Below are 72,089 nucleotides of genomic sequence, written 5' to 3'. Positions count from 1 at the left end.
TACCTTCCGGAGCACCGAAAAGAACTGCTTCCTGCCGCTTAGCCCGTTGCGAAGGAGGGGTCAGCGTAGATACCGGAGAAGCAAAGCCGGTAAAGTAGCTAACAAAGTATTTCGTCAAGAGTGCTCCTGTGCACCAGAAATCTGAGGGAAAACAGGAACAGACGAAAGCTGACCCAGGATGCAAGTGAGAAAATTAATTTATTTTCGTTTTACAGCAATGCCTGCATGACGCGTTTCAGCCTATGAAAGGCCTTGATCACATAACGCCGAGGCTGAGCAGGAGCAATTTAAAGTGCAAGTGCAAAGTGTGTAACGTACATGATTGGCTAACGCATAAATGGCGTGATAGACATGGAAGAAATATATTGGAAAGAATATATATAAATATTCGTAGTTCACTTTTAGTAAAATACATAAAAGTAACGAACATTGATAGACAGTTGGTAAAACAATCCTTAAAAACAACGAAAGCACAAATATAAGGTGCGATCTAAATTTAAGGTAAAACCAACGGGCAGTGGCAGTTTAAAACAAACTTTAAAGGTTTTATATATAAAAAAACTGAACACCTACATATGCAACAACGAAATAAGCTGTGCAAAATACGCAATATGTGCAAATGAGACCCATGTTTTAATTAGTATGTAGCTTATTGTAGTGTTTGATTGTATACATTTATCAATTATTTTATTTGTGTTTCCAGTAAGATCATTTATTAGTTATGAAATTGTTAAAATGTGTATTTTTAGTTGTATTGGTATTTATAAATAATGGTTTTATATTTAGTTTTAGTAGCTGGATAGTGGGTTTTTAGAGATTAAGGGTGGGGAGATTTTTAAAACGTGCATACTTCAAAGTAAAATTCATGTTAATTATTTTAATGATATTCAAATAATATTCTATCATTTGTAAATTTATTTTGTAAGATCAATAGCTTAATTTTTTTAAATAATTAAATGAAACATATAATGATTTTATTACATTAAAAAATTTAAATATGAACAAAGATACTAAAATATTATAAAAAAATATAAAATGAAACATTTATAACAATATATTTAAAATAAAGTAACATAAATAGACTTTTTTATTTAAAAGTTATATATTTTTTATATTGTTGGGAAAAAATACATTAAAATAATACAAATATTTTTTAGTTATAATTTTATATTAAAAAATGTGTTTATTTTTAATTTTTTTTTTAGGGTTGCTAATTTTTTAATATTACTATTTTTATTATGGTTTACATTTAATATATTAATTATTGATAGTAATAAAACTATTATTATGTTTGAATGTTTAAATATGAACACATAGGTTTGCAGTTTTTGTTAGTTTCTTTTTAGATTAAATATTAGTTTATTTTATAGTAATGCATTTCTTTGTGAGTATGTAATATATATTGTGTATATAAAATGTTTAATTTGTATTAACTTGTCTAAAATGTTTTTGATTGCATTGGAAAAAGTAACTTTCACTTCTTTAGCCTCCAACAACTCCTTCAAATAGGCCTTCGTTGGAGGGGGAAAAGTTAATGCCTCCCCTTTAGTGTCCAAGAACTTCCCCCCGTATGGCTAGATTGGAGTGGGAGAAGTTAAAGCAACTCCTTTAGCATCCAACACCTTCTCCAAATCAGTATAGATTAGAGTGGGAATAGTAAATGTTACCCTTTTAATGTCCAACACCTTCACCATAGTGGGATTAGTACAAGTCACCCATTTAGTAACCAACACTTTCGCCATATTGATTTAGATTGGAGTGGGACTAGCAAATGTCACTCCTGTAGTGTACAACACTCTCCCCAAATTGCTTTATATTGGAGTGGAAATAGTAAATGTCACCTCTTTAGTGTCCAACACCTATTTCAAATTGAAATAGGTTGGAGTGGGAGTAGTAAATGACACCATTTAGAGTCCAACACTGTGCAAATTTTCACCCCTTGAGTGTCCACTAGCTTTCTCAAATTGGTTTAGATCAGAGTGGGAATAATAAATATCACTCCGTTAATGTCCAATATTGTTCTAAAATTGGCTTAGATTGGAGTGGGAATACAAAATACCACCCCTTTAGTGTCCAACACTTTCTTAAAAATGGTTTATGTTGGAGTGTGATAATTAAATTATATATTTTTACCCTGAAATCCTTTGTTTTAATTTTATTTGTATTTAGTAGAAATAGTTTGTGGTATTTAATTTGTATTGTTGGTGTGTAGAAATATAATAAAAACTTAGGGGCGGATTACGATGTCTAGAGCATTTTTCAAACTTACAGGAGCAGGTACCCAAATGTAAAAAGATGGCTTTGACAAGCAATACCATACCATAAACAGTGCTCGGCTACCACCAACGGCTGTGTCCCGGCACTAAAAGTAGCAGCGTAGTCAGATAGGGGAAAGGGAACTAGCTAGGGCAAATCAAACAGCCATGTTTTCAATGCCTTCCTGAAAGTGAATTCCGATTCTGCTTTACATAGGTGATTAGGCATAGAATTCCAAAGAGCGGCTGTTCTTACTGCAAACGCTTGCCCACCAATCCTGGCTTTGGCAAAGCGAGGTGTGTGGAGAAGCATCTTAGAGTTGGATCGCAAGGTCCTGGTCTGGTGATATTTCTGAAGTCTCCGTTTCAAGTATCCTGGACCTCTATCTCTTGAGGCTCCATAGGCAAGAGACAATGCCTTAAATTCAATTCTCCTTTTCACTGGGAGCCAGTGAAGGCTGCACAAATGAGGAGAAATGTGATTTTGGAGGGGCACATTTCTGATGAACCTCGCTGTAGCATTCTGGACTGTCTGCAATCTCTGGGTAAGATAGGCAGGAAGAACCAGGTGCAAGCTGTTAGCATAGTCCAGCTGAGATGTAATAAGGGCATAGAGTGTTGTAGCCCAACAGTCCATCGGCAGCAGGTGGAGGAATCTTTGCAAGGTATTAAGTTTCCAAAAGCAAGCTTTGGAAACTTGACCAATCTGGGCCTTGTCCGACAGTTTAGAATCGAATGTAAAGCCTACATTTCTGACTGAGGTGTCGGCCACCAGCGATCTGCCCGTGGGGGTGAAGGTTTATTAAAGAACATCACCTCCGTTTTGTCAGCATTTAATTTCAGGCAATTGTCCATCATCCAGGAGGCAATCTAGGTTAGGCAAAGCCTGAAGCTGTCAAACGTAGCCTTTGCAGTATCGTTGAATGAGAACACAAGCTGCGTGTCATCAGCGTATGATATCATTCTCACTTCACAGTGTTCCATTGCAGATGCCAGAGGAGTAAGATAAACATTAAACAGGGTGGGGCTTAATGCCGAGCCCTGAGGTACTCCACATACCATGGAGCAGGAAGAGGAGACATGAGGGCGCAGAAAGACCTGCTAAGACCGCGCATCCAGAATTGAATGGAACCAGTTCAAGATGGTCCCCGAGATACCCAGCTGTGCCAGTCAGTCTAAAAGGATCGAATGAGAGACCGAGTCAAAGGCTGCGGACAAGTCCAACAGCACAAGCATGGCACAGCTACCATGGTCAAGGGATTCTCGGATGGTTTCCGCCACTTCCAGCAGAGCAGTCTCAGTACTTTAGCTGGTCCTAAAACCCGACTGGGAGTCATGAAGAAGGTTATTGGACTCCAGGAAGTCAGAAACCTGTCTCTGAACTTCGTTCTCCAGAATGTTTGCAGGAGCGGGCAGGAGCGAGATGGGCCTGAAGTTCTTAAGTATGCCAAGGACAGGCAAAACAAATGCTTTTTTCCATACAGAGGGACAGCTACCTGATGTCAGAGATGCATTCCAGATAACATTTAAGTGGAGATTGAAAAAAGGAGCCAGCAGATTGAAAAATCTAGCTGGACAAGGATCAAGAGGCGAACCTGATTTAGTTCTCACTAGGTCTGAAAGAGACAATTTCGGACAGAAAGGCCGAAGTTCAGACCAGGAGCAGGAATAATCAGGAACCAAAGACGCGGTGTTATGAGCCTCTAACACAGAGAAGGAAGAGTATATAGATTGAACCTTCTCCTGAAAAAAAATTCGACAGAACTTTACATAGATCAGCAGATGGAGCAATAGTGCTCCTTGTAGCTTGAGGTTTCATAAAATCTTGCCCAATCTTAAAGACTTCCTTGGATGAGTTGTCAGACTATTTAATTTGGTTGGCTAAGTAATTCCTGATAGCCAGACGTTTGTGGGCATGACATTTTTTTAGTGCTCTTTTATAAACACTCTTCGCATCCAGGTTATAAGTTTTTCACCAGATGCGCTCCAACATTTTACAAGCGCTTTTCTCTAAGCGAAGTTCTGAAGAGAACCAGGGAGCGGAAGGCTTTTTCCTAGCAAGTTTTACCGTTTTATTAGGAGCAATGATATCAAGGGCGGTGGTAACCCACTCATTAAAGGTGGTTGCATCCACGCTGGGATCACCTGTCAGCAGAGGTGGGGTATTCTGAAAGGAGGAACCTAAGGACTCGGGGGAAACCCTCTTCCAGTTTCTCTTCTTCACAAACTCTGGCCTAGAACTATATTTCACACCACTTCGCGACAGGCTGAATGGAACATTTAAAAATGGCCATCCATTGGGAGGAATGCTGATTTGGATCAGTATTGCGCTTAATTGTAGAACTCAAGAGTTACCCACTAACAGCCCTGACATTTCAGCAGTCCGATTGAAGGGCAATACAGGCCCTACTATAGACATTTACAATCTTTGTACCAGAGGTACTAGAGGGGAAGGGAAATCGGCCACCTTAAATATCTTTGATGAACTCCTTGACCAGAGGCGGCCCTCACATCCTTCGATTGTAGGGAGTGACTTCAATGTGACTTTCGAGCCCTTATACTAGGATGGAATCCACAATATTGAAGAGGAGGATAAACTGTGGTTGGCTCCATCTCTTGACCTACCCCCAATAAAAAAATGTTCACAACCAGCCATACAATTAAATGCATTGGCCCTAGAATACAGGCTGAGAGCTACTAACTGGAGAACAAACTCAGAAAGAGGAGGAGAGATGACCTTTAGTGGCTCAGCTGGAATGAGTTGCATTCACTATATTTTAGTATATCTTATACTGTGGTCATCTTAAATTGATATGACTGTAGTTAAAAGTAGTGATAGTGACCACAATCCACTAAGTTTGGATTTAGCATCCCCATCGGGCAAACCATAAAGTGCTCTTAAGAATAAAATTATCTCTAAGGAGCTACTTCCAACCAATGACAAACGTTTTAATTAATGGCCTATGGTCCTGGGCGATGACACCAAACTCAACAACATAAAGCAGAATCTTGTATCCAATTTGACTGAGATTCAAACTTACCCATATAGTACGAGAGGTAGGAAGGGACCCAGCGAGCTTCATACCATGTATTTTCAACAGCTAGCTTTGTATTTTGTTGACCAATCTCACTGATCAAAATTCAGACAGGGGAAAGTAAAACATAATTCCTGGTACACACGTGAGTGTAGATCACTAAGAAGCCAACTTGTCAAGGCAATTAAAACAAAGAATATGGCCAATGTGCGAGAGTTAAGAAGGTCCTACAAACTGGGGATCTCTATGACAAAAAGGAACTGGGATGAGGATAAATGGAGGTAAATTGGGGAGGCATGCTCCCATAAAGTTCTCAGAAAATGTTGGTCCCTTTTTGGGAGGGGGAATTCAGAAAATCAGCCACCGCTAACCAATAACATCACAACTAGCGCTTGGCAAGAGCACTTTGTTGCCCTATATACCAGTCCCAACTGATCTACAATGCGGACTCCTACTTTTGATTCTTTACTAACTTCAACCAAGGTTCTCTTCATCAAGAGTGAAATTGTGACCTCAATTGAGACCATTGTCCCAGCAAAAGCCCCTAGACCTAACGGAATTAGTAAGTAATAAGTAACAAGTAATAAGGTAGTTCGTAATGCAGGAATAATACCAGGCCAATCGTCGCGATTAGCGCAGGCACCACTAGACCCCAACCACAGACAACAGTCCTGAACTTCCGAGGGCAGCCCCGGTCCTGCCGTGCAGGTCCGGGCTGCTCGAGGACCCAGCATGTCTAAAACGATGCAGCGGGAGAGAGACGAGAGCACTCCGGTACTCCTCCTGCACGCCTCCCCAGGCCACACATCTTTGCGGCTCCCGACCGGTGTCCAAGCCTTACCTGGGGATGCGCTGCCTCACTCTCTCTCTCTCCCTGCTCATCAGACGTCCTGCTGGGCGCTCCCGATGACGACGCAGCTCCGATGCAGGTTACGGCACTGCCTTCGCCGTTGCTAACGATCTTGGGCAGATTTCTCTTGCGAACAACGATCACGATTACCTCACAACTTCCCTAGCTTTACGAAATCCTTCAGCACGTAGCGGCTCGGGCCGGCAGCTGCGATCTTGATCCGCAGCCTCAGTTACGATGACGGCTCAGGCCACGAACAGCTACATAACAGCGTGGACGATAATTCACGCTGCGGGTGAACTGCAGTCATGGGGCACTTTCCAACCAGCACCACGGACCCCACGGCAGTCTCAGGCTGCACACGCACAAAGAGTCGCTGAGACTCGGTTCGGTTTCGGACCACACAGTCCCGGGGCAATGCTTACGAAGGTCTCAGGCTGCAAAAAGCAAATGCACACAGCACCGCTGAGACACACTTGGAAAGTTTGATGTTCCTGAGTTTCCACAACAGGGAGCCAACTCTCCTGGCCCTTGGAGACAAGTTACTTCGGGACACAGCACACAGGAAAGTCCTTTCAAGCAGGGGGACACAGCACAGAGCAAAGTCCCTGAGCCTCTACTTAATTAAATCAGCAAACTGCAGGCCAGCCCCAAAACACACAGCAAGATTCAGTCCTTCTCTTCAGTCTCTTCAGCTGTTCTTCCTTGGCAGAGGTTCCTCTTGACCACGAAGTAGTTTCAATCCTTTTCAGTCTTGATCAGTCCTTCATTCAGGGGCTTCAGCTCGCATAGTTATACCCCTAAATGTCTTTGAAGTCTTTGTGTTCCCCTGTCCAAACCAGTTCTGGGTGTCTCCCTGCCAGCGACACCTTCTTCCTTTGATAGTGGGGGTCTGGGTCCTCAATCACTCAACAGGAGGTGGAGCCATTCTTTTATAGCAGCAGCCCAGGCCTCTTCACATCCAGGGGGTTACTCCTCCCCCCTACACTTGTGGAAATATGGATTTTTCTGATCAGTTATGTCCCCTATCTTGGACCCCAACGGTTTCATGTATGAATCACAAGTACATGTATGTTCCCTCCAGTTCCAGTTATGAAGACGCAAACACATGTGCGTCCACCGTCAACATGTCCTCTTTCAGATCCGCCATGAATAGGCCGGATATTCCATTCCTAAGTACGAAAGGCCACCGGCTTTATATGGTTCACTTATGCCATTTTTACAGTCCAGGCAAGTAGGCCCTGATTCTGTCATCAAGCTCTTCTTGCCTTCTGCCTCTGAAAGCTCCAGTCTGAGCCTGCATCTGTGACCATGAACTTTGTCTCATTCCCTGCGCGGCTCACGAAGCCTGACGTCAGCCTGTTGCCTGCCAAAAACTGTATTTCACCTTCAAAATTATCTGCTCCGCTCCCTGCCCAATGCATTCCTGTCTAGTAGTTTAAGTAAACATTCTTCCAGCTACCGAGCAAAGGGCCCGGCTTCTCTGTCTTTATGCAAGTAATTCATAGCCCTATTATTATGGAAGATTTCTACCCTCGCATTTAGTGTAGACACTTAGACGCTTGTACACGCACTAACAGTCAGTATAGTCAGTATAGAATAAGATTCTACTCTAAGAAGACCTCTCTTTTGGATAACATAGTTCTTTAAACATAGGATGTTAGATATGATTTGGGATTAGGTTGACTTGACCCTCCAGACTTCTGTCGCCACATGTAGAGCTAAATGTCAAGTCCCCTTCACCCCCTAGTTACACGTCAATCACACGTCATGCGGCTGCGCGCGCATTTCTGCCAAGTATTTCTGCTGACATTGCGAAATTCTTTCATGGAACCACCCTATTATGACATCACACCTGATGATGTTCTTTAGTCACACCCAGTTACGCCTACTTTTGCTACGTATGTACATTTTATCCACACTATCAATTGTTACGCCTCTTGCATTTGCTTCACTGTAATGCCTATTGTATAAAAGTGATTAATTATCAATAAAGTATGTACTTCACTTCCTGAACCTTCGTGGTGATGGAACTTGGAGCAACCGATTCGAATCGTCCATTGGAATAAAGCCCATTCCGAACCTCTAATACCACGGATTCTGCCTCTTATTTACTGAGCTATTTTATTATGTTTCTGTATCAAATTAAGACCCGGTAATTAAATTATTTACCACATGAATGGCGCCCGAACAGGGACACTTTCTCATCTCACGCGCCGGCGGTGCGTTGCAGGCCCGGTCTCCTGCCACAGCTGGACGGACAACAACGCGTACCAGCAGGATTTCCTGTATCTCCCTCCGGTCAAGCGGGGGCGACTGAGGCTGCGATCAACACCCAGACGAGGCGGTGAGAAGTGCGAAGTATCCCGACCAGAGCCTAGCTGAGAGAGCAAGATCCGAGGTATACAGAGGCCCACCAAGTTTCCGAAGTGCCGAAGTGTCCGAAGTTTTCGAGTCGAGTCCAGTCCGGTCCAGTTCAGTTCCGTTCCGAGGCCTTCCGTTCCGAGCTACCCGGTGAGTACCATTACTGGGGAGGCGTTCTGACGTGCACATAGGTTGTGCCGGTCAAGACGGGTTTGGGTACACAAATCTGGTCTGCACTGTTTTAGCAGTGTATCTGTACTGTTTAGCAGTATATCTAGTATATCAAGTATATAAATTCAGAATAATTCAGTTACTGTCGAGTATTATGTTTAATGATTAAGTTTTCCTTAGATCGTCATCATCATCGTTGTTCAGTTAAATGTTAAATGTTAAATGTTTTAAATACGTTCTGCATATTGTGGTATGAATGACTGTTCATTATTGTGTTTATTGTATTAAGTTTGTTCAAAATCAAGTATCAGATCAGTTCTCAATATGCCGCTCTTTTCGAAATTAAGACAGATCACAACTAGAAAAGGGGTACTCGAAGAAGCCGTTCCTATTCCTCCTAGGGACACTCCAGGGTACTTCATGTATCATAAACACGGCTTAGACGCTATATTATTTCTTGATTTATGGGTAGACTACACCAAGGAATTACCAGAAAGTCAGAGGTGGCCCGCAGCTGGGACCTGGGATGCAGAGTGCATCATGAAAGTAGAGGAAGAGTTATGGAAAAGGAAAGTCAGACAGTCACAGAAAGACGCCGTTGAGTTATGGCGTAAAGAATCTCATAGATGTACAGAAAAAGCACTCCGACAGGAGGAGAAAAATAAGGAGAGTTCAAATAAAGTCCGAGAAAATCTATTAATTGAAGAAGGTACACGAGTAAAATCAGAACAAATAGACAGACAAAGAAATTCCCTTATGAATGGTATGTATCCCCTCCTGGCCGAGGGATTGCCTAAGGCTACTCCGGAGATACCAAAAGACTTGCCAACCCCATTATTCCCAATAAAAATCCACCCTAAGGGGCATCCTAGAACAGCAGAAGATGTTTTTCTTTCCTCATACTTAGATGACGCAGCTCCCGAGTATGCTAACCCCGCCCCACATGGACCGTCTGCCGGGGTGGTTCAACGCCAAGATCCTGTATCTGTATCTCTACAGCAACAAATCCTGACACAAGTTCCGGCAAGCACATCTGTTTCCACATCTGTTCCTACGGCTACTTCTATAGCTGTGTCCACACCTATAGTTGCTGTATCGCGTTCAACGAATCCTTTCACGCCCGATACCCCAGACGGGGCTACCGGAGGTGCTACCAACATTTTTTCTACGCCACCCAGAGTAAATAAACTTACCTTTCAAGAATCAGCACATTCACGTACCCCCAAACTCATAAATGCCCGCACGCTTAAGGAACTTCTTATAGATTGTAGATATGACCCTGTGCCCGGCAAAGAGGACGAAATGATCATGGCATCATTACGTATCAGACGAGCCGCGGTGTATCTAGGGAAGATACCAGGAATGACTGTGCATCTAGATAATATATACCATTTTGTCCAAACAGGGCGAGATTCTGAATGTATTAACAGAGCTATGGAATACCAGAAAGTGGAGATACAGGGGGAACTGTTACGTTTCCTCGTAAATTGTGTGATCAGAAATCAAGACCGACCGGGGGTAGACCCGGAAGCAATGCAAACTCTTACCAGATGGAGCCAGAATATATCAGAAGGGAGACATGATAAGCAAAATTGTATAATAGCCATGTGCCGAAAGATCCGTAAAGAAATAGAACGCCTACACGAAGAGAGATTAGCAGTAGACCAGTTCGAACAAAGCGAGGAGGAAGGATCAGGACTGCCCACAGGACAGTCAGACACCATAGCCTATGTAGGTAGAGGAAGATCTTGTAATAGTACTAGATGTTTTATTGACCCGATACGTCCGATATGTTCAGATAATAACAGGAATTTCCAAACACCTATAATAAATATAAGGTCCCCCGAGCATTCGTTCCAAGCTGCTGACAAATTACTCCGAGAACGAAGGGGTTATCATTTTCTCGATTCTATGGATGAACAAGAATTAGCCAGGTCAGCCGTTCATTGGGTTGACAGTCCCGGAAAGTATGGTGATGATACAGTAGCACACACGTTTTTGAATCTCACCCCAGAGGAACAGCGTTTAGCTGGGATTTATATGATTCAACAACTCCTTATACTATATAAGAGTCAACATTCAGATCCTGGTCCCTTACCTGATATATTGACTGAATTACTCACGAATAGATGGAGAGGTTCAGGTTAGGGGTGGGCGGAATTTGCGTAATCGCGTTACGCAAATCTCCGCGAAACGGTAAAAAATCTCCGCGAACACGCAGAAATTCCGCGAACACACGGAATTGCTTGTTCGCGATACTTTTTTCCTGTTCGCGATCGCTGTTTGCGTGCTCGGGGTGAAATATCTCGAGAACACGCATATTGAGAACGCGAACAAGCAAAAAATTTCGCGAAGTCGCGGAACGCAGTTTTTGGGCAATTTCGCGTTCTCCGCGGAACGCGAAATTACCCAAATTCCGCAAATTCCGCGAACGGAACGGAATTTACCGCCCAGGCCTAGTTCAGGTACTAAGTTAATTAGAGAAATACTAGAATCAAGAAAGCAGGACATTCTTTTTGTATGCCCAGAACATGTCTCATTGCCCATCAAGGAAAGAACTACGTATTATATGGACAGACAGAATCCTTTACGAGAGGTACACCCAATAAAAGGCGAGGATAATGAGTTTAAACGTGTATTTGTATATACGCCCATATCGAAAATAGAATTGTTACAAATGAAGAAAGTGGTACCCAGTCATGACAAAGACCCAGCGGGTTTCCACCGAGAAATTAAAGACATGTTACTCATGGGAGAGTATACCTATCCCGACATTATGACAATATTAAAGGTATTAATGCCTGCTGGCATTTATGAAAAACTCAAGGAAAAAGAGTGGGAGGTGGGAGACCAAAAGATAGAATGGTCAGCCTTAGAAGCAGAAGAAAAGGCCCGAACTGCAGGAGCAGGGCTTGGGGATAAAACTAAAGCACTACCAGGTTTACTAGTACAGGTACTGCCACGTTTATTAACTACGAAAAAGGAAGACTGGGGTACAATTTCAGCCTGTAAACAAAAGCAAGATGAAGACACTAGTGATTTCTATGCCCGATTTGAAAAATGTTTTGGTATAAATAGTGGCATAAAAGCAAGTAGCGAATCATACCCACATCTGTTTGTGACAAAATTAGTTGAAAACTCCTTACCCCAAGTGAAGAATAGAGTATTAAAATTCGAGAGTACCTGGCAAGGTAACACCCCATCACAAATGTTACAAATGTTACAGTATCATCACAATAGAATTAGAGAGGAACAAGAACATGAACAAAGACGCATGAAAGACACGAAAATGAAAATGCTAGTCTCCCAGACAGTTCCAGCTGAAGGACATAAAAAGGGTACGACACATTCCGGTGATTCAGCAGGACCTGTAAAAGGGACATGCAACTATTGTAAACAGCCAGGACATTACATACACGATTGCCCGGTCCTGAAGCGTAATATCGCCACAGGTATTACAAAAGAAAGACCACGGCCACCTAGACAGGATCAGAATGAACAAGGAGCCCCGCAGCATGCACAGTCCATGCCAGCTCCACCACAGTCTATACAGTTTGTGCCAGCTGCACCAGCGCTGCCTGTTGCTGCCACACAAACCACGGCACGACAGCTGTACCAGACCGCACAGTATGACTATCCTGATTATCAACGATACGCATGAACCAGCCTAGAGAGGGAAGTTGACTTACCCCTTATTGAGGTCCCTGTTGACCAAGAAGGACCTTATGTACATAGTGAATTATTAGGCCAAGATAGAAAATTTTTACTTGATACAGGGGCAAGTCGAACAACCATAAAACGTAGTGAAGTTCCAGGGGCACCCCTCTCAGGCTCACAGAATATTTCCCTTGGTTTTTCAGGAAAACCTATTGTTAATGAAGTGTCACAGCCTCTTCCACTTACGATAGGACCTTTGACCCGAACTACAGATTTATTGCTTACTAAATCATGTCCAGAAAACTTGTTAGGTATAAAAACACTGAAAGCTCTAGGAGCTATAATATGTTGTTCTCCGGAAGGAGTAAGATTGTTTTTACGTGATTTCAAAGGTCACTATGTGTCTCGAGACATGGATCCCCGACTGCAGACCTTACCTACACATCTATGGGCACAAGGCCCTACAGATGTTGGTTGCATGAATATTACACCATATCGAGTTACACTAAAGGCAGGAGTGCGACAATACAAGTTACCACCAGATGCTGTAGTGGCTTTACTGCAAATCATTGACGAGCTCATTGCCCAAGGAGTGGTTGTGGAAACAGACTCCAATGTATGTAATTCACCGATAATTCCGATTCTTAAACGAACAGATCCGAAGGCCCCGCCAGTATATCGATTGGTTATTGATCTGCGCGAATTAAACAAATGCATTGTGCCACAATTCCCTGTGGTCCCAGATATCTCGTCATTATTGACAGCTATTGATTCCGAAGCAACATTCTTTACTGTAATTGATCTCAAGAATGCCTTTTTCAGCGTCCCAATAGATCCGGAAAGCCAATACTTGTTCGGATTTAGTTTAAATGGACGTAGCTTTAAATTCACACGCGCACCTCAAGGATTTACAGAAAGCCCCAGCATCTATAGCCAAGCACTGAAACGAGAACTCGACAGTATCCACATGCCAGTTAACACTGCCTTGCTTCAATATGTCGATGATCTGCTGATCACCGCGAGAAGCGAACCAGAATGTGAGAAAGCATCACTGACAGTTTTACAATTTCTAGCCGAAAAGGGGCACAAGGTGTCCCCTTCTAAGCTGCAATTCTGTGTCCAGCGAGTTGTTTATCTTGGACACTCGCTGTCCAAGGAGGGAAGGCAGCTTACACCCGACCGCATTCAGTTAATAGCTAACATGCCAATACCCAAGACACAAAAGGAGGTGCGGGCTTTCATAGGCCTCACTTCATATTGTAGACAGTGGATCCCTCAGTATGCATTTCTAGCAAAACCACTCATTCAATTGACAACACAGGAGGCAGCCACATCGACTGTTCTCCCTTGGACTCAGGAACATACACAAGCTTTTGAAAGCCTAAAGAAAGCTTTATGCCAAGCACCTGTTTTAGCAACACCGTGTTACAATAAACAGTTTACACTCTTTGTTACAGAACGCGAAGGTACTGCCTTGTCAGTACTCACACAGGAACAAGCAGGATCACACAAACCATGTGCTTATTTTTCTAGTACATTGGATCCCGTAGCTCAGGCTTTGCCTGCGTGCCTGAAATCAGTGGCAGCAACAGCTTTAGCAATCAGACAAAGCGATGCCATAGTGTTAGGACATCCATTGACAGTTCAAGTACCACATGCAGTAGAGGTTCTTGTGAATCGAACGCAAACACAACACTTGACTATAGCGCGACTTACAGGGTATGAATTAACATTGTTTCAGCCACATATAGAAATCAGACGTTGTAACACATTGAATCCTGCCACACTTTTACCTGTAATCGGAACAGACCCACTAGCTCATGATTGTATTGAAGTTATTACAATCACGACGAAACCCAGACAAGACTTGACAGATGTCCCATTGTCAGACCCAGACCTGACGTTGTATGTAGATGGTTCATGTATGAGAACAGGTACAGGAGAGTTAGTGGCCGCTTACGCAGTCACAACAGACACTGAAGTCATCGAAACAAATTGCATAAATACCTTGTCAGCTCAAGCCGCAGAGCTCATCGCTCTGACACAAGCCTGTATTCAAGCCACAAATAAAAAAGTCAACATATATACTGATTCACGTTATGCATTCGGAGTTGTACATGACTTCGGCGTGCTGTGGCGAGAGAGAGGTTATTTAACTTCTCACGGTGCCCACATTCAGCACGGACCCCTCATTCATGCCTTATTAGATGCAATACATCTACCCACTGCAATATCAATTATGAAATGTAAAGCTCATACGAAAGTTACTGATATCATTTCTCAAGGCAATGATCTAGCTGACAGAACAGCTAAACAGACTGCTCAAACTCAAACATCCGACATGACAAAGACAATAGTCCCGACGCCAACACATTGTATGACGATTAAAGATCCTACTCTTGACGTAATTGACATACAGACACATGCTACACCAGATGAAATAAGGAAATGGACTGAATTAGGAGGGATTCAAACGGATCAAGGATGGATGACGAAGGAAAAATCTGTGTGGTTCCTTCCTGATTCAATGGTCCAAGTCATTATTAACACTATACATAGTCCAGCGCATCTAGGAGAAAAAGCTATGCTAGACAGCATTCAACACATTTGGTTCAATAAACATTTACGAGCAGCAGCCAAACAAAAAGTTCGTACCTGTATGATCTGTTGTCAGTTCAACCCAGGAAAAAGCGTTCCCGTAGAACAGGGTGGATTTCAGCCTCCTGATCACCCTTTTGAAGTCCTCCAGATGGATTATATCCAGATGGAACGATGTCGAGGATTCAAATATGTTCTCGTAGTTGTCTGTGCTCTTTCCCGTTGGACAGAGGCATACCCGGTTTCAGATTACACTGCCCGACTACTGCCAAACAGTTGGTTCGAGAATTCTTCCCACGATACGGTTTACCACGTGTTGTCTACTCAGATAACGGCCAGCCATTCTCATCCGAATTAATGAAACACGTTTCACTTTTGTTAGGCTATCAGTGGAAATTCCACTGTGTCCGACACCCCGAGGCAGCAGGTCTCGTAGAAAGACATAATCAAATCCTGAAAATCAGATTGTCTAAAATATGCAGAGAGAAAGGTGTCGACTGGGTAGTAGCGTTACCAGTTGCACTCTTTTACATGAGAATGGTAGCACACTCTCGAACAGGGCTATCCCCGTATGAGGTGATCTTTGGCAGACCACCATATATGTGGGGGACGCCTATACCACGCAAAATAACTGATATTGACTGTAATATGCTGACAGATTACTTGGCTTCCTTGATGTCTGCACTACAATCTTGTCGTTCACAGGTAGCTGCAGCCTTTCCCGACAACACTGAGGTGAAACCCCATGACGTAGTTCCGGGGGACCTGGTCCTGGTGAGGAACTTTGATCGAAAGACTCAGCTGGATCCTAGGTGGAAGTCACCGCAGCTGGTCTTGCTCACCACAAGGACAGCCGTGAAGATCGAGGGCAGAAAAGGCTGGATTCATTCAAGTCATATCAAGAAATTTCATGGACTACCATCGGATGTAAATACCACACCTCGTGTGTCTTCACCTATTGACTCAAAACTTCCTTTGGTTGAAATAAGTAATCGCGAACTATATAAACTAAAACTCAGATCTAACCAGTCAGGCAATTTGATTGTTTAAGTCCTCTCCAAGGTGAAGCGGTTGAATTTGCCTCTGACATGTATCCCTTAGACCTGAATAGAGAAAAAACCCGAAAAATGTTGAAACGACATGCATACTGTAAATCACTGCGTAGTCATTGTATAGTGACGTTATTAATTTTGTTTTTCTTAAGTCTTTTAATAATTACTGCAAGTATATTGTTGCATATATATTATCCTATTTCTAGACATGTTTATAATGTTACTGCTGAACATTCTTTTAGTGAATTACCTCCGCTTGAGTTGTCTTATAGATTTGCGCTGCGCAATAACACGTTTATTAGTATGTTACATCATTCCCATCAGGTTAGCAATGCTACAAATTGTTGGATATGTGGCCGACTCCCTCCCTATCAGAATTATAAAGGAATTCTACCTCTCTTTCCATACCCGTTCACACACAACGGCTCCTGTGGAGCATGGTTTAGTTTAATTAATTCCATAGATTCGAATTCTGCAGTTTATCAAGACAACTGGGTATGGGGAAATTTGAACTTAGTTTTACTTAAAGTCTGCTATCCTAACAAGGAGGGACTCCCCAAAAGAACAGGAACTGATCTAGAAAATGAAGTGTATGGATTAGGTAATTTTACGCTTAATCTTATGATCCTAAATGTCGAATCCGAAGCTACTCCAATATTGCCCGCTATGTCGATATTTCCAGTAAAAGGTGAATTATGTGTAAGAAAGAATGGTTCCATACATATGGGCCATAGTAGATGCACCACTGTAGTAGAATTTAGTGATCAAGGCAAGTCTACATTTAGAGCTTCCCGCCATTCCTATTTTATATGTGGTCAGACGGCATATGTACGTTTGCCTCTAGATTGGGATGGTACCTGCTACATTGGATTCCTTTTGCCACCTGTTTTTCTAGCTCCTCCTGATTATCACAGAAATACTCATTTAGTACACCATAGAGAAAGGAGACATCTCCCAATAGTCGATTACACTGAAACAGCATGGGAAAAATACACAGATTTCAATAAAGGTCTCTTTCCCTATATAGGTACAGTTACCAATAGTAAGCTGATACGTAGATTAACTAGAACCCTTAAAGCAGTAGTGAACGAAACTATTTCCGCCTTAGGCAATTTAACAGAAGAGCAGTCTGCCATGCGGATTGTTGTGCTTCAAAATCGTCTTGTCCTTGACGTCATCCTGGCCGATAGGGGCGGAGCCTGTAGGGTCATCGGATCAAGCTGTTGCATTTTCATACCAGAAAATTCGCCATCTGTATATAAAGCCATAACTCGCCTTCATAAGATTGTAAGCCAGATACACCAGAATCCAGGCACCTGGACTTGGTCCGGTTGGTTTTGGAGTGTATTATCTACCTTTGGATGGAAGGTCCTATCCTTCCTAGGTATTGGCCTCCTCATACTATTCAGTTGCTGTCTATGTCTACAATGTGGACCAGCGATCTGTGGTCTGTGTGCCACATCATGTATTCCACCACCAAGATTTCATTCATCACGGAAGAAGAAAGAAGAACAAATGATGCTATATGAACAGATCAACGGATTGATGAAGATTGATGTCTCTTAACGGGCAAGTAGGGGACAAGGAGGGAATGTGGAAATATGGATTTTTCTGATCAGTTATGTCCCCTATCTTGGACCCCAACGGTTTCATGTATGAATCACAAGTACATGTATGTTCCCTCCAGTTCCAGTTATGAAGACGCAAACACATGTGCGTCCACCGTCAACATGTCCTCTTTCAGATCCGCCATGAATAGGCCGGATATTCCATTCCTAAGTACGAAAGGCCACCGGCTTTATATGGTTCACTTATGCCATTTTTACAGTCCAGGCAAGTAGGCCCTGATTCTGTCATCAAGCTCTTCTTGCCTTCTGCCTCTGAAAGCTCCAGTCTGAGCCTGCATCTGTGACCATGAACTTTGTCTCATTCCCTGCGCGGCTCACGAAGCCTGACGTCAGCCTGTTGCCTGCCAAAAACTGTATTTCACCTTCGAAATTATCTGCTCCGCTCCCTGCCCAATGCATTCCTGTCTAGTAGTTTAAGTAAACATTCTTCCAGCTACCGAGCAAAGGGCCCGGCTTCTCTGTCTTTATGCAAGTAATTCATAGCCCTATTATTATGGAAGATTTCTACCCTCGCATTTAGTGTAGACACTTAGACGCTTGTACACGCACTAACAGTCAGTATAGTCAGTATAGAATAAGATTCTACTCTAAGAAGACCTCTCTTTTGGATAACATAGTTCTTTAAACATAGGATGTTAGATATGATTTGGGATTAGGTTGACTTGACCCTCCAGACTTCTGTCGCCACATGTAGAGCTAAATGTCAAGTCCCCTTCACCCCCTAGTTACACGTCAATCACACGTCATGCGGCTGCGCGCGCATTTCTGCCAAGTATTTCTGCTGACATTGCGAAATTCTTTCATGGAACCACCCTATTATGACATCACACCTGATGATGTTCTTTAGTCACACCCAGTTACGCCTACTTTTGCTACGTATGTACATTTTATCCACACTATCAATTGTTACGCCTCTTGCATTTGCTTCACTGTAATGCCTATTGTATAAAAGTGATTAATTATCAATAAAGTATGTACTTCACTTCCTGAACCTTCGTGGTGATGGAACTTGGAGCAACCGATTCGAATCGTCCATTGGAATAAAGCCCATTCCGAACCTCTAATACCACGGATTCTGCCTCTTATTTACTGAGCTATTTTATTATGTTTCTGTATCAAATTAAGACCCGGTAATTAAATTATTTACCACACACTCCAGATGCAGCTCAGCCTGTTGCTGTCTCACCTACTCCTCCCATGGGTCAAGACACTTCCCAGATCCTATCACATTCAATTTCAGACAGTCAATCGACAACCAGGCAGAGACACACAGAATTGTTAGAACAAAAAAAAACAGCCACTTCTAAAAGTGTGGTTTCTAAATACACAATTCAAAAACCACCTTCACAAAAAGATGTGTTATTAAATTGTGCGTTCAGGCACACTAAACTTCACCTCTCCATCTTAAGCCTATGGGAAGATAGGCTGGAAACATATTACACAGCTTTCTCCATTCTGTCCTATGGGCAAGATGGCCTTGCAACAGTGAAAAACGAAATGGAGAGTACTTCACTGTTAGGACATGCTACACACCTCAGTACATGTCCTACCTTTCACAGACACTGCACCCTGCCGAGGGGGTTACCTTGGGCCTACTATAGGGGTGTCTGATGTGCAGTGAAAGGGAAGGGTAAGGCCTGGCAAGTGGGTGCACTTGTCAGGACAACATGGCAGTTAGTAAACTGCGCGCAGGCACTGCAGTGGCAGGTCTGAGTTCTCTCTTTGGGGCTACTTGTGTGGGTGGCACAATTAGTGCTGCAGGCCCACTAGTAGCATTTGCATTACCAGCACTGGCCCACATAGTGCACTTTACTAGGAACTTTACTGGTAAGGCAAACATACCAATTATGGACAACCAATTACCATAACACTTTATACAGGGAGCACTTGCACTTTGACACTGATCAGCAGTGGCAAAGTGCCCAAAGCATCTAAGTTGGCAACACCATGTCAGAAAAAAGGTCTTGGGGGAAGGCAAAATGTTTAGGGAACTTTAACCAAAAAGGGCCTTGTTTACTGGAAGTTGGTGATTCTAGGCAAGGGGGACCTTTATGTTGCTTTTATAGACCTGAAGTCAACCTTCGACCTTATCCCTCATACCATGCTCTGGCAGGTATTATAATATATGGGGATGCCATTGGAAATCTTGTCATTAGTTGTCCGCCTCCAAGAAGACAACTATGCAAGGGTGCGATGGGGTGATCAGGGTCAAGTTACTGATCACATTAAAATTTGCAGTGGTGTCCGACAAGGTTGCGTCCTGGCCCCAACCCTATTTTCTTCATATATCAAAGAAGTAGTTGACCATCTATCCAGGAACCCAGCGAATGTGTCAACACTAGGGCAGGAGAGAATTGTAACACTTCTATTCGCGGATGATACCCTTCTTGTTTCAAAAACAACTGGGGGCCTCCAGAAGCTACTGAATCAATTTAAGGCTTTTTGTGATATGAGAGGCCTATAAATTAATACAAGCAAGACAAAGCTTATGATGTTGAACCTTCACAAATCATGTAAAGAGGGTCTAACCCTTAACAACATTCCATTAGAGAGAGTGAATAGCTTTGAATATCTGGGTATTAAATTATCTGAAGACATGAAATGGAACACAAGCCACACTAAATTAAGCCAAACTTAAAGTTTAGGCAAATAGTTGGGGCCCTATTGCTCGTACACCAAACCTGTTGCACCTGCCCTAGAGATTTACAAAAGTAACGTCATGAGCTGCGCCCTATATGGGGACGAGTTGTGGGGCTTCGAAAGATTGACCGACTTTACTGCGGCGGAGAACACGTTTTTAAGGAACCTAGTGTCACTTCCCCCAAGTACACAACTACATTCCAGTAAAGTGGACATGAGAGCTAAATCTATTGTAGACCTAGCAAAGCTCCACCCGCTGCTCTTTTGGCAGAGAGTAGTTTCAACACCTGAACTGCAATCCTATGCTTCAGTCTTTGAGGAAGTTTGTACTTTAGATTTATTTAAGAAGATATGATGGATCAGAAACATCAAATGTCTACTTGATAGCATTGGGGTTAAAGGAAAGTAGGATGGTACTAATTGCCTAGGGCCACCCTCAAAGAAGCAAGTAAAAGCTATCTACTGGGATTGGGTAGCCCAGACTGATGTTAGGAAAAATAGATTGGGCAGATTATTTGTTGACTTCAAACGATCTGGTTCATTGGAAGGCTATTTTGACTTTATACAGTCACCAGCAGATAGAAAGTTATACATTTAATTTATGCATGGTACACTCCCCTTGATCTCTTTTATGAGTTCCTGGTCGTGTAGTACAGGCCAGAGTAAGGGCTGTCCATGTTGCTCGGCTCCCAATGAATCAACCACCCATGTTCTCTTTGGCTGTCAAGCATATTCCGTCCCTAAAAGAAGGTTGTTAACGCCTATTTGTAAGCAGATGGGCACCAGAGAATATGGTGCAGCCTTACGCATTTTAAAAGTGAATGCAAGATCCTTGTTTGCCTGTGGACTTGCAAAACTCCTAGGCCAAATGTGGGAAATTACAAGAACCATTCAAAAGTTAAAATTACCATCTTACCCACCAGGTCCAATAGTATGAACACTATTAGGTTGACCTAGTAATAAAGGTAGGGAATTTGCAGATGCGCCTGTGAAGAGTATACAACACAGTGGTCCCTACTGCTTTGGACAACATGACCCTAGGGAATGCAGATGCTTTTATTCCACCAATTAACTGCAACGTTTATTTTTACTTTGTATAGTTTCTATACGGTGTATATCCCTGCGTAATGAGTTTGATGACTTTATCTAATATTATCTTTTTTTTTTTTTTTTAAAAAAAAGCTTTTATATGCAACCTCACAAGAAATGTAACGAATGCACTTTGTACTTTATTGGTCTGACGACCGAAATAAAGTTTATTGAATTGAATTGAATTGACTGCTTATATTGAACGGATTGCTCTTTCTATGACTGTTGGAAAAATCTAATAAACAACTATAAAAAAAAATCAAGCTGTGCATGCACTGTTTAATATTGAGATTAGGACCTCATTGAAGTCCTCGCAATTTGAGCATATAAGCAGCCGGGGCACAGGTAGACAGGATGATTTGTTCAAAAGGGGAAGTTATGATTGGAGCTGAGCTGCTATGACGCCACAGTTAACAACACTGCCAGTAAATAACTTTATATGCTTAAACAAGATACCTTTCGAAGTTCTTAGCTTGGGGAATGAATGACGCGCTACCACCAGGGAATATGAGTGAACTTCTCTGTATGCCACGTTTGGAAACCATGATTTGAGCTGATTTGCCTTCTTCCGAAGATGCAGTGTCTGAAGACCCCTCATCTGTGTGCAGGGCTCCAAACTCGAAGACCTGATCAATAGAAACCAGGCGGTATCGATCGAATCTTACTCATGATGGCGAAGAGACTGCCATGCTTCAGTGAGACTTGAACAGCCTGACTGAAGATCATTGAGACATTTCACAGGTCTCCTGGGTCTAAGTGTCTTCTGTTTGGATCTCCGAGGAGCCTGAGGCCATCTGCCGAAGCACTGAACTGTTCCCTGTCAGAGAAACGAAAACAGGTTTGATCAAGGTGAAGTAATTTATTTCTCTGTTTTCCAAAAGAATGTTAAACAACATCGAGCCTGTATGATTTCTTCTACATTTGGACTGGATTTCTGACTTTCGTGGAATTCAGGATCCCAGCAGCTCTAAGGAAATCTATCTCAGATGTCCCCGAGTCTTCAAATTCTTCGAATTTAAACATTCAAATGTTCCACAGTGTGGAAAGTTGTCTGTGAGTAAATCCAAAATACAATGTCATGGTCACGCTTGACTTCATTATTGTTTTTCTTCAGATAGAAACACCTTGCCCAATACTCCCGTTCAATGAGGGGGTTACTGCCACATTCTATACCGGAAATGCACGTCTGCCTTTCATTTGCATTCATTTGCATGTGTCCCTAGGTTGGGAACTGTTTAAAATACATTAGTGAACGATCTAAAGAACCCCACAGGGTTTTGTTGGTCTGTCCATTGAAAAATAACCACAGCCCGCCTTAATATTAAATTGACGAATGCATACATTCCTCCGTACTAGCAGAATTCCTATATGCAGGGTTTTAAGTGGGATGAAAAAAGTGGGAGGGTCTCCCAAAGGTGTGTGACCAATGTAATTAAGGGCGTGGCTTAAAGCACCTATGCTGAAAACCTATGCTTAGCTTAGTGTGCCGCCCAACTGGTATTTTGCTACTTCTGTCATTACATCCAGATATATATAACACAGCAAGCAACATTACACTTAGCACAAGCCAGGGCTATTGGCTTTGACAATGATTGTTTGTTGCATCAGATAAATAAGCACCAACTATGGCTTCCTTGCATAGAACATTGAAAATGCTTAAGTTCTGAAATTATGTGACTGTGAAAGAACTAAAACGAGTCTCTTTGAAGTTACATCAAAGGCAGTGAAGGGTGGGATGCAGCAGCCTTGAGAAATACGGAGAGTTCGATAGGGAACCGTCTCAGCACCTGCTTTTTAGAACTGCCGGTGCTGAGCACCGCAAGACCCAGCCCACTTTAAGCCCTGCCTATAAGCAAAAATGCACTTTAGGCACTTAAATTCAATCATCATCACCAATAAGCTTTCTTTCGACTTATCGTGTCATAAAAGCAAATACATACAATACAGTTACAAAATATAAAATACGCTTAGGTTCTTCAATGTATGAGAGCAAAAGCATCGCAGCTACAGTCAATAAGATGTTTAACAGGGCACACACAATCCGGTCACCTTATTTCCACAGAGGATACTCGATACCAGCAATAAAACCAACTCCTTTCTCCATGTACTTAAAATAGAACTGGTCAATGAATCTGGATTTGGTTTCAGGCATAAGAAGAATTACGACTGTTGTACACACAGGTTACTTAAAGCTAGAGGCCTAGGAAACACATCATACAACATGGGGAAAATTCTTTGTTTAGGGGGGACCAACATTACATCATGGTCACCACAGCTCATATTTTGAATAACAATCATTGCACAAGGCTATAGCTGAGCAGTCAGACAGAGTAAGGTACATTAGAGGAACCGGAGTCACAAACTTGGGGGAGGGGGGCATATTTTATCTTATTACCCATATCCTACCCATACTTAGCAACGGAGCATGCCAAGAGTAGTCCGGAATCAGATCTTAAGATTCAGAGTGCAATTATGCTGCATCTGGTCCCCAGAGTCTTACACAAAGATTTGATCCAGTTCTAACGGGGACCCGCATAGCCAGGGCAAGCGAATGAGCAATGGTTTCTGCAAAGCCATTGCAGGCAGGACGCAACACTCCTGCACCTGAGGCCCATTTGTTGGCAAAGGTATTCAGAAGCAAGGTGCCAACTCTGAGTTGGAAGTAAAGCTTCCTGTCTAGTGGCACCCTTAATGGAGTCCAAGTAAGGCTCCAAGAAACTGTGGCATTTAAAAGCTATAAACCTACCCATCAAAGAGGAGCTCTCCACCAGACGTGCCTCACATTGAAAAACCCAATGCTAATATTGTTTTTCACTAATTCAGGTCATGGCATGGGTTTACACGTTGGGTTTTCCCAAAGCTCCCTCATCCCTATATCAATAAATAGCTTTTTGATTTGCTGTAGCCATTTGATTTTGTGGAATCTGTCTGCATCTATAACATCTCTTAGGGCCATGGCATACTGGGCTAATTTGGTTATAGACAATAGCCTTCTCCAGAATAATAGTGGGCGTAATCTAGCTTTAAAGTCTAGGGCTTTACTACTGAGTTCGAGCATTAAGGGTTTCAATGGGGTGCTAGGAGAAAGGCGAGTCAAACATCTCAAGAACTTATTCTCCACAATGATTAAAGGAGAGTCACTGGAAAACCCCCAGAATTCCAAGTCGTATAGAGCTGAGCCCAGAGCTTTAGCATCATAAACCTGTAGGGAAGGACCAATTGTTCCTTCACTATGATCCCGGTGAGCTGCCTGAGTTTTAGGGACATAGCCTCCACTTGTGGCTTCCATGACATATTCGAAGGCAGGGTGACACCAAGATAGTTAAAACTATCTGCCCTCTCGAGTGGATTATCCCCTATCATCACTCTTCCCTTGTATGACCAACATATACCTTATTTTCGCAGCATTGATCCTGAGTCCTCGTGCTCTACAAAACGCCTCAAAGAGGTGCAGTGTACCAGTGTCATCCGCAAACATCAGTATAGGTGTTTTAATAATAGCCAGAAATGGAGCATCAGTAGGAAAGGAAGAAAGAAAGAAAGAAAGTGAGCAATGTCATTGAGGAACAGGGAAAATAAAGATCGAAACCTTGCTGAACACCTTTATCAATAGGAACAAGCATTTGCAATGCAATAGGTCTCGCAACTACGCGAGTTTGAGCTATTGACATTGTAAATAACAATGCCTTTTTTTTGTTTTCGTTTTTAAAACATAAATAAAAGGTAGTCATTTACAATGCCAATAGCTTAAAGTTGCGCAAATGCGAGACCTATTGCATTGCAAATGCTTGTTTTTATTTACAAGAGATTTCGCAAGCACAGTGCAAGCGAAACCTAAAAATGGCAACAATAGGCAGATGCAACAGTTGTGCTGTCATGCCAGACCTAACGAAGATTAGCTTAAACATGCCGGTCTATGTTCTCCTGAGGTTAGTACACCGAAGCGTCATTGAGAGACACAGGGCTTACTGAAATGCCATACTCCCCAAAATGGACACATGTGGTCACATTGAGAACTTAAGTTCTCACAATGCATTTTACAAACGCGTTTGACAACGAAATTAAATTTAGCACCACTCTGTAAGAAAAACGGGGTGGCAAATTTGAAGACTGTACAATCTCAATTTGCATTAATAACGCATTTATTCTATTCCAGACACATACATATATGCGCCCAGGTGCTTGTATAAAAGTACCATCATCTTACTTTTGTACCACTTAAAGTCTTCTGCGTTTCAGTGGCAACTCCTGCGGGAAGGGGGGGGGGGGGTAGATACGCTGAGACTGGAATAAACTAATTAATTAAATGACTTGTTTCTGAAAGACGGAGGATGAAAATGCGTCCACAATGTGTTTAAATAAATTGTTCATTCTGATTATATTATAAACAAGAACGACCAGTTTACAGATTACAATGCAAACAAGAGCGCCCAGTCCAATCTCTTAATACCTGAGGGCTAAAAAGAAAAGAAAAACATTTCAGAATGCTTCTATGCGAAAGGATTTTTTTTTAAATGTTGACCATTGACGAAAAGGCGTAATTGCTTCAGCGGCTGCAATAGTACGGGATACACTGAGTGGACCATAGGCAGGTCATGAAAAAGACAGAAACTGCCCTCCAACATGGCGAAATCGGATACTGCGAGTTGCGTTTTGTCACGCTAAACGGTTCACCTGGCCTGACACCTTAATTCACACATTAACATTCCTAACATGGCAGCCCGCTGTTTCGGTGACAGGCGCATTCCGTGGAACAGGAGACGTGAAATAAACAGCCATAGGGGAAGATTCCGGAGGATAGGGGAAGATTCCGGAGGACACAAAAGAAGAAACAACCAGTACGTTCTATTGTGTCACGCAAAAGTCCAGGTAAACACTAGCGTAGTGAATTGGAGGAAGGTGGTCACCATACGTGCTATTTTGTAAGCTTATCCAATTTAAAAAAATAAGAAATCGGCATTAACAAGAGAAAATACTTATGCAAACGTTGGCAAATACTGAAGGACGGCTGTCATCTAGTAGTTAAAGCAAGAAATAACAAGAAGGGCTGGGCGAGAAGGGAGGGGGGAATGTCAGCAACAGAGGAGCCCGCGAAAGTGAAAGTGATCGTGATTACGATCGCTACGGAGGAAAGACACATGGCGCTGCGCGCGTGCACGTTCACGTGCACTGTAGCTTTAGGCCACGGCAGCACTTTGAGAAGCCCACATATAAAATGTCTCATCGAGCCTTTGGCTCGCGAGACCTAAAAATGTCATCATTCCTGGTACTCTGAAAGGGCTTGTTTGCCACCCAAGTTCAACCCAGTATAGCAAAATGTTTTGTGAAATACCACCAATGATGGGTGTGATAGAACATGTAATAGCTAAGCACTATGTGCACGAATGAGCCAAAGTTTGAACATGGGCAACATTCGCTCCACTGTTTGCAGTGGGAAAGCAACATGACCGCGTGACATATCCTGGTCACTGGCACATTATCTCAAACTGTCTCTGATTGACAAGTATCGCTGGGTGAAACAACCATGCTAAGTTCTAAAGAAAACAAGGATGTAGTATTTCCCCAAAAGAAGTCTTACAATCCTCCCAGGAGGGGATAACATAGAGCTCCCACCACAAAACATGAGAGTAATCTCAGAACGACTATTCTGTGTTGTGTGTGGGTCCTTCCCTGATCTAGACACACACCTTGGTGTTTTCATTGACTCTGATCGACTGAATATTTGTATCGTATCAACTAGTCTGAGTGGCTGAAACATTCCATTGTAAATAAAAAAAAATAGAAGGAAAATACATGCAGAATGCCCTGCTTCTACAGCACATTCCTGACACACTGTACTAAAAATGTGATTTAAAATCTATTTTCCTGACGTGTTTAAAAATGTTACGTAGCTACTGCCCCGGCTTTTGTCCAGTGCTCCTCCTTCTCAATCGGATGTTACAGACACTGGGGTATTGCATCTCCAGGGGAGGGATGGACCAGGGTATGACGATGTGTGCCCTTACAGTACCTGAAGAAATGAGGAATTACTGGGGAATCAGTAATTCTATGTCTCCAGTAGTTCTTCATTTCTGGCTAAAATTTCATTCAAACATTTCAGCTACTTTCATTAACTGAATTATATCTATGAAATGCACTTAATCCACAGAGATGCACAGATGACATGAACTCAGTGGGTTATGCTACTCCTGACCATACACAATGGGATTACCGTTTTAAGCAAAATGAGGCTACAAATCTCTTTATAACTCATACTGCATTAGTTTGCATTGGAGACACTACTTGCCCTTCCTTATCTCTCTTACCAAACTGATATTTCTGAAAACTGATGCTGCTTCTCTCTGATGCATGAAATGATATATACTACTCCAGTTTGCACTGCAATCACAGGTCACCCGTCATCCACTTATTCATTTCAGGGGTGTGCCAGGTTGTGAGTTTTCTGCGTTCGCACTAAGGACAGGTTAATTGTCCGTTGCAGATACTTAAAATTGAATTCAGGTCTGTATTTCTAAGAAATGTTTTCCATTTAAGAAAATCGATACTGTTTTAAATGTATTTTAGAGCCCATGTGCCTTTTAACACTCATTTTATTTTACCACTATTGACTTGAAATTATCTGAAGTATGAAATGCTTAAACTTGAAATTTGTATTTTGGATTATGAATTGTGATATAATATGTCTTTTTATGTACTTTTATGGTTATCATTGTTTTATAACCGAATAAAGTCTTAATGAATGAATGAATTCAGGTCTCACCATTGCTTATGATTGGATGGTTACCTCACCTATTTCTATTCCCCTGCACCTGATTCGGTGGCTTTCCTCGTTTTTCTTTTGCCTGTCCTGCCACTGGAGCACATGGGTTTCCTCTTTCTTTTAAATTGTTCCACTGGAGCTGTCAACAAATTATTATTCTTCTAGCAAGTTTCTGTGGCATTTCAACTTTAGCACTTAAAAAGAGCAGAGTCTTACTTGTCTCACTCTCTCACTCTCTCTCTCTCTCTCTCTCTCTCTCTCTCTCTCTCTCTCTCTCTCTCTCTCTGTCTCTCTCTATATATATGGCTGTCTCTTGTTTGCTCTCACTCTATATTTCTCTCTCTCCTTTCTCTTCCCACCCACAGACATCCTTGGTTTCTCTAACCCACTATCTCCACCTCCCATCTGACTATTGCAACACAGGGCAATGCTGGTGCTTTATTTCTCTCCCCCGTTCCCCTAATTTATCTCTCCCTTTCCTTCCCTGGCTGCCTTCCCTCTTCCTCAGGCTCTTTCACCCCCATCCTGCTGCTGCTATAATGGGCTGTGAAACAGTGGCTGGTTGCCATCTGGAAACATTATTTTGAATCCTTCAAAGATGGCTGTCACATTGCCTCTAGATCATAGGTTCTCACAATCATTTTCCCCAAGGGCCACAAAGTATGGTCTGAGATGTGCCAAGGACCGAATTGATTCCAGCAGGGTGGGAGTGGGGTTTTGTGTCAGTGGGGGAGCGGTTAAGGTGGATGTTGGGGACACAAAGGATTTACATGGTGTGGTCATTGAGTCATGTTTTTTTTAAAACAGTTTTATTCCACACTGCCCTTTAAATTAAGCCCCTAGTCTCTAGAAGAGTCATAGATGTGACAGCACTCTGTTATGCTATATCTAAATCGCTATTCTTTTACCTCACCTTGAGGTAAGCCTTCTCTACTTGCTATTGCTACCTTGGGAGAGTCTAGTGTACAAAGGAAACTAACTTGATTATTGAATTGGAATGACATAAAATTGCACAATGTGAAATTAGAAACCTAGACTCAATCTCGGCTTTTTCACTTGACCAAATTGTGTGTTCCTAGGCAATTGTTTTGTTTCGCTTTGCCTCCTTTTTCTTCATTATCACATATAAGACCACCTTGAAAAACATGAGTTCAGGATGTGCACTGTATATTATTTTCTCTTCTATTTGATTTAATAAACTATACTGTTGTCCATGCATAATAGCAACCCAGGCTACACTGGGGGTTCAACATGACAAATGACTTGCCTCTTAGCACACTACTGAAATTGTAGACAGAGAAAGAGGAGACATGACTGGTTCTACTGCTCAATGCAGTGATACAATCTGACGTACTAACACTTTTGCATGAACTTTGAATAGATGTTGTCTTTTTTTTAAAACTTTTGTTGTAAGATGTCTTAAAAAATGAAAGTGTTCCTAAAGTTAAGCTTTACAGAATACCTTATATGAATATATATTTTCTTTGACTTCATGTTAGTGCTCTCTAAAGTAAACAGCAGTCTGGTGCAGTTGTTCAGTAGGGGGCCTTATGTTAAAGTCAGGTGGGCCACATGAATCCACCAGGCTGTACTTTTTAGTATCACCGCTCTAAATGAAATGTGTGTCTGTCTTGCAGTGGAGTGACACTGTTATTTTCAGTGGCGGCCAGCACGGATCTGTGGTGGTGATGGAGGGAGGCAAGGGGATAAGGAGGTATAATTCTAAAAAAAGAAAAATTCACATACCTCCTCACTGCTCTGTCCCACGTCGTCTCTCATCTACCCAACAGGAAGTAGACAGGCTCCCATGATCCAAACACAACGCTACAAATGCAGCGTTGTGATTGGCTCCCCTAAACCAATCACAACACTGCAATGTGGCGTGTGATTGGTCTGAGCACGGTGGTTCGGTGCATAGACGGGGACTGAGGGCCTGGGCATTATATCCATGCAGGCTATAATGCAGCCTGCATGGAGAACATGCTAAATTGCGCATGACTGTTTGGCCGGCCCGAGAGGGCTGGTCAAAGCATCATGCGCACTTTAGAGTGTCCACCACTCCCCCCTGCTCTGTGAGCAGAGCAGCCCTCCCCCTTGCTGCCTCAGCAGGGAAGAATAAAATGATTATGACATTGTGTTATTATCATTTTATTTTTCCTTTCTTTTACTGCTGCACAGCAGTGGGGCAATGCTTCTCCGCCTTAGCGAAGAATCCGCCACTGGTTATTTTGTATACTTACTTCTGCGCACAATGTACTGACCATCTTTGAAGAGTATGGCAATATTGTTTTGCATACTTTTTCTATACCATTCCAAGGTGGGTGTCACATTGCTTCCAGATGCAACGTGGTAGCCGTTTTCGAAGTGTACAAAATAAAGTTCCAAGCTGGCTGTGTGTCTCTAATGGCTTTGCCTATGATTTCTCAGCAATTCTACAAGTATTGGGAGTCAATAATGCAGCGAGCTTTGGTTAAACCAAAGTAATTGGCTTTTCCAATGTTAGTTAATCATGCATATTTTCCATAAACCACATATAACTAATCGATTACTATCCATAGTTCATTAATTCTTCTGCATGCAGGTGTTTATATTAAAAGTCTACCTTTTATGCCCCTTTTTGTTGGGTTGGGGGGAAAATGCCACCATCCACGCATTTAAAGTTGAAAGAAATCTTTTGAGTGGTAATTGGAACTTACATTTAAATATTGCCAGTCTTTGTGAAAAACAGTGTCAGAGAGTAAATGCAGTTAAAAAATAAATATCTGAGAACTAAAGATAGGCCCTTAACCAGGATCTGAGCTGGGCTTTGCTTTCCTAAGAAAATCGTTATCCATTTTTAATTCGTTATCCTCAACCTTTGCCTGCTATGAATTATGCCTGTTCACTGTTTTCCTAAACATTACGGGCCCTATTTTGATGTCGGTCGGAAAGCCTCCGACCCAGACCGCAGAGTTACAATGTCAGCAGTTGAAAGGGAAACCGGCTGGTCATTCAGGTTGGATTCCGATGGGCTCAAGGAGCCCGTCGGCCAGGTAGAAACCCCAGCTTCATCCACGAGGATGGCGTTTCCGCCATCGCGATTATGATGTCGGTTTACGACAGACTTCCCATGTCGGGGTTTCTGACATAGAAAGTCTATTAGAAAGCAACTTTGGGGCCCTTAGCGGGGCCCCTATTACTCCGAGATCTCCGGTAGGGGGCCGAAGGGGCACCTATGGTATCCCCCTGTCAATCCTTGCACCGTCTGACAGACACCATAAGGTGCCTGCCACGCAGGTGCAGGGATTAACGGAATCTCCCATTTCTCCATGGGAGCTTGTGCTACGGCCGATTTACGGCCTCAACACAAGCTCCCATAGAGAAATGGGAGTATGCGACCACACCATGTGTGTTAGCATTGTAATGGCGGTGTCGGGACTGTCGACCAGAGGTCAGTCGGTCCCGAGACTGAGGCAAAGTTACTGCCGACATCGTAATCAGGCTTAACAGCTATATGTTCCCCCTAAAATCTCAACACTAGATTTTATTGCTTTTTATTTCTTTACATTTTATTATGTCTTTCTTTCTTTGTATGATCCCCCCTCAGGACAATACAAATAAATAAATGGTTTTCTTTTGGAAGTGCGAGTGAAAAAACCTAGGGGTTCTACAGTTTTATCCTAGTAAAAGGTAATTAATTGAGCAAACACATTTAGCTCCAAATTGTGCCACTTTATCTGAGTCATTGTATTTAATAGAAATTTCATCTAGTGCAAAGGTTTGGGGCAAAAAAGAAAGATCATGTCTTTACCAAAACTTTGGCAAAGAAAACGAATCTAAATGTCAGCAGTTTAAAATATTTTACTATATATGACTCACTCCCCAATCCCAGCCACTAATGACAATACATACTCTTCAGTGAGGGGCATAGCGCTAATTTTTTGCATCACTGTAAAAAACAAAACAAAAAAAAAACAGGTTTTCTACTTGCTTAATAAAACATAGAGCAAAGTTTTGTTGCAGTTGCTCCTGCTCTGATGATAGGGAATGAATTAATGTCATTAGTTAACTCTACTGCCAATTATGCACGCAGTAAAAAGAGTGCAAACTTTGTTTCCTCCTTCCTTTTTTTTTTCTTTTTTTTTACATTTTATTTATTGAGCTTTGCAAACTAAAGAGACAGTGCCAAAAATTACCATTGCAATAAAAAGAAAGAAACAATAAAAATGAGTCACAGTATACATATATCTGGTTCAAGGAGCATGCCTGCTATTATTGTACAGAGGCGTAGGTCTATACAGTGGAGGGGGGCGAGCAGCCCCAGGAGATCCTTTACAATCATGTTTGGAGAGGATAGATGATGATACAGGGTTACTCTGTATGGAGAAAAATTCTGGGGTAGAGCCCGGTAACGACTTACAGCAGCCTTATATCTAAACAGCAATTGGAAACAAATCCCCTAGAGAGAAAGCGATATTGCCTCGTTATTTTCCTATGATGCATCTCCGCTGTGAGGGGAAAGCTAGTACCTCAAAAACCCAATTTACTCCTTACCCGCTAGATAATCCTGGTATAGACTCCAGAAGTTCTTGGGGCGTCTTTTGGGGGGAAGTAATTCACTATAGAGCTCAAACTGTGTGTTACAAAATAACATGTCATGGGACCATTGCACTATGGTTGGGGGGTCCTCTGGCCCAATTCATTGCTACCACCCGTTTAGCTATTAATAATCTCATCTCTACAAGGCGCCTAACACCTTTGCGTATATGTTTTGAAAAACCCAGTAGAGCCAACAATGGGTCCGGATTTAGGGGCATCCAGGTAATTTTGCTGAGTTTCCAAATAATAGCTATCCAAAAACTGGCTACGTCTAGACACAGCCATGCCATGTGGATAAACCCTGCAGGTTCCATACCACATCTCTCACATTTTGCCGTGTCTCGAAGGCCATATTTATGTAGGCAGATCGGGGTATAGTATACTCTGTTTATAAATTTGAAGTGTATAAGACGATGGCCTCGTTCAGGGAAAAGAGACGTGTAGCCTCACAACAATAACGCCAGGTGTCATCGTCTATTACTATATCTAGATCGGTTTACCAGTCGAGCCTGGCTTTAGTGAAGTGGTTCTTCCTGTAGTCCTGAGCTAGATTGTAAATGCTGGAGATTACCTTCTGTGGGGATTTTGCCCGCAACAGGAGGGAGATGGGGGCAACGTCTGACGGTTTAGTCAGTTCGTCTCCCAACATTTCACAGAGGGTAATAATGAAACATCACCAGAGGAGTCTTCCCATCCTCGTCCCTCTCCATCCTCAAAGAGGTCACCTATGTGGGAAATATTAAGTGTCGAAAGAGCACGCTGCACCTCCGGTTCAGTAAACACTGGTAACCAAAAGCACAGTTCCACAGGCGCAAGTGGAGAATATAGGACAGAGGCCGCCTGTCGCTTCAAAATATTGTACCATGCTTGTGTTGTGGCATTTATAGAATCAAGTTTGCCTATGTGGGGCTCGAAACAAGAATGTAGCCAGTGGGGAGGGCGTTTCCTCCTTCCAAGTCCTTTTTTTCTTTGGCACAAAGCCTTGTTCAACATTGCTTAGATGGTTTGGATCAAAAAAAATTTGTAAAAATGAGGCAAAATGGATTTTCACTGGTGCAATACATTTGATAGTATCACCATTGGGTCAGTTTTATGGAATTAGTGATCTATCATAGTTCCAAGCAGCCACAATGTAAAATGTAAACTATAAAAATGAACCATTATTCCTAATTACTTATGAAGAAGAGTAGTGTCCAGAGCTGTCACAGTCAACTGTGGGTTAACTTGCACTTAGTTTTAAGTATACAGTATAGTTAAACCCCTAATCAGTACAATAACCCATACACCCGCTTAAAATAGCTACTAGTAGCTAATGCAATACAAATAAGGAAGTTACAAAGATCCAGGTGAGGTATGATGCCCCTCTCAACATTAACGGCGTTAGCTTGGTTTCAGTTATGAAAAGCATAAGTCTAAGGCTTTATAGACTGTGTGGCCTACTGTGTCTGTCGTTGGTGACTGGTCCTGGTCACCAACCAAGGGAGAGCAAAAAAGACTCGTCATATTGTTATATGCCTCTAATTGTTGTTTTTAAGACATTCTAAATATTATGTTCACCTTGTAGGCTATGATCACTTCACTGGGTTAACTTCTCTGATTCTTCACCTCTTTTCACTTTTTTCAATTGTGCCTGAAAAAATATAAACGGCTTATGATATAATTGTTACAACAAACAAATGATGGACGGAATGCTGACAATGCAGACATTCTCCCCCAGTCAAGAGATCTGGGTTAAATACATCATTCTTTTGCCCACTACACCACCCCAGTTTAGACATGGCCATATGCAAATCAGTCTTGACCCTGTGCCTCATGGGAACAGTCCAGCCCGAACTGCCAAGCCATGTCTTCCCCGGACCGGAATCAAGCATCCTAGGACCGGTTTCTGGCTGTCAGCCATCATCAGCCAGGATAGCTTGACTCCAGTGGCGTAGTGAGCACGGATCCCACGTCTGGGAATACTTGGCAGTTCTGGCTGGACTGTTCCCATGAGGCACAGGGTCAAGACTGATTTGCATATGGCTGGGTTCAAACTGGAACGGCATGGTGAGCAAAAAAACGATGGATTTAGGCCCAGATCTCTGTACTGGGGTGAATGTATGACATTGTTCTGCATTCTGTCCATCAACTGTTTTGTTTGCATTTGTCACCCCGAGTGGGAAGGGTATGCCCAGACGTGGGTCCCTTGCTCTCCTTGCCACTGGAATCAAGCTATCCTGGCTGAAGAGGGGTGAAACCCCGAAACCGGTCCTAGGATGCTTGTTTCCTGTCCAGGGAGGACCTGGCTTGGCAGTTCGGGCTGGACTGTTCCCATGAGGCACATGGTCAAGACTGATTTGCATATGGCTGGGTTCAAACTGGAACGGCATGGTGAGCAAAAAAACGATGGATTTAGGCCCAGATCTCTGTACTGGGGTGAATGTATGACATTGTTCTGCATTCTGTCCATCAACTGTTTTGTTTACATTTGTCACCCCGAGTGGGAAGGGTATGCCCAGACGTGGGTCCCTTGCTCTCCTTGCCACTGGAATCAAGCTATCCTGGCTGAAGAGGGGTGAAACCCCGAAACCGGTCCTAGGATGCTTGTTTCCTGTCCAGGGAGGACCTGGCTTGGCAGTTCGGGCTGGACTGTTCCCATGAGGCACAGGGTCAAGACTGATTTGCATATGGCTGGGTTCAAACTGGAACGGCATGGTGAGCAAAAAAACGATGGATTTAGGCCCAGATCTCTGTACTGGGGTGAATGTATGACATTGTTCTGCATTCTGTCCATCAACTGTTTTGTTTGCATTTGTCACCCCGAGTGGGAAGGGTATGCCCAGACGTGGGTCCCTTGCTCTCCTTGCCACTGGAATCAAGCTATCCTGGCTGAAGAGGGGTGAAACCCCGAAACCGGTCCTAGGATGCTTGTTTCCTCTCCAGGGAGGACCTGGCTTGGCAGTTCGGGCTGGACTGTTCCCATGAGGCACAGGGTCAAGACTGATTTGCATATGGCTGGGTTCAAACTGGAACAGCATGGTGAGCAAAAAAACGATGGATTTAGGCCCAGATCTCTGTACTGGGGTGAATGTATGACATTGTTCTGCATTCTGTCCATCAACTGTTTTGTTTGCATTTGTCACCCCGAGTGGGAAGGGTATGCCCAGTCGTGTGTCCCTTGCTCTCCTTGCCACTGGAATCAAGCTATCCTGGCTGAAGAGGGGTGAAACCCCGAAACCGGTCCTAGGATGCTTGTTTCCTGTCCAGGGAGGACCTGGCTTGGCAGTTCGGGCTGGACTGTTCCCATGAGGCACAGGGTTAAGACTGATTTGCGTATGGCTGGGTTCAAACTGGAACGGCATGGTGAGCAAAAAAACGATGGATTTAGGCCCAGATATCTGTACTGGGGTGAATGTATGACATTGTTCTGCATTCTGTCCATCAACTGTTTTGTTTGCATTTGTCACCCCGAGTGGGAAGGGTATGCCCAGACGTGGGTCCCTTGCTCTCCTTGCCACTGGAATCAAGCTATCCTGGCTGAAGAGGGGTGAAACCCCGAAACCGGTCCTAGGATGCTTGTTTCCTGTCCAGGGAGGACCTGGCTTGGCAGTTCGGGCTGGACTGTTCCCATGAGGCACAGGGTCAAGACTGATTTGCATATGGCTGGGTTCAAACTGGAACGGCATGGTGAGCAAAAAAACGATGGATTTAGGCCCAGATCTCTGTACTGGGGTGAATGTATGACATTGTTCTGCATTCTGTCCATCAACTGTTTTGTTTGCATTTGTCACCCCGAGTGGGAAGGGTATGCCCAGACGTGGGTCCCTTGCTCTCCTTGCCACTGGAATCAAGCTATCCTGGCTGAAGAGGGGTGAAACCCCGAAACCGGTCCTAGGATGATTGTTTCCTGTCCAGGGAGGACCTGGCTTGGCAGTTCGGGCTGGACTGTTCCCATGAGGCACAGGGTCAAGACTGATTTGCATATGGCTGGGTTCAAACTGGAACGGCATGGTGAGCAAAAAAACGATGGATTTAGGCCCAGATCTCTGTACTGGGGTGAATGTATGACATTGTTCTGCATTCTGTCCATCAACTGTTTTGTTTGAATTTGTCACCCCGAGTGGGAAGGGTATGCCCAGACGTGGGTCCCTTGCTCTCCTTGCCACTGGAATCAAGCTATCCTGGCTGAAGAGGGGTGAAACCCCGAAACCGGTCCTAGGATGCTTGTTTCGTGTCCAGGGAGGACCTGGCTTGGCAGTTCGGGCTGGACTGTTCCCATGAGGCACAGGGTTAAGACTGATTTGCATATGGCTGGGTCCAAACTGGAACGGCATGGTGAGCAAAAAAACGATGGATTTAGGCCCAGATATCTGTACTGGGGTGAATGTATGACATTGTTCTGCATTCTGTCCATCAACTGTTTTGTTTGCATTTGTCACCCCCAGTGGGAAGGGTATGCCCAGACGTGGGTCCCTTGCTCTCCTTGCCACTGGAATCAAGCTATCCTGGCTGAAGAGGGGTGAAACCCCGAAACCGGTCCTAGGATGCTTGTTTCCTGTCCAGGGAGGACCTGGCTTGGCAGTTCGGGCTGGACTGTTCCCATGAGGCACAGGGTCAAGACTGATTTGCATATGGCTGGGTTCAAACTGGAACGGCATGGTGAGCAAAAAAACGATGGATTTAGGCCCAGATCTCTGTACTGGGGTGAATGTATGACATTGTTCTGCATTCTGTCCATCAACTGTTTTATTTGCATTTGTCACCCCGAGTGGGGAAGGGTATGCCCAGACGTGGGTCCCTTGCTCTCCTTGCCACTGGAATCAAGCTATCCTGGCTGAAGAGGGGTGAAACCCCGAAACCGGTCCTAGGATGCTTGTTTCCTGTCCAAGGAGGACCTGGCTTGGCAGTTCGGGCTGGACTGTTCCCATGAGGCACAGGGTCAAGACTGATTTGCATATGGCTGGGTTCAAACTGGAACGGCATGGTGAGCAAAAAAACGATGGATTTAGGCCCAGATCTCTGTACTGGGGTGAATGTATGACATTGTTCTGCATTCTGTCCATCAACTGTTTTGTTTGCATTTGTCACCCCGAGTGGGAAGGGTATGCCCAGACGTGGGTCCCTTGCTCTCCTTGCCACTGTAATCAAGCTATCCTGGCTGAAGAGGGGTGAAACCCCGAAACCGGTCCTAGGATGCTTGTTTCCTGTCCAGGGAGGACCTGGCTTGGCAGTTCGGGCTGGACTGTTCCCATGAGGCACAGGGTCAAGACTGATTTGCATATGGCTGGGTTCAAACTGGAACAGCACGGTGAGCAAAAAAACGATGGATTTAGGCCCAGATCTCTGTACTGGGGTGAATGTATGACATTGTTCTGCATTCTGTCCATCAACTGTTTTGTTTGCATTTGTCACCCCGAGTGGGAAGGGTATGCCCAGACGTGGGTCCCTTGCTCTCCTTGCCACTGGAATCAAGCTATCCTGGCTGAAGAGGGGTGAAACCCCGAAACCGGTCCTAGGATGCTTGTTTCCTGTCCAGGGAGGACCTGGCTTGGCAGTTCGGGCTGGACTGTTCCCATGAGGCACAGGGTCAAGACTGATTTGCATATGGCTGGGTTCAAACTGGAACGGCATGGTGAGCAAAAAAACGATGGATTTAGGCCCAGATCTCTGTACTGGGGTGAATGTATGACATTGTTCTGCATTCTGTCCATCAACTGTTTTGTTTGCATTTGTCACCCCGAGTGGGAAGGGTATGCCCAGACGTGGGTCCCTTGCTCTCCTTGCCACTGGAATCAAGCTATCCTGGCTGAAGAGGGGTGAAACCCCGAAACCGGTCCTAGGATGCTTGTTTCCTGTCCAGGGAGGACCTGGCTTGGCAGTTCGGGCTGGACTGTTCCCATGAGGCACAGGGTCAAGACTGATTTGCATATGGCTGGGTTCAAACTGGAACGGCATGGTGAGCAAAAAAACGATGGATTTAGGCCCAGATCTCTGTACTGGGGTGAATGTATGACATTGTTCTGCATTCTGTCCATCAACTGTTTTGTTTGCATTTGTCACCCCGAGTGGGAAGGGTATGCCCAGACGTGGGTCCCTTGCTCTCCTTGCCACATGAATCAAGCTATCCTGGCTGAAGAGGGGTGAAACCCCGAAACCGGTCCTAGGATGATTGTTTCCTGTCCAGGGAGGACCTGGCTTGGCAGTTCGGGCTGGACTGTTCCCATGAGGCACAGGGTCAAGACTGATTTGCATATGGCTGGGTTCAAACTGGAACGGCATGGTGAGCAAAAAAACGATGGATTTAGGCCCAGATCTCTGTACTGGGGTGAATGTATGACATTGTTCTGCATTCTGTCCATCAACTGTTTTGTTTGCATTTGTCACCCCGAGTAGGAAGGGTATGCCCAGACGTGGGTCCCTTGCTCTCCTTGCCACTGGAATCAAGCTATCCTGGCTGAAGAGGGGTGAAACCCCGAAACCGGTCCTAGGATGCTTGTTTCGTGTCCAGGGAGGACCTGGCTTGGCAGTTCGGGCTGGACTGTTCCCATGAGGCACAGGGTTAAGACTGATTTGCATATGGCTGGGTCCAAACTGGAACGGCATGGTGAGCAAAAAAACGATGGATTTAGGCCCAGATATCTGTACTGGGGTGAATGTATGACATTGTTCTGCATTCTGTCCATCAACTGTTTTGTTTGCATTTGTCACCCCCAGTGGGAAGGGTATGCCCAGACGTGGGTCCCTTGCTCTCCTTGCCACTGGAATCAAGCTATCCTGGCTGAAGAGGGGTGAAACCCCGAAACCGGTCCTAGGATGCTTGTTTCCTGTCCAGGGAGGACCTGGCTTGGCAGTTCGGGCTGGACTGTTCCCATGAGGCACAGGGTCAAGACTGATTTGCATATGGCTGGGTTCAAACTGGAACGGCATGGTGAGCAAAAAAACGATGGATTTAGGCCCAGATCTCTGTACTGGGGTGAATGTATGACATTGTTCTGCATTCTGTCCATCAACTGCTTTGTTTGCATTTGTCACCCCGAGTGGGGAAGGGTATGCCCAGACGTGGGTCCCTTGCTCTCCTTGCCACTGGAATCAAGCTATCCTGGCTGAAGAGGGGGGAAACCCCGAAACCGGTCCTAGGATGCTTGTTTCCTGTCCAGGGAGGACCTGGCTTGGCAGTTCGGGCTGGACTGTTCCCATGAGGCACAGGGTCAAGACTGATTTGCATATGGCTGGGTTCAAACTGGAACGGCATGGTGAGCAAAAAAACGATGGATTTAGGCCCAGATCTCTGTACTGGGGTGAATGTATGACATTGTTCTGCATTCTGTCCATCAACTGTTTTGTTTGCATTTGTCACCCCGAGTGGGAAGGGTATGCCCAGACGTGGGTCCCTTGCTCTCCTTGCCACATGAATCAAGCTATCCTGGCTGAAGAGGGGTGAAACCCCGAAACCGGTCCTAGGATGATTGTTTCCTGTCCAGGGAGGACCTGGCTTGGCAGTTCGGGCTGGACTGTTCCCATGAGGCACAGGGTCAAGACTGATTTGCATATGGCTGGGTTCAAACTGGAACAGCACGGTGAGCAAAAAAACGATGGATTTAGGCCCAGATCTCTGTACTGGGGTGAATGTATGACATTGTTCTGCATTCTGTCCATCAACTGTTTTGTTTGCATTTGTCACCCCGAGTGGGAAGGGTATGCCCAGACGTGGGTCCCTTGCTCTCCTTGCCACTGGAATCAAGCTATCCTGGCTGAAGAGGGGTGAAACCCCGAAACCGGTCCTAGGATGCTTGTTTCCTGTCCAGGGAGGACCTGGCTTGGCAGTTCGGGCTGGACTGTTCCCATGAGGCACAGGGTCAAGACTGATTTGCATATGGCTGGGTTCAAACTGGAACGGCATGGTGAGCAAAAAAACGATGGATTTAGGCCCAGATCTCTGTACTGGGGTGAATGTATGACATTGTTCTGCATTCTGTCCATCAACTGTTTTGTTTGCATTTGTCACCCCGAGTGGGAAGGGTATGCCCAGACGTGGGTCCCTTGCTCTCCTTGCCACTGGAATCAAGCTATCCTGGCTGAAGAGGGGTGAAACCCCGAAACCGGTCCTAGGATGCTTGTTTCCTGTCCAGGGAGGACCTGGCTTGGAAGTTCGGGCTGGACTGTTCCCATGAGGCACAGGGTCAAGACTGATTTGCATATGGCTGGGTTCAAACTGGAACGGCATGGTGAGCAAAAAAACGATGGATTTAGGCCCAGATCTCTGTACTGGGGTGAATGTATGACATTTTTCTGCATTCTGTCCATCAACTGTTTTGTTTGCATTTGTCACCCCGAGTGGGAAGGGTATGCCCAGACGTGGGTCCCTTGCTCTCCTTGCCACTGGAATCAAGCTATCCTGGCTGAAGAGGGGTGAAACCCCGAAACCGGTCCTAGGATGCTTGTTTCCTGTCCAGGGAGGACCTGGCTTGGCAGTTCGGGCTGGACTGTTCCCATGAGGCACAGGGTCAAGACTGATTTGCATATGGCTGGGTTCAAACTGGAACGGCATGGTGAGCAAAAAAACGATGGATTTAGGCCCAGATCTCTGTACTGGGGTGAATGTATGACATTGTTCTGCATTCTGTCCATCAACTGTTTTGTTTGCATTTGTCACCCCGAGTGGGAAGGGTATGCCCAGACGTGGGTCCCTTGCTCTCCTTGCCACTGGAATCAAGCTATCCTGGCTGAAGAGGGGTGAAACCCCGAAACCGGTCCTAGGATGCTTGTTTCCTGTCCAGGGAGGACCTGGCTTGGCAGTTCGGGCTGGACTGTTCCCATGAGGTACAGGGTCAAGACTGATTTGCATATGGCTGGGTTCAAACTGGAACGGCATGGTGAGCAAAAAAACGATGGATTTAGGCCCAGATATCTGTACTGGGGTGAATGTATGACATTGTTCTGCATTCTGTCCATCAACTGTTTTGTTTGCATTTGTCACCCCGAGTGGGAAGGGTATGCCCAGACATGGGTCCCTTGCTCTCCTTGCCACTGGAATCAAGCTATCCTGGCTGAAGAGGGGTGAAACCTCGAAACCGGTCCTAGGATGCTTGTTTCCTGTCCAGGGAGGACCTGGCTTGGCAGTTCGGGCTGGACTGTTCCCATGAGGCACAGGGTCAAGACTGATTTGCATATGGCTGGGTTCAAACTGGAACGGCATGGTGAGCAAAAAAACGATGGATTTAGGCCCAGATCTCTGTACTGGGGTGAATGTATGACATTGTTCTGCATTCTGTCCATCAACTGTTTTGTTTGCATTTGTCACCCCGAGTGGGAAGGGTATGCCCAGACGTGGGTCCCTTGCTCTCCTTGCCACTGGAATCAAGCTATCCTGGCTGAAGAGGGGTGAAACCCCGAAACCTGTCCTAGGATGCTTGTTTCCTGTCCAGGGAGGACCTGGCTTGGCAGTTCGGGCTGGACTGTTCCCATGAGGCACAGGGTCAAGACTGATTTGCATATGGCTGGGTTCAAACTGGAACGGCATGGTGAGCAAAAAAACGATGGATTTAGGCCCAGATCTCTGTACTGGGGTGAATGTATGACATTGTTCTGCATTCTGTCCATCAACTGTTTTGTTTGCATTTGTCACCCCGAGTGGGAAGGGTATGTCCAGACGTGGGTCCCTTGCTCTCCTTGTCACTGGAATCAAGCTATCCTGGCTGAAGAGGGGTGAAACCCTGAAACCGGTCCTAGGATGCTTGTTTCCTGTCCAGGGAGGACCTGGCTTGGCAGTTCGGGCTGGACTGTTCCCATGAGGCACAGGGTCAAGACTGATTTGCATATGGCTGGGTTCAAACTGGAACGGCATGGTGAGCAAAAAAACGATGGATTTAGGCCCAGATCTCTGTACTGGGGTGAATGTATGACATTGTTCTGCATTCTGTCCATCAACTGTTTTGTTTGCATTTGTCACCCCGAGTGGGAAGGGTATGCCCAGACGTGGGTCCCTTGCTCTCCTTGCCACTGGAATCAAGCTATCCTGGCTGAAGAGGGGTGAAACCCCGAAACCGGTCCTAGGATGCTTGTTTCCTGTCCAGGGAGGACCTGGCTTGGCAGTTCGGGCTGGACTGCTCCCATGAGGCACAGGGTCAAGACTGATTTGCATATGGCTGGGTTCAAACTGGAACGGCATGGTGAGCAAAAAAACGATGGATTTAGGCCCAGATCTCTGTACTGGGGTGAATGTATGACATTGTTCTGCATTCTGTCCATCAACTGTTTTGTTTGCATTTGTCACCCCGAGTTGGAAGGGTATGCCCAGACGTGGGTCCCTTGCTCTCCTTGCCACTGGAATCAAGCTATCCTGGCTGAAGAGGGGTGAAACCCCGAAGCCGGTCCTAGGATGCTTGTTTCCTGTCCAGGGAGGACCTGGCTTGGCAGTTCGGGCTGGACTGTTCCCATGAGGCACAGGGTCAAGACTGATTTGCATATGGCTGGGTTCAAACTGGAACGGCATGGTGAGCAAAAAAACGATGGATTTAGGCCCAGATATCTGTACTGGGGTGAATGTATGACATTGTTCTGCATTCTGTCCATCAACTGTTTTGTTTGCATTTGTCACCCCGAGTGGGAAGGGTATGCCCAGACATGGGTCCCTTGCTCTCCTTGCCACTGGAATCAAGCTATCCTGGCTGAAGAGGGGTGAAACCCCGAAACCGGTCCTAGGATGCTTGTTTCCTGTCTAGGGAGGACCTGGCTTGGCAGTTCGGGTTGGACTGTTCCCATGAGGCACAGGGTCAAGACTGATTTGCATATGGCTGGGTTCAAACTGGAACGGCATGGTGAGCAAAAAAACGATGGATTTAGGCCCAGATCTCTGTACTGGGGTGAATGTATGACATTGTTCTGCATTCTGTCCATCAACTGTTTTGTTTGCATTTGTCACCCCGAGTGGGAAGGGTATGCCCTGACGTGGGTCCCTTGCTCTCCTTGCCACTGGAATCAAGCTATCCTGGCTGAAGAGGGGTGAAAGCCTGAAACCGGTCCTAGGATGCTTGTTTCCTGTCCAGGGAGGACCTGGCTTGGCAGTTCGGGCTGGACTGTTCCCATGAGGCACTGGGTCAAGACTGATTTGCATATGGCTGGGTTCAAACTGGAACGGCATGGTGAGCAAAAAAACGATGGATTTAGGCCCAGATCTCTGTACTGGGGTGAATGTATGACATTGTTCTGCATTCTGTCCATCAACTGTTTTGTTTGCATTTGTCACCCCGAGTGGGAAGGGTATGCCCAGACGTGGGTCCCTTGCTCTCCTTGTCACTGGAATCAAGCTATCCTGGCTGAAGAGGGGTGAAACCCCGAAACCGGTCCTAGGATGCTTGTTTCCTGTCCAGGGAGGACCTGGCTTGGCAGTTCGGGCTGGACTGTTCCCATGAGGCACAGGGTCAAGACTGATTTGCATATGGCTGGGTTCAAACTGGAACGGCATGGTGAGCAAAAAAACGATGGATTTAGGCCCAGATCTCTGTACTGGGGTGAATGTATGACATTGTTCTGCATTCTGTCCATCAACTGTTTTGTTTGCATATGATATAATTGTGACTTATGGAATAAATCATATTTACTTCGGCTGAAGTAAATAAGCTCGCCAGGCTATTTAAGTAGTTACATTTATTGCTGATTCCACTAGTGGAGGGGAAGAAAGGAGCGTCAGCCCCGCAAAATCCATCTGAGAAGGGGGCCATGGGCTACACTCCACCCAGGCAGCCCTATGGAACATGGAGCATCAGGGAGTGAGGTTGAGGCCAAAACATTGCCTAGAAAAGCAGCAACTCGCCCGAGAGAAGGAGGTAGAGGAAAGGCGATAATTAAGGATAGAAAGAGAGAGAGCCGTCACCTGGGAAACCCAGCAGGGAGAGGGAACAATGTACCCACCCCATGAGGGAACAGGAGCTCGGCCTCTGGTCACACGTAGAGATGAGCGTTGATATAAGGGGGAAAGGAAGGGCCCTAACCAAATCACACACATCACCAGCCCGTCGATGTAGGTGAAGGGCAAACCAGGAAATAAGTAGTCAGGAGATCCTGACAGGGACACAATTGAGACATAGAAGGAGTAACATGGCTCCTTTATACATGCACAAGAAGAGCTATGACTAAAGCATCCACCATTACCTCCCAACATGCTGGTCAGAGAGACCGACCCCTAGTGAAATAATTTCTAGAGAAGAGGGTGAGATCTTTGTGCGGCCTCTTTTCCATCTGTTGGCCTGCTGGACCAAGCTAGGATTTGCCTGTTGTTCCAAAAAGAAGCAGCAGGAGCCATCTATGTGCTGTGGGCACAGATGGACAAAGAAAGGCTCAGGAATAAACTGCCCTCATTGATGGATGGGGCAGGAAAATGGATTTCATGTTTTAAAAAGAACACCACAAGTATAAAACGTAGGCTGCAGTGGGATAGAGTGGCGTAGAGTAGTGTGGGCCAGAGTAGAGTGCAGTGGCATAGAGTTCGGTGGCAGAGTATGCACTGTTGCAGAGTAGACTGCCATAGAGTGCAGTGGTGTATAGTAGAGTGGGGTAAAGTGCAGTCGTGCAGAGTAGATTGAGGCTCGTAGCATATAATTCACTGGCAAAGAGTGCAGTGATTAGAGTAGAGTGCAGTAGTACAGAATAGTACAGAGTAGAGGAGTGGAATGGTGCAGAGTGGCGCTGTGTGCAGTGGCATTGAGTACAATGGTGCCTAGTGCATTGGCACAGAGAAGATTGTATCAGAGTAGAGTGGAGGGGTGCACGTTAGAGTAAATTGGCATAGATTAGTGTGGTATAGAGTGCAGTGGTGCAGAATAGATTAGTGTGGCATAGAATGGTTTGGCATAGAGTGCAGTAGAGTAGAGTGAAGTGATACAGAGTATAGTGCATTGGTATAGAGTGTTGTGTTATAAAGTGCAGTGTTGCAGAGTGGCATACAGCAGAGTGGTGAGAATGGAGTGGTGTAGAGCGCAGTGATGAAGAGTGCAGCTGTGAATAGTAGAGTAGTGTGGGGTAGAGTGAATTGGCATAGAGTAGAGTGGTGTAGAATTGAGTGAAGAGGCATAAAGTGGAGTGGTGCAGAGTAGAGTGCAGTGATGCAGTGTGGAGTGGAGTGGTGCAGAGTAGAGTAAAGTGAAGTGGCATGGAGTGGAGCAGAGTAGCATGGAATAGGGTAAAGTGGAGTATGAATGGTGCTGCAGCATACTGCCATTACAAACAACACATTTCCAATTGAAATGATCATTACATTTCCACACTCATGCAGTTTTACTGATAAAAGTATACAGTGCAAAAACAATTGTGGAAGTGTACTGATTTGTTTTGATCATATTAAAATATTTGTTTCCGCTGCACTTCTGAATTACCAGAAATTGTGCTTCATTTGTGCTGTCCTAATTCTAATGTATTCTGAAATATCTGCACAGTTAATTTACAAACATTTAAATAATGTTGTGTGCTAGAACAGAAATGGCATCCTACAGCCTTCCTCAAGTGTTACACTCCCAGTAGCCACCATGATTGTCACAATAATCCTCTCACTTTGAAGGCAGAGAAATAAAAATAAAAAATGAGCTCCCTGGAAGACAGAGCCTGACATTTGACCTCTGTCTTTGAATGAACAGCAAATCTGACAAGATAAGAACAAGATTTAAAGAACTATTAACAGAACTCCATTACTGGTGGAAGAATACAATAACCAGGATTTGGGCAACGGAAGGGACAAACTCAAGCAGGACAGCCTAAAATAAATAAAGCCAGAAAATACAAAAGTAAAAAAATGTGACTTACACAACACAAAGCCAATGGTAAGCAATAGGTGGAATGAATTCTCAGGGAAGCTTTCTGAATGTCCTCAAGATGTTGTTAGCAAACCAGACAGCTGTGCTGTCTGGTAGGCTTTGCCCTAAAAAGGAAATAAAATATTTGCCCAAGATCACACAATAAAGCAAAAGGGAAGTCGGGAGAAATCCCAGGATGTCTGATTTACTTGGTGCCATTCAACTTCAAGAGGGGTATCCCTTATCCGATCATGTTGCACCTCAGAGGTTAGTGTTTTTTCTTAAATTCTTGGTGCATTAGGTTAGAGAGTGATTGGCAGGCAGAAGCCACATGAAAGCTCAGCTTGTTTTGTTCTTTAGAGTCCAAGGCAATTTGAGCTGAGCCAGTTGCCTATGTATGCTTCTTGAATCATCCAGTGCCAAGAGCGAAACATGCCTACTCCAGCACCTGTGGAGGAAGCTGCACCCAGGGATGTTGCAGGGAAAGAGCCCCAGCATCAGTCTCAGATTTTCACGTGCACTAGTCATTTTGAATGCATCTCATTTAGGCGCATATTCACACATAGCTTGAAAGCACACTACTGCTCCTAAAAGACTTTCTTATGAGCACACTGCCAGAGGACTAGTCATACTGGGACTCTGTGATTGTGCATTGATGAACTCGTGAGACTATAACCTAGAGAGTTGATGAGAAATTCAAAGGCATGTTATTGTATGCACAGATATAGGCAGGCCTTTGGCATTGAAGCATGTTTAGAAAGCAACAGCCTCCCACAGAATATGTTCTTCTCGCGTGAGGGGAGAGGATGGGGCACCGTTTTGTCTCCTTTGCTAAACTGTCACCCGTGTACCACCTGTTAACCATATTTTTTTAGTGTTTACCTCAGTGCAGGGTATAGGACTTGCCAAAAAGAAACATCTGTATGAGGAACGGCCATATGCAAATGGTATTCTGCAACTACGTGGCCTTCAAAGAAAATCGTCAGACTTTCTATATATTTAATGTTTCAGTGCGCCTGGCTAAGCATCAGTCCATGAAGTCAAGGCCCTTTGTCCCTTAAACTGTGCAGCTCTGATGTGATTTAACCCAAGGTTGGTGCACAAAATCAGCAAGAGTGCATTGCACGCTGAGTTGCAGTGTTAACAGAATAAAGCAAGTCTGCCCACTTACATGGTCTAAGGATCCTAGTCTAGGCAGTGGCCACTCATTTTTGAGTCCTGTGATGAGGAACTGGCTTTAATTTGATTACTTGTGTGTACAAAGACTGGACCTTTATGGTGGCTTCAACTGTGGAGCACTCTACTATTTCCATTTCCAATAGCTAAGATCTCCCCACCGGTGTGTTCTCTCTGTTGAGTGTTTAATATAAATTATTTTGGGTTGGGCACATCAGTGTGACTTGCACACAGCGGTGAACCCAAGAGCTGAAGAACTGTTTGGAGTTCTGAAGCAGTTCAAATCAGTTTTTGAGAACAAGTTGGGTGAGGCCAAGAAATAGCAACATAAAATTATATTGGGGAATGATGCCATGCCAGTGAGACATGTGGCAAGGATGGTTCCTCTGGCAATAAGGGCTGAAGTAAAAGGTATACTCAAGCAGAAGATCCAGGACAAGTTAATTGAGGCTGTTGAGGCTACGCAATGGTTGTCTCTTGTTGTCATAGCAGAAACCTCAGATGGGTCATAGAAGTTTTGTGTTGACATGCACTGCCTCAATCAGAACATTGTCATGGATTGTTTCCCTATGCTAAATATCAATGAACTGATTCTATTGTTGTCTGGGGAAAGTACTTTTCCAGGCTATACTTGTAAGTGCTTATCATCAGGTGAAATAGCCTCCAGTTTCAAAGTATTTGACTGTTTTTATCATGAGTGATGGGATATTTCTATTTAACAGGTTACCTTTTGGATTGTCATCTGCGGCGAGTGTTTTCCATGGACGAATATCAAATGTATTGACTGGAGTCAAGCATGTTTGTTTTTCCAACATGACGTATTTGTCTTTAGAGTAAGCATTGCTGTGCACAATGTTACATTGCGAGAGGTATTGGCTTGAATTGCCAAGGCTGGTTTGAATTTGCAACAAGAAAAATGTTAGAAGAGGTCAAATATTTGGGGCATCTCATAACAGGTAAGGGAGATTAATGTAGGTGATTGGGTTAAGGTTAAACCTGGTGGTCTGGGGAGGGGATTTGTCCAGGTTCCGGGGTCCATGCAGTTCGAAGATTGCGGGGGGGGGGGGGGATTGGGTGAATTTGGAAAAGGGGCAAACATGATATTTAAGGAGAGAAGCTTTGTTCCAGAAGGGATGGAAAGATGTGGTGCAGCCTAGAAGAAGGTTAATGGGTGTTCGGGTTGGTTGTTGATGGAGGATAGTGATTTTCAAAGCGAAGTAAGAGAAGCTGGGGTTGCATCACATGACAGGGATGATGCAAGGGGATCATACTTTCCTCTGTGTTTTTGACAGAGCAGGCAGTGAGGTCTCGCAGACCACCAGGCTGGTTTGGTGATTTTGTGTGGGGATGATTTCTCAGGTGTGTGTTTCTGTTTTGTCTTTAGTGGTCTTGAAGAATTTGTCTTGGTCAGCCCTTGCTTGCTTCATTCTGTTTGTAGTTGTTCTGTTGGTGTTTTTGGGTAGGAAAGGGGTGTGTTATAGTGTTGACTTATTGTTTTTTCAGTTTAGTTGCTTATCTGTGCCCACCTCTGTGATGTTCTCATGGAATGTTGCCTTTGTAATCCTCTGTAAATTCATGGGGCTCTGGGGTTATTTATCTTGGAATTTGACAGATGCTGTTGGTGTCTGGCTTGGTGTGTCACAATTTTGCTACTGATTAAACTGCAAGTGCTCAACCCCAACAACCTCCTTCAGCGTGTTCACTACAGTGACCAATTCACTTTGTCATGCTCAATGAGGCTTCCCTGAAACTGTATATGACCCTACTCCAGCATTACACATTAGGCACAACATCTTGATTGTCATACAAGCAACAAAGCTCCAAGGCATCAAATTAATTAATCGTTGCTACACCTAAGGCACACTCATATCAGGTTATAGTCACACCTCTCCCTCAGCAACAATATATATTAGACACAGCCCCTGGTGCCAACAGATTTTTCAATCCAGCTTCAAGCCTAATAGTTGGTTAAGTGTTTGACACCCCTAATTCATATGTATATCGTTATATTCATATTTCGCACTAAAGCAACAGTACATCCTAGACTCAACTGCCTGCAACGTCATGTGCACAAGACAGCTCCAAGCTCTGTCATTAGCTAATCAATACCACATTCATGTATCTCCAAACTGCACATTACCCACACAGAAGAAGCAAACCTAAACTTCCCAGACCCACATGCACATTGCATTGCATCAAAGACACATAATGGGAAAAAATGTATTACTGTGTAAAAATTGTAAATTGTAAATTGATACTTGTATAGCTCACTACTCACCCGCAAGGGTCTCAAGGCGCTTGTACGAATACCGCTGTGGAACCCATCCTGGCTTTCCCTGTGAGGCGTGCACTCCTGGGCACCCCCAAGGTGGAGACCAGGCATCCTTAGCGTTGTGGGGGCCGTTGTGGAGATTAAGCAAGCTATTGCCCAGAGTTGCAGAGTGGGACTCCATGATTGGAATGGCACCGAGGCGAGAATTATCAGGTCCATGGAATTTTTGAGCCCAAGATCCGCCGAGGCGGGGAATTGAACCCTGGTCCCGGGCTAGATCTCTGCATCAGGGTCTGCCGCTCTAATCATTGAGCCACACTTCTCCAATGTGTTGCAGGTTGAGGGTAGTTCAAAGTGCTGGTTTCAGAAAAGGCGGTTTAATTTAATTTGTTCATAGCCTTATTTCTGTGTCTAGAATTGAGTGACATGATTTGAACAGTCCTGTATCAATAATTTTCGGAGGTTACACATTTTGGGACTTCCTTCTAAAAGCACCGAATAATATGATTCATCAAAGCCAGTAACATGCAATAGACCTAGATTCCATGGCTCCTAGATAACTTGTCATGTTTCTGTGGCTGGTGAGTCATCAGTGTAGTGTTTATTTTATGCATGTTGGCCAATGTTTGCCTCAAGGATTTGTCTGTGGGTTGGCTTGCAGTTTACTACTAACCTGTAATTCCACTTTGGTCCTCAACTCTGTCCCACATGAAGTTCAGCTGCATTTTTCTTATGAGGCACAACAGAACGGAAAAGCATCTGGGGTTGTTAATATTTAGAGGTGACGTGGTTGGCAGTTTGCGCTGTTCTTTGCTTAATGGGGAAGGACCAAGGTAATTTAGCACAAGGTGAGTCTCCGTGTCACTGTCAGCAAAGACATTATGGCATGGAAGTAGGGCTGAGCAGAACTGCAATTTCTTTTTCCTCACACAAGTGTACTGTTTGAAAAAAATGACACATTAATTGAAATACACCCTACTGGATTTCTACTACGAAATTGTCTAAATTGAATATATATATATATATATATATATATATATACTCACTGAAAAAACCATAGGTTTCAGGGGTGTTATAGTTAGCTGGACTTTTCACTTGTACAAAACCATTGAAATCCCCCCGTTATAGTTAGTTCAGCTAACTATAACTCGCGTGCCCGCAATGCACTGCTGATGACGTCACATATTACATCACTCATGACATGGTCAGTGACATCACTCATGACATCACTGATGACATCTCAAATGACATCACTGATGACATCACTGATGACATCATCCAGTGAATGTGTGTTTTTCTGAAAATTAAATATGTTTTATATATGTATATCTCAAGGTCGATGGAAGAATAAATGGGTATATAAGTGTCTAAATGGATGATTTGGTTTTGAAAAATTGATTGTGTAACTGACTGATTAAGTGTATCATAGTGAATACATGGCTTAGTGAGTAATGTTTAAATATGTAAATATCTGTATCAGTCTCTCACTTTGTGTATAAGTGGCTGCATGGGTTGATGAGTAGCTACATGGGTGTCTATATAGGTTATTAGTTGGTTTTTTGAGTATCAGTCTGAGTGTCTGCATGGTTCGGTGGGGGGTATTACGTAGTGCATAGTTGCATGAATGAGTGACTCACTGTTTGTATGTGTTGAAGACAGCATGTGTGCAGGACTATATGGGTGGATGAGTGTGTGTATGGGTGTGTTAGTGAGTGAATGACTGTCTCAATAGTGTCTTTATGAGTAACTACATATGTTTTAAACTAGTATATGTGACTATTGGTGTATATAAGTGAGTATATGTGAGAGTGAGAGATTGAAAGAGTTCCTGTATGAATAAGTATGTGTTTCTATAAGTGATTGTTTAAAAGACTAAGTATGTGTAAGTTTCCGTAGAAGTAAGTGTGGTGGTGTGTGTATAACTGTATATGCAAGTAAATGTATGTTTGATTCTTTATTAGCATGAGTGACTATGTGTGTGAGTAACTCTATGGATGAGTGGCATTGTGTAACAGGATGTATAGGTGTATGAGTACATATGATGAGTGAGTACATGTATGAGTGACTGTATAGGACTGTTGGTGAATGAGTGTATGTGTATGTGGATCTTAGAATTACTGAAGAGGTTGTTGTAACTGGTATTGGTATGTACATTGTTTTGAAAATTGTAGTCTCTATTTTTGAATGTGTGTATCAAAGGTTATATTAGGGTGAGAGGAGGTCTGCCACTCTTTCACAAGAATGATGTCATCAGTGATGTCATCAGTGATGTCATTTGAGATGTCATCAGTGATGTCATGAGTGATGTCACTGACCATGTCATGAGTGATGTAATATGTGACGTCATCAGCAGTGCATTGCGGGCGCGCGAGTTATAGTTAGCTGAACTAACTATAACGGGGGAATTTCAATGGTTTTGTACAAGTGAAAAGTCCAGCTAACTATAACACCCCTGAAACCTATGGTTTTTTCAGTGAATTTTTGAGGTTTTTTAAATGCTAATTCCTAACTATAACGTGCCTGAAACCTATGGTTTTTTCTGTGAATTTCAAAGGTTTTTTAAATGCTAATTTCTAACTATGCCTACAGAGATAGGACATGTGAAGAAAGAAGAAAAAATGTACAGAAAGAAAAAAAAGAAGTGCAGAAAGAAGAAAGAGAAGTCCTCAAAGACAAAGAAAAGTGCAGGAAGAAGGATAACGTGCAGAAAGAACAAAAAGAAGAGCAGAACGAAGCCTTGTTGCAAAATCATCCTGTACCCTCAACTTTTTCAGACGGATACTGGTGGTAACTGAGTCTGACTAACCAGTCCTAGAGCCAGTGCTATGTTAAAAGACACTTAGAATACAGTGAAAACACCTACATACACTAGGGAACATTATGCGTTGGGGTCCCCCTGTGATTAGCATGACATCCTCTGTAAGCCCCTAGTATATAATAGGGCAGGGGGATTAAAACTACCTCTTAAAACAGGCCACAGGGCATTTTTGCACACGTAAACTCAGGCCCCGTCCCCTCCCTTCACCACTCTGTAAACACTCCCTGTGTCCGTTTTTAGTTGGGAGATTAAGTTCATTTGAATCCTGAGGGTCCCTAGGGTCCAACTAGCCCACTAGGTACCTCCAGTAAGTGCCACAGAGCTGCGTTGCAGAGAGGTGTAAAAAGTGGCACGGCCTGGACCACCTCTCTGCAATGCAGCTCAGTGGCGCTTACTGGAAGCACTTGGTGGGCTAGTCAGCCCCCAGGGGCCCTCAGTATTGAAGGGAAATGATATCCCCAATTTAAAACGTGCCATAGTGCGTGTTTGCACACGTCACCTCAGGCCCCGTCCCCTCCCTTCACCACTGTGTAAACGCGCCCTGTGGCTGTTCTAAGTTGAGAGATTAAGTCCCCTTGAATCCTAAGGGTCCCTAGGGTCAAACTAGACCACTAGGTACCTCCAGTAAGCGCCACAGAGCTGCGTTGCAGAGAGGAGTAAAAAGGGGCTTGGCCTCAGAACACCTGTCTGCAGCGCAGCTCCCTGGCGCATACTGGAGATGCCTGTTGGGCTAGTTGGCCCTCAGGGACCCTCAGTATTGAAGAGGAATTAATTCCCCAACTTACAACTCGCCAGGGGGCGCGTTTGCAGAGTGCTGCAAGGAGGGGGCGTCGCCTCCGGCACGATGCCAGTCTTTTATTTATTTTAATTTTTTAAGAAGGGGGGCTGTGTGGTTCCCCTTCTTATTCTAATTTATTGACCCTGATGACCCCATCCCCCAGGGTCTGTCTCCTAATTATATTTTTTGACCCCAATCCCCAGGGCCGGCCACTGTTTTTTAATATCTTAAAAAAATATATATTTATAGACACACCTAGGACATGCTGGACAAACCGTACGTACCTATCACCATGACGATTTGCGTGATATTCATTAAAAGGCGACTATGCATACAATGAATCCACGTGGAATGTATTTACACCACTAGTGAAGCTCTGACATGTCTGATGCCCTACCGTGCCTAATACCGGTAGACACCCTTGTCGTTTATTTATACAAACATGGGTAGCTATTGACGGGCACATTTAAAACACATGCACACCAAGCCATTCAAAGGGGATTCGACAAAAATTCGACCAAAACTATGCAAGAAACCCCCCTCACGATTAATAAAACACACATCCACTGCCGGATGTATAATACTTTTTATTTTACTCTCTGGAGAGGGGACGAACATCACTTGAGAGTCACAGCGCGCTCCTGGCAGAGCCCAATGCTGTGTTACACCCACCATTGCCTGCTGAGTGCCACACACCTCTGTGTTGTATTCCACTAGCTAGTGCATATGCTATGACACTCTCTAGCCCATGTGCACTGTAACACCACCCCGTGAATATGTCATGCCACACTTGTCTTCGCACGGGTTATATTGCCCCCTCTAACGTGCCTTCCTCGATGCCTATGTTATAACGCACAGTGCTATGCCATACATATTACAATCTGGGATCCATATCTTTGTCACAGTGCATATGCAACGTTACACTCCCCAGCACATATTTTATATTACAACTTTAGAGACCAGTTAGGTTACACAACACTGCCCTGTGCATATTACACTCCAAGGCGCATATCGCATTGCACGCGCTAGTGCCTGTGCTATCTCGCGCTCTCCAATGAATCTGTCATTGCACACAATGTATTGCATATTATATTTCACGCCCGGTTCATCTTATATCACACTTTTTGGTGCATAGTTTATACCATACACTATATCTAGTTTTCATTTTCAATCGTGCTCTCAGGACTATGTTCTATATAACACTGTGTTCACCTACCCTTTTCACGGGCATTACATTTTGCGATAGGGGCTGGAGGGTCAGGGGGTGTTTCTGCCAAGTGAGCCCGAAGTCACAGTCACAAACGTCCTCTTCTTCCTGAATAAAAGTGAGATTATGCTGCATACTTGTTCATATTTTAAGTAGTTCACACAGACACATGTTTTAAAAACAAACAAGTTCCTAATACCTGCCTTCTCTGAACAGTTAGCTTGCTGCCCCATCCCCCTCCTCCCTATCCTCTGTTGTGTGAATCCATGGACTAGCCTCCTCCCTCCTGCCATGCATGGTCTGATGTGCTGCCACTGCCCTCAGTTTAGTATGATGTACCAGTCCACTCCTCCTGCCCTCCATTGCCCAATTCTATGTCCCATCATTGAACTCCTGCTTAAACTCTGTGCTTAGCTTGCTGCCCCTATTCTCCTTCCCAATGCCCTCCGATGTCTTTGTGCATGCCCCTGCTCCATCCTTTTTGCCCACCATGTTCCATGGACCTGCCACTCCTATCTACTCTGAGTGTTCTGTTGAGCTGCCACTCCCCTGCCACCTGCCTAGCATTGTCAGATGACTGTAACCTGTCCCTGCCACCTCCACCCTGCCTGTCCACATGCCATGCCCCTATCCTCATCCTCCTGTCCACATGGTCCATTGTACTTCCACACCCTTCTGCCCTCCCTGGTCTGTTGTGCTGCAACTGCTCCTCCTGCCTGCCCCGTGCGGTCTGTTGTGAGGCCCCTTCCCCTGAACTTTCTTGTCTGTGCACAGGTCATGACCCTCCCTTCTATCCTCCATCGTCCTTTGTGCATGCCCCTGCACCCTCCTTCTTGCCCATCATAGCCATTGTGCTGCCACTAACCCTCCCACTTGCCATGCATGGTCTTCTGTGCTGCCATGGCCCCTCCCACCTTCCCTGTGTGGTCAGTTAGCTGCCCCTGACCCCCTCCCACCTTCCCTCCATGGTCTGTGTGTATGCCATCACAGTCTCACTGTTGCTCTTCATGGTGTGTCTTGCTTCTAGTGCCCATCCTGCCTGACCTCCATGGCTATCTTGCTGCTCCTGCCCTGCCCCCTTGCCCCCAGCCCTCTGTTTACATGTGCAGACCCCTACTCCTTCCCTTCTGGCTTGTCTGTTCCATTGTAATGCCCCTGATCCGTCCCTCCTGCCCTTTATGGTCTGTTATGCTGCAGCTTTCTCTCCTGTCTGTCCATTATGGTCAGCTAGCTACCATTGCCTCTTGCCCCTCTGTTCTCTGTTGTCCATGTGCATGGTCCTGTCCCCTCCCTCTTGCTTTCTATGGATTGTTGTGCTGCATTCCCGTCCCGCATGCCCTGTGTGGTGTATTGTGCTGCTGCAAACCCTGATGCCTGCCCTGCAGGGTCAGTTTGGTGCACCTCTCCGTGTCCCTCCTGTCCTCTGTTATCCAAATCCATGTCCCTACCCCATTTCCTTCCATGATCCAATGTACCATACTTGCGAACATTTTGAACTTGGTAAGAGGGAGATTTTGAAAAAAACTGGGGTATTGATTTTCCCCTTTGAGTTACATTGAAAAAGAGAAGATTGTAGACAGGAGACATATCAAATAAAGCCCATTTGAGCTTAAAAACATTGGACGTTTCCTGGCTGAATCAGGTCTGTTGGCATATATGGTTGTACTACCATTGCCTCTTCCTTCTCCCCACAATGGTCTTTTACATTGCCACAGCCTCTCTTGCAAGTCCTGTATTGTTGGTTTGTTGCCCCTGCCCCCCTTTCCACTGCCCTCCATAGTCTGTTGTGCTGCCACGGCCCTTCCTGCATGCTCAGTGTGGTTAAATTGTTGCCTTTGCACCCTCCTACCTGCCTTCAATTTTCAGAGTCCGTGCCCCTGGCCTCTGCCTCTCAACAGTATCCTAATGAACAACTAGATTGCTAACATTCTATATTTATTACAAAAGTGTGGAACGCCTGACGTCATCTTGATGTAATCAAAACTGTAAATCTAGAGCATTTCCTTTAGAAATTACATATATGAGAGGGTCTTATTGGCATCAAAATTATGGTTAGTGCTCTAAAAGACTAAAATAAGGACATATTTTCTGAGTTTTCAAATAGCGAAAAAGCACTTTTAAATTATTAGTTATCTTTATGTTTTTTTATCCAGTTGACCACTTGATTAAATGTTGCACTTCGGGGAGAGGATGTGGTGTTACTTCCAGAACTGCAGACTTTGCAACTGGGGACCAGGTTGGAGTTTCTGCTTCAGCTCGACATTCTGTGATTCTGGTCAAATCACTTAGTCTCCCCATGTCTACAACCAAAATGAATTTGTTCTTGAGTGATGTAACCAATGCTCATGTAAAGCACTCCAATACCTGACAAGTCTGCACTATATAACACTGCAAAAACACAAAATAATAAGTGTTTTGCACACTTCTGTCATTGGGCTATATTTGGGCTACATCTGGGTGATTTTGGGCTACATTTGGGCTCTTTTGTCTCCGGTGGCTATTTTTGGAGATTTATTTGTTATGAAGTTTCCTAATTTCCTCAAGTACTGCAGTCTCCTCAGTAGGAAATGCTTTCAGTTTTTTACTTTGATTCCATCATGAAGGTATTCAGATATGTCACACATTTGCCATAAATTCTGAATGTTAGCACTCTAGTTTCTCATTAGATCACTGTAGTAAAACTACTGTTCACCATGGAAGTCTGCTCCTGGTATTAAAAGTGCATGTTTCAGTCTGCATGTCAGAATTTTTTAATGAAATAGAAAAGGATTTGAGAAGTCACTCAAAATGTGCCCTCATTTTCTTTCTTCAGCATTAATCATAATTTCTATGGCAAAATGAACCCCCTCATTGTGTTCCTTTTTTAAATTAAATGTTTTAAGTGTTACCAGTTTATTCCAATCAAGATGGCTTCAGGTGTGCCATACTTTTGTGATAATGAAGACAGTAAGCACTCTAGTTGTTTTTAAGAACACTCTGGGACATTCTGTCATTGGGCTATACTTGGACTACATCTGGGTGATATTTGGGCTACATTTGGGCTCTTTTGTCTCTGGTGGCCATCTTGGGAGACTTATTTGTTATGAAGTTTCCTAATTTCCTCATTTACTGCAGTCTCCTCAGTAGGAAATACTTTCAGTTTTTTACTTTGATTCCATCAAGAAAGCATTCAGATGTGTCACACATTTGCCATAAATTCAGAATGTTAGCACTCTTTTTGCTCATTAGATCACTGTAGTAAAGCTACTGCTCACCAGGGAAAACTGCTACTGGTAGTGAAAGTTCATGTTTCAGTCTGCATGTCAGAATTGTTTAATGAAATAGAAGAGGGTTCGAGAAGTCACTCAAAATGTGCCCTAATTTTTCTTTCTGCAGCACTAATCATACTTTTTATGGAAAAATGAACCCCCTCATGTTGTTCCTTTTTAAATTAAATGTTTTAAGACTTACCACTTTAATCCAAGCAAGATGGCTTCAGGTGTGCCGTACGTTTATCATAAGTAGGACTGTTAGCGCTCTAGTTGTTCTTTGGAACACTCTGGGAAGCTGCAGTAGAACACAAAGGAATCAACTGACAGTCTCTGCCCTTGTTGGATGGACATGTTTTACTGAGAATGTCAGACTTCATTCTCACATGACTGAGAAAGATAATGTGAATTTACAGAAAATATGCTCTCAGTTTAGCTTATAGATCACCTTCCAAACCTCTGTGGGAAAAGCATGAGAAAATATTTTTCTCTCAATCATGATATCCCAGCAGAAGGCTTTTTCACATGGTGAAATCACCTTAGAACATACCACAATTCCTAAAATGAGTATAGTACCATCAACAAATGATATGTAATGTAACTAAATTCTTAAAACCTTATATTAACTGCAATGCTTTTTAATGAGGTGCTATCATGTATATTGGTCCCAAGATGGCTACCAACACTTCTTGGATGAAGTGCTGACAGCCAATCAGATCTCAGGATGAGATGTGTGGTTAGGCTTCGCCCACATATATAAATGATTTTACTTTTGATTTTCTCAGGAACTACTGAACAGATTGACACCAGACCTGCAACAGGCACTTCCCTGACCTGAGGACTACCTCTCTGCCAAATTTCAAGTCATTTTGTTCAGCTGTTCTGGCTGTACCTTGGACTAAAGGTCCCTATGGAAAAATGCATGTGGAAAACGTGTTTTGGGACCCCCCTTTTTTCTCGCCCCCGCTTGAGGAATCATCCCGAGACTTTCAGGGTAGGAGCGGAGCGGAGGGCCCCACCTATTTTGAAAATTTTGCGAGGATTCGTCAACCGGCGCCAAAGTTATTCCAAATAGAATGTTGCGGATTTCCTATGGAAACACGGTCCTAACTATAACTATCTATCGACCGCCAGTAGATAATATATATATATATATCAAATGCACGCTGTTATTCCTTCGTACTCCATACTTATACAGCAACCACGAACAACTCTTGAGCTTGAAACCACAGTTCTTTATTTGGAGTATAAGCCAAACGACCGACTCAACGCGTTTCGGGATGAAAATCCCTTGTTCACGAGTGAAGTGTACCGAGATCAAGAAGTGTTTTTACAAACAAAATCACATGGTTTACAACCTCACAACAAAATACTGCTATTTAGCAGACTGTCACATTTTGTATTTACCGTTAATGGGTTATTGTCAGCTGAATTTAAACAATGTCACCGAGAACATTGTAGCCATGTGTCTGATACACACCGGAATTTCGCCCACTGAGGCGCTGAAATCAAGATGTATTTTCACTGAGCGAATTGCCACTTCCCGTGTTTACTATAAATGTGTCAATCGCCATGATGAATTAATTGTATGAAAAGGCAGTACTATCATTGTTATTATTGTGAGATGTAAAGTTTTGTTGAAAAACAAAGTGATGCCATTAATCACCGCAAAGTATGTTTTCACTTTCTATGAGGTTGTAAACCATGTGATTTTGTTTGTTAAAACACTTCCTGATCTCGGTACACTTCACTCGTGAGCAAGGGATTTTCATCCCGAAACGCGTTGAGTCGGTCGTTTGGCTTATACTCCAAATAAAGAACGGTGGTTTCAAGCTCAAGAGTTGTTCGTGGTTGCTGTATTTTTCAAGTATGGAGTACGAAGGAATAACAGCGTGCATTTGATTTTTGAGGATTGCCACCTCGCCACGAACCGCCATCAGAAGTGAGTGAGGGGGAGGCAAACAACAACGGAAGCTGTTTTTGCGGTTTTGATATATATATATATATATATATATATATATATATATATATATATATATATATATATATATATTACCTACTGGCGGTCGCCAGTAGGTAGTTATAGTTAGGACCACGTTTCCATAGGAAAACCTCAACATTCTATTTTGAATAACTTTGGCGCCGGTCGACGAATCCTCGCGAATTTCTCAAAATAGGTGGGGCGCTACGCTCCGCTCCTACCCTGAAAGTCTCGGGGGGATCCGTCAAGCGGGGGCTGAGATAAAAGGGGGGTCCCAAAACGCGTTTTTCCCATGCATTTTTCCATAGGACCTTTAGAACGAGCTACAGCCCGAACGGCTGAACAGAATTACTCAAAATTTGGCAGAGAGGTAGTCCCTAGGTCAAGGAAGTGCCTTTTGTAGGTTTGGTGTAAATCTGTTCAGTAGATTCTGAGAAAATAGCCTTTAAATCAATATATATATCTGAGCCCGCTTACGGTACGCTTACCGTACGCTTACGGTAAGCGTACGGTGGCGTGCGCGAGCGCGATTCTGATTGGCTCTTAGATCTTAGTAAACATTCGAATCGGCCGAAACCAGGAAGCGGCGGCCGCCATTTTGTGTATTTCACTCTGAAAAAAAAGAGTGAAAACAAGGAAAGGGGGCAATGAGGAGAGTTACAGACCCCCTAACATTTGTAAGGGGGTCAAAGAAGGACAGAAAAGTACAAAAAAAACATTTATTGATTTTTAAAAAAATCACGGGGTACGCGTACGGTAAGCTTACGGTAAGCGTACGGTAAAAAAATAAAAATAAATAAAAGAAAAGCAGATTTAAGAGTTTAGATATTAGGGAGCTCTAAAAAGAGCTGTTGTGTTTATGAAGTCATTTTTTTAGTGGTACCTACAAGTAAGTACCGATGCAGAGTCTAAGGTTCAAGAGGAAGACTCTGTTCCCTTCATCATTGAAGTGCACACCATCTCCTCTATAAATGTCTTGCATGTCATAACGCAAGTTGTTGTGGTAAATGGCACCCATACCATAGTCACGGAGGAAAGCAGAAACAGATTTGTTGACGTGCTTTCTTGCTTTGTCAATCTGTGGACAGAAATGATTGGACCAGTTCCATTTTTGCCTTTGGCATATGTTGGAAAACACAGTTTTAGGGAAAAGTGTAAACAGTTGTGCAAAGGTGTCCTTCATAAGCATTTCCAGACCTACCCCAGTCAAAGTGCCTAGGTCATTGCCACCACAGTGCACTATTATGAGGTCAGGGTGTTGGATTTGCATGAAGGATTTCACCAATGGCATCAATTGGTGCCACTTTAACCCTCTCTGACCAATCCATTTAATGTCTACATTTGGCAAAGCAAGGTCTCTCACCATATCTGTTTTCTCTGCAAACTTTTCACTCCAGAAGACATAGCTGTGCCCTACAATCCACACTGTGAACATCTTCAAAGGAGAACTGGATGCACTCAGGAGGTGTCTTTCAGTAGAATGGCAATATGAAAAGAAAGACAGTTTGGAAATGGAGGCATACATATTTTTTTCAAAACAAAAAGAACTGATTGGCTGTTTCATACCATTCTAGAATAAAAACTATGCTGTATGTGTAAATTAATAGAAGCATGTTTTGTATTGGTACAAAAAAATGTGTAACCAAAGAACAGTACTATGGATTTGCTGTTAGGTTTGAAAAGTCAAGCACTCTTGCTCTGTGGAATTGAAACATTGTTTGGCGAACTTCTGACCTAACTCTACACAGCAGTGTTCCATGAGCTGTTGCTATGGTAGCAGGCAGAAGTCAAGTTGGGGGAAGGGAACTAGGCAGAAGTCAAGTTGGGGGAAGGGTACTTTTGGAAAAGGGTTGGTTTTCAACCAATAGAAATGTGTGATTACATTTGAAAAAAAGGGGGAAGCACTGAGATTTGAAACTTACATGTATATGTGTGGAAAAATAGAGGGAAAGTTTGCCATTATCTGGTTCTGCTGAGAGGAGAGAGGTGAACACAACAGAGATCCTGGCTCTGATAATCTGCTGTTTGAGTGTCACATTTCTTTCACAACTAACTAATTTTAAAGGTGAGTTTAGAGTTTGAGAGGGGATGTATGTGGTAACTTAAGAAATGAATAATAGAAATGGAAATTCTTTTTGTTGTAGTTGCGTTTATCATTTTCTGTTTTGGGAGAAATTTAAATGTGAGGAACATGTAAAATAATATGGAGTATGTTTTCACAATAAATTAAGGTGTACTGGAAAAAAAAAGAATAGTTTAAGGGTTTGAGGTTGGACTCAGTAATGCAAATACATTCAGCATCACTAAGGCTGGTTGCCCTTGCTGGAGTGTAGGCAACCACCCAGGTTACACATGGAGGTGGTCTGAAAAAGAAGTTTGGACATGTGCATTTAAGAAAATCAAAAAAAGTGGTTTCATAATGTGTCAGTCTGTAAAAGTGATTTTCACTTGCCCCAAAAAAAAGAGCAGTAAGTGTGCTTTCAAATTGGCAAAGAAATTTCGTTTTGGGACTAATGTGAAAACATGACTCTGTGTGCAGAGAGGAATTATAGGCAGAGATTTATTGCGTATTGCTCTGGTGATTTCACAGTTGCATTAGATGGAAAGGGGGAGCGAATTTTTGGGGGAAGAAGCAGACTCTTAGCACACACCCATGTGCTTGCCATGTATAATCATGCACAGTATTTACAAGCGAGTGGGGTTTTCAGGTTTCAGTCTGTAATGCAAATACATTCAGCATCACTAAGGCTGGTTGCCCTTGCTGTAGTGTAGCAGTCTGGACATGGGCTTTTTAAAAAATCTGAAAAGTGGTTTCATAATGTGACAGTAGTCTCTCAAGGACCTTGTAATGTGATAAATGATTTTTAGTGTTTTTTTTAAAAAATAAAAAAAAAGTACGCGCACCGTACGCGTACGGTAAAAAAAAATAAAAAAAAGTTTTAAAAAACATATGTAAAAAAAAGATGAAAGATAAGGTTGGCTCTTAAAAGAACCGTTGTGTTCATGCAGGGACAGAGGAAAGGAAGCATGGGAAAATTATTCAAAGCGACAAATGTGCTGATCTATTTTGTTGTTCACTAGGGAAACACTGGTCTCCCTATGGCAAATTAGATCTTTACAAAATGTGCATCGAATATCAACCTTCCGAAATCGAGGGTTTATTTCCAGAGGGCCAGCAAAAGGAGATTCTCCCCCCACAGATAAAGGGCTCACCTGAGCTGCAGAAGAAGGAGTAAGCTCTGCAGGTGATGGTCCAGGCTGAGCTGCTGTGGATGTACTGGCTCGTCTTTCTGAAGAGTTACCTCCAAAAAGATGACCATGTGTCCTTCTGTGTACATCCTGGAGGTGTCTCTTCATGGTGTGATTCCCAAAGGAATACTTCCTGTCAGGATTACCTCTAGAAAGTACACGCTTACACAGCCTGCAAGTAACTAAGGGTGCATTCACCTTTTGCTGGCCTTCAGGAAAAGTAAAATAATCCCATACATAAGAGGGCTTTTGTTTCCTCGCTCTCTGCCTCAAGACAGTGCTGCTGGTGCTAGCCTCACTCTCAGAAGGGCTCTGCTGTTCTGCCATCGTATCCCAAAGACAAACCAGCTCCTTCTCCCAAGGGATCACAAGCAGAAATGAGGGGAATGGGTGTGGTGTAGGAGAGTTCTAGAACTGAAAGTAGTTTCAACCAATCAAAAGTTGTGTTTCAAGATCACATGACCTACCGTACGCTTACGGTACGCTTACGGTACGCTTACGGCAAAAGTGCGCATGCGCGTAAAAAAGACACGCGCTTGCGCGCATGCGCATAACAGTCACTACCCGACACTTCCGCGTAACGTGCGCGTGTGGCGTAAGCGCGCACACGTCCCACGCGCAGTACGCGCGGCTACGCAAAGTGCGTAACTATACGCAAGCAGCGTAGATAGATTACGGACGTTGCGTAAACCGTACGCTTACCGTAAGCTTACAGTACGCGTACTAAAAAATTAAAAAAAAAAAAAAAAGTACTGCAAATAAATTTTACATGTTTATTTTAAAAAATATATTAAAAAAAACATATTAAAGAATTTTAAAAATTTAATCATAGTCTTTATAAAAGGTAAGATAATTAAATTAAAAATATGTTAGAAAAAATAGAAGAAAAAAAAAAAAATAACATTTAAAAAACCTTGCAAATTCACTGAAAAAACCATGGGTTTCACACACGTTATAGTTAGGAATTAGCATTTAAAAAACCTTAGAAATTCAGTGAAAAAACCATAGGTTTCACACACGTTATAGTTAGGAATTAGCATTTAAAAAACCTTAGAAATTCAGTGAAAAAACCATAGGTTTCACACATGTTATAGTTAGCTGGACATTTTACTCGTAAAAAACCAATGAAATTGCCCCGTTATAGTTAGTTCAGCTAACTATAACTCGCGCGCCCGCAATGCACTGCTGATGACGTCACATATTACATCACTCATGACATGGTCAGTGACATCACTCATGACATCACTGATGACATCTCAAATGACATCACTGATGACATCACTGATGACATCATCCTTGTGATAGAGTGGCAGACCTCCTCTCACCCTAATATAACCTTTGACACACACATTCAAAAATAGAGACTAAAATTTTCTAAACAATGGACATACCAATAACAGTTACAACAACCTCTTCAGTAATTCTAAGATCCACATACACATCCACTCATTCACCAACAGTCCAATACAGTCACTCATACATGTACTCACTCATCATATGTACTCATACACCTATACATCCTGTTACACAATGCCACTCATCCATAGAGTTACTCACACACATAGTCACTCATGCTAATAAAGAATCAAACATACATTTACTTGCATATACAGTTATACACACACCACCATACTTACTTCTACGGAAACTTACACATACTTAGTCTTTTAAACAATCACTTATAGAAACACATACTTATTCATACAGGAACTCTTCCAATCTCTCACCCTTGCATATACTCACATATATACACCAATAGTCACATATACTAGTTTTAAACATATGTAGTTACTCATAAAAACACTATTGAGACAGTCATTCACTCACTAACACACCCATACACACACTCATCCACCCATGCAGTCCTGCACACATGCTCTGTTCAACACATACAAACAGTGAGTCACTCATTCATGCACCTATGCACTACATAATACCCCCCACCGAACCATGCAGACACTCAGACTGATACTCAAAAAACCAACTAATAACCTATATAGACACCCATGTAGCTACTCACCAACCCATGCAGCCACTTATACACAAAGTGAGAGACTGATACAGATATATACATATTTAAACATTACTCACTAAAACATGTATTCACTATGATACACTTAATCAGTCAGTTAAACAATCAATTTTTCAAAAACAAATCATCCATTTAGACACTTATATACCCATTTATTCTTCCATCGACCTTGAGATATACATATATAAAACATATTTAATTTTCAGAAAAACCCACATTCACTGGATGATGTCATCAGTGATGTCATCAGTGATGTCATTTGAGATGTCATCAGTGATGTCATGAGTGATGTCACTGACCATGTCATGAGTGATGTAATATGTGACGTCATCAGCAGTGCATTGCGGGCGCGCGAGTTATAGTTAGCTGAACTAACTATAACGGGGCAATTTCATTGGTTTTTTACGAGTAAAATGTCCAGCTAACTATAACATTTGTGAAACCTATGGTTTTTTCACTGAATTTCTAAGGTTTTTTAAATGCTAATTCCTAACTATAACGTGTGTGAAACCTATGGTTTTTTCACTGAACATATATATATATATATATATATATATATATATATATATATATATATATATATATATAGATATATATATATATATATATATATTACCTACTGGCGGTCGCCAGTAGGTAGTTATAGTTAGGACCACGTTTCCATAGGAAAACCGCAACATTCTATTTTGAATAACTCTTTGGCGCCGGTCGATGAATCCTCGCGAATTTTTCAAAATAGGTGGGGCGCTACGCTCCGCTCCTACCCTGAAAGTCTCGGGGGGATTCGTCAAGCGGGGACTGAGATAAAAGGGGGGTCCCAAAACGCGTTTTTCCCATGCATTTTTCTATAGGACCTTTAGACACAGCTACAGCCCAAACGGCTGAACAGAATTACTTGAAATTTGGCAGAGAGGTAGTCCTCAGGTCAAGGAAGTGCCTTTTGTAGGTTTGGTGTAAATCTGTTCAGTAGATTCTGAGAAAATAGCCTTTAAATCAATATATATATCTGAGCCAGCTTACGGTGCGCTTACGGTGCGCTTACCGTACGCGTACGGTGACGTGCGCGAGCGCGATTCTGATTGGCTCTTAGATCTTAGTAAACATTCGAATCGGTCGAAACCAGGAAGCGGCGGCCGCCATTTTCTCTCTCGCTCTCAGAGTTGGGCAGCAATAATGAAGCCGAAAAATGTGTAACGGGGCAGTTTCTTCAGATCCTAACGACCCATCAATGATATAGGGGTCCCCAGAAACCCCCCAAGCTCCCAAAAAAAATGTGTTTTTTTTCGGAAAATCGGCGATTACGCTTACCGTACGCGTACGGTAAAAAATATTTTTTTTAAAAAATTATCCACACTCTCCCCACCCCGTGTGCAAATGGTCCCCCAACGGCACCATTTGTGCATGGCTTATCACAAATATGAAATTAATAAGAATACATTTCTCAACGATGCGCATAATATGTCCCCCATGTGCGCACGGTGCGCGAAGCGCATCGTGCGTACATGGCCCATCCCGCATAACGTGGGCACGCGGTGACCACCGTGCGTGCACGGCACTAACTGCGTAAAGTGGGCGCGCGGTGCGCAAAGCGCACCGCGTGCTCACCATGCGCGCACGCAACGAACTGCGTTAACTGGGCGCGCACGCCACGAATGGCGTAAAGTAACTTAGCATTTAAAAAACCGTACAAATTCACTGAAAAAACCATAGGTTTCACACACGTTATAGTTAGGAATTAGCATTTAAAAAACCTTGCAAATTCACTGAAAAAACCATAGGTTTCACACATGTTATAGTTAGCTGTACATTTCACTCGTAAAAAACCAATGAAATTCCCCCGTTATAGTTAGTGCAGGCAACTATAACTCACGCGACCGCAATCTTCTGCTGATGACATATGTGTCTTTATGAAAAAAAAATATTTGTAATATATGTATAGCTAAAATTTAATGGAAGAAGACATGGGCAAATAAGTGCCTAAATACAGTATTAGCATCAGCAGAGGATTGCGGTCGCGTGAGTTATAGTTGCCTGCACTAACTATAACGGGGGAATTTCATTGTTTTTTTACGAGTGAAATATACAGCTAACTATAACATGTGTGAAACCTATGGTTTTTTCAGTGAATATATATATATATATATATATATATATATATATATATATATATATATATACATCGCCAGTAGGTAGTTATAGTTAGGACCGTGTTTCTATTAAAAAATCCTTTTTTATTTTTTTTGCCAATAACTTTGGCTCCTTTTGAAGAATCTTCGTGAAATTTTCAAAATGGATGGTTCGCTCAGGTCAGTTCCTGTCTTGAAAGATTGGGGTCATTCGTCAAGTGGGGGCTGAGAAAAAGGGGGGGGTCCCAAAACGCTTTTTCCCAATGTTCATTTCCATAGGAACTTTAGACACAGCTACAGCCCGAACTGTTGAACGGAATTACACCAAATTTGGCAAAAATGTATCTCTTGGTTCAGAGAGTGACCTTTTTTCAAATGGTGTAAATCTGTTCAGTAGTTGCTGAGAAATTAAAAAAATAAAAATATGGATATCTGAGCACCGAGGAGGATTCGCAAACCCCTTCCGAGCACGAACTTCAGTCTGATTGGCTGCCAACACTCCAAATCAGAATGTGTTGGCAGGCATCTTGTGACTCGGTAACCTAAGGTAAAAAACAAGAAAAGGAGGCAGGGTAGAAACACCCTGACCCCCAAGGCCTGCTCACCCCAGGGCCAAAAAAAGCATGCAATTACTTTTTAAATCGGCCGAATTTGCGTGAATCCGGACAATTTATACAAAAAATGAAGCGCGGTCCCCCATGCTTCATTTAATTAGGCCGCCGGGTGGGCCAGGTCCCGGGGGCAATCACAAAATATAGTATGGGGGCCTGCACAGCCCCGGGGATCACCACCTTCCTGGGTCTATGCTGATTAAAAGCAGGGGGCATGCAGCCCGCCCGCAGCCCCAGGGGCCGCCATCTCCCCGGGGCTTTAACAATTAAACATGGGGGCACGCGGCCCCCCTGCAGCACTGGAGACCACCACCACCTCCACACGGCACACTTAATTTACATATAGGGTTCCGTTGCGGCTCCCCGGCCCCAGAGACCACCACCTCCCCAGGGCTGTGCAAATGATGGGAGGGGCCCACACAGCCCCCCTCCTGGAGCCTTGATGGGCCTGGGGACCTCCACTCCCCAGGGCCGTCTCCAGCAATGTCCTGGGGTGCCCAGCCCCGGGACATTGCAGTTTGCAATGACAGGGCGGGAGCACGGCTCCCGCCCTGTCATTGCAGACTTCGGCTTTGCTTCGTGGAAGCGAGAGCAAGAAACCTCATCTCGCTTCCATGAAGCAAAGCATTATTGCTTTTGGACAAGAAGAGCTGCATGTTAGCAGCTCCCCTTGCCCAAAAGCAATGCCGGATCCTGCAGGAGGCAGGGAGCTGGCAGGGACCATGGGGGCATTGGGGCTCCCCCCATGGTCCCCATCAAATAGGCCAGGCCCGGGGCCCAAAGTGGCCCAGGGATGGGGGGCAATGCGGACCCTCCATTTTGTATTTTAAAATAATTTTTTTTAATTAAAGAAATATGTGTCCCGGGGGATGGGGTCCCTGGGGCAGAAATCGACCATGGGAGAGTGGACCCGTGGCCCCCTTCCTGTTTTGTTTTTATAAAAATGCTCAGGCCCTGGGGGATGGGGTTCCCCAGGGCCCAAAATGATAAAGGGAAGGGAGGCAACACAGCCCCCTTCCAAAAAGCAAATTTTTAAAAAGCCAGTGTCTCGTGGGAGACCCCACCCCCTCCCTGTATCACTGTGCAAACGCACCTCTTGGTGTGTTCTAAGTTGGGGGATTAAGTCCCCTTGAATCCCGAGGGTCCCTGGGGGCTAACTACCCCTCCTGTTACCTTCAGTAAAGGCCACACTGTGGAATTACTAAGAGGTCTTTGAAGGCCACACTCACCCTTCTCCACCACTCTGCAAAAGGGCCTCCTGGCACAGTACTGTTTGGGGGATGAAGTCCACTTTACTCCTGAGGGACTTTGGCAGCCAAGTACCCCTCCTGGTACCTCCTGTAAGTCCTGCGCAGTGGAATTCCTGAGCGCTGGTTGGAGACCCAGCCCCCTTTCTCTACCACTCTGCAAACGCGACTACCAGTTAAAGAAGCATTTGTAATGTAATAGGTATCGCATTTGCAAAAGTTAGAGCTCTTACCATTGTAAATCTAAAAGTGTTTTATTAATGTTTCTTGGAGTGGATGTAGGTTGTGTGTAGTGGAATTATGTGGTATGTTGTGCAGTGAAATTATGTGGATTGAAAGTATGTGGTATTTAGTGTCTAGGAATTATGTAGAGTGGGATTATGTGTAATGGAGAGTAATTATGTGGTATGGTAGTCGGTGTTGTGGAGTGGTAACCTCAGGTTTAGCCTTCCTCATTTCCATAGAAGCTAAACTATGAATTCAATGAGACAAAAAAAGGAAGGTATCGCTGAGGAGCACTTCTGGACCTGGTGTGAGGTATGAGCAGGGCCACTGGAACTGTGCAACTGTTTGGCTGCACCAACTTTGCACAATTATACATTTTCTGCATTAACCACATAATTCATCATATGCTGCCTAATCTGCACATTTGAAGAAAAAAAGCCTTGTTTCTAGCTCGAACGGATCAAACTTGAACAAAAATGCAGCGACAAGTGTTACAGCGTGGTGGAAGGTCCTTTGTAAACCTAGAATGGTCACCTGTTACTTATTGCTTAATATGGATGTTAGATTGGTACTAATGGAGTGCAAGCCACTCTTGTTTTTTTCTGTGCCTCTCTTGCCTCTTTCTGCATTTTTGTTGCTTCTTTCTGCACCTTTCTTTCTTTTTCTGCACTTCTCTTGCTTCTTTCTGCACATCTCTTTAACTTTATGCACCTCTTTTGCCTCTTTCTGCACCTTTGTTACCTCTTTCTGCACCTCACTTGCTTCTTGGTATATCCCTCTTGCCACTTTCTGTACCCCTTTTGCCTCTTTCCGCACCCCTCTTCCCTTTCTGCACTTCTCTTGCCTCTTCCTGCACCTCTGTTCCTTCTATCTGAACTTCTCTTGTTACTTTCTGCACCTCTCTTTCTTCTTTCTGCACACCTCTTGCCTCTTTCTCCACCCCTCTTCCCTCTTTCTGCATCTCTGTTTCTTATTTCTGCACCTCTCTAGTCTCTTTCTTCTTTCTGCACCTCTGTTGCTTCCTTCTGCCCCTCTCTTGCTTCTTTCTGCACCCCTCATGCCTCTTTCTGCACCCCTCTTCCCTCTTTTTGCACCCCTCTTGCCTCTTTCTGCACCTCTGCTGTATCTTTCTGCACTACTCTTGCTTCTTTCTGCACCTCTCTTGCTTCTTTCTCCACCACTTGTGCTTCTTTCTGCACCACTCTTCTCTCTCTCTGCACCCCTCTTGCCACTTTCTGCACACCTGTTTCTTCTTTCTGCTCTTCTTTTGTTTCTTTCTGCACCCCTCTTGCTTCTTTCTCCACCCCTGTTTCCCCTTTTTGCATCTCTGTTGCTTCTTCCTGCACTTCTCTTGCCTCTTTTGCCAACCCTGATCCCTCTTTCTGCACCTCTGTTGTTTCTTTCTGCACTTCTCTTGCTTCTTTCTGCACCTCTGTCCCTTCTTTCTGTAACCCCTATGCCTCTTTCTGCACCTCTGTTCCTTCTTTCTGCATTTCTTTTGTTTCTTTCTGCAACTCTCTTGGTTCTTTCTGTATTCCTCTTGCCTGTTTCTCCTCCCCACTTCCCCCTTTCTGCATCTCTGTTTCTTCATGCACTTCTCTTGCTTCTTTCTGCACCTCTCTTTCTTCGTTATGCACACCTCATGCCTCTTTCTGCACCCCTCTTCCCTATTTCTACACACTTCTTGCCTCTTTCTGTACCTCTGTTGCTTCTTTCTGCACTTCTTTTGTTTCTTTCTGCACCTCTCTTGCTTCTTTCTGCACCCCTCTTGCCTCTTTCTCCACCCCTCCTCCCCCTTTCTGCATCTCTGTTGCTTCTTTCTGCACTTCTCTTGCCTCTTTCTGCACCTCTGTCCCTTCTTTCTGCATCCCTTGTACTTCTGTCTGCACTCCTCTTTCTGCTCCCCTCTTGTCTCTTTCTGCACCTCTGTTGCTTCTTTCTGCACTTCTTTTGTTTCTGCCAGCACCTTTCTCACTTCTTTCTGCACTCCTCTGCCATCTTTCTGCACTCCTCTTGCCTGTTTCTGCACCTATGTACCATCTTTCTTCACTCCTCCTGCCTCTTTCTGCACCTCTGTTCCTTCTTTCTGCACTTCTTTTGTTTCTTCTGCACCTCTCTTGCTTCTTTCTGCATCCCACTTGCCTCTTTCGTCACCCCTCTTCCCTCTTTCTGCATCTCTGTTGCTTCTTTCTGCACTCATCTTGCGTCTTTCTGTACCACTCTTGCTTCTTTCTGTACCCCTTTTGCCTCTTTCTACACCCCTCTTCTCTTTCTGCACTCCTGCCTCTTTCTGCACCCCTATTGCCTCTTTCTCCACCCCTCTTCCCCCTTTCGGCATGTCTTTTGCTTCTTTCTGAACATCCCTTGCCTCTTTTTGCACCTCTGTTAGTTCTTTCTGCACTGCTCTTGCTTCTTTCTGCACCTCACTTGACTCTTACTGCACTTCTCTTGCTTCTTTCTACACCTCTGATGCTTCTTTCAGCAATTCTCTTCTCTCTTTTTGCACTTCTCTTCCTTCTTTCTGCACCCCTCCTGCCTCTTTCTGTACTTCTCTTGCCTCTTTGTGTTCTTCTCATACCTATTTCTGTAGCCCCTTGCCTCTTTTGCACCTCTGTTGGTTCATTCTGCACTGCTCTTGCTTCTTTCTGTACCTTACTTGCCTCTTTCTGCACTTCTCTT

This window comes from Triturus cristatus, chromosome 3_2 (genome assembly GCF_964204655.1).
Source record: "Triturus cristatus chromosome 3_2, aTriCri1.1, whole genome shotgun sequence".
NCBI lineage: Eukaryota > Metazoa > Chordata > Amphibia > Caudata > Salamandridae > Triturus > Triturus cristatus.
Note: the sequence above shows the minus strand (reverse complement) of the source record.